We start from the raw sequence: 63,995 nt of genomic DNA on the forward strand, positions 1-63,995 counted from the left end.
TTGGGGAAAATGCTTATTTGTGTTTGTTTGTTTAGCAAATAAGTCAAACTTATATCAAGTTTAGACTCGACTATTAAATATGTCAAACTCAAACATAATAATATATATTCATAAAAAAATTGATGAACTTGAGGCTTGATTTAATTATATATAATTTTATATTTCTATATGTATATGTGCCTAAAAATATACTTATTTAGACTTAATAATATGATATCAAGTTTTTATTTAAAGTTTGTTAATAATATAAACAATAATAAAAATATTAATGGATTTGTGGAGATGTAAAAAATTTTAGTCATGGTATTACTTAAAATAGGGGGAAAAAGCTAATCAAGTAGTTCATGAACTAACTCGAGCTTGTTCAATGAAAAACTAAACCAAGTTTGAGCATGTAATTTCATTTCATGAAGAAATTAAACTTGGCTTATGTTCAAAATATTATTAAAAGAACAATTTTTAATTTTTAATACTTAGTTTGGTTCAACTCATTTACGCCTTAAATCAAATGTTGAATGAAAAGTTGACAATGAAATAAAGAGAAATCAATTGAAAAGTAGAGTGTTTTCGCATTTTTTGTGGCTAATCTTATATAAAGACCAGTGGCCATATAAGAAGAAGAAATCTTTACTTACAGTTTTAGATTTTTTTTTTTTTTTTAATTTTTTTTTTTCAGTTTCAGCGGATTTGATTCAAGGTATTCTGTCAATTTGATGATTCTACCCAATTGGAATAGTAATATTTTTGAAAATTTTGTGAGTTTCAACCTTTTTAAGGGTAAAAGAATTATATTGTTTTATGATGACTACTCTTTATTATTGGGTCAAAATACCAATTACTTTTCTTTTCTTTTTTTGGTTTTTTGTAGTTGGGATTTGAACACACAACCCTTATTCAATGACAAAAACTTTACCATTTGATCTAATTGAAATTCACTCACAAGAAATGCGTAATTCATAAACCATCCAAATATATCATTTTTTTCCTGCCAAGTTGCTGGAGAAAATGAGAAATCGTAGGCACTAGAGTTCACTGAGAACAATTCTAATCAATTTTTGTAGACGTTATTTATTACATAAGAAAGCACTAGCGGATAATATATGGCAACACCTATTGCGAGCGAGAACTAAGAAAAAAACAAATACAAGACCAGTTGACCTACCACATTATTTGAAAACCACACTAACGTGAGCCATTCATATGATGAAATGACCACTTTTTTTCATGGAAATGGTCACATTGATAAATTGAGTCTTCTCATTAGAGATATGATCAGCAATAATTTTTCTGTACCTACGGAAAACCTCATCAATGATTGTATCTCCAAATTGATTAACAAGCAAGGGTTCAGCCACAGCTCTCATGCAATTTGCAACACTGTATCCATCATCACTAAATGCAATAGATGGGTTGAATTCACTATCATAATCATTCCATTTGACTGTAGAAACCTCCAAGCGATCAATGGAGAAGTATCCTCCTTTTAAAACTTCAGATTTCACTTCTGATGGGGATGGTGTGTATTGAGGAATGTTGAAGGAATCCATTTTATCTTCCTCTATGAGTCCCTGGAATGTACATCCTATGGTTAGCATAATAGATTTTATGCAAATTTGAGATCAGTTATTCATTCCTAGTGCAAACATGCTACATTACCACTTGTTATATTAGGTCATCAATATCATATCAACATATTTGGACTATGGAGTCCTTTGATTTTTTAAAATTTCAATAACTAATTCAAAAATAAATAGATAGTAGGATCTAATTCCATTATTAACTTTCCATCAATTTAACAAGTTCAGATTGAATACTCAAATTGTCAAGATTATTTAATTAATTATGACTATACTAATCATAATTAAGTGAAACTAATAGGAAACTTTTAATCATTTAGTAACCAGAGTTGTAGTAGCCTATGATACCTCAGAGACCATGTCATTGAGGGCCATAGCTAAAAGCTCCCAAATGTAACAACACTCTTTGCTAGATGGATCTTCACTTCTTCTCCCTAAAAATGTTAACACCATTCCCCCTCCTACCATAAGCTCCTCTGCACGGCATTTCAGAAACAATGAAAAATCTCTTTGAAATTGCTCGTAGTATGCCCTAAGTACACTTGGTGGGCTTGTAGATGCCATGTATACGTTCCCTTTGTTATTATCCAGCCCTTTTGGTACCTATTGCACAAAAAAATTCATATCATTACTGTGTTTTTTATTCTCGTGCTAATAAAGTGTGAACTATATTTGGCAATTTATCATTGCTTAGATCTTGAATAATTTTTTTTTTAATATCACTTCTTATAATTCGAAAATTACAGTGGTGGAGTGAAAATTTGAGTTGTGAACATCTCTGTTATAAACACAAATAGATGTTAGTTGAGCTGGCACGTAGATCTTGAATAGTTACATTAAGAAAAATGCTAAAGTTATTCTTGAGTGATTGACATATAAATTACTCATTTTAGAAGTGCTTAATTAGAGGTGGTTATTTGTGTATTGTTGCATACAATATTTCATTCATATGAATGGGTATGAGAGGGATATTGTATGCAATCATTATACGATATAATTAATCATCACTTCACATTAACAATGAGGTTTCAATTTCTTGCTTAAAATTCAAGATAAGAAATGCAAATTTCTTTTGAAATGTAGTATCAATTAGAGCAAATCGTCTTGAGATCAAACCTTGTTTTCATTCTACCTCTCATTTAAAAAGTTAAAACTCACACGTGTTGGCCTTTTGGATAAAGTGGTAGTTTATTAATCACATGATTAAGGATATAATTAATTAAATTAACCTGTTTTTTCTGTTTAAAGAATAAGTTACCTGAGATAACCATTGGAGACTGTAAGAAGAGTGCACAAAATTCAAACTGTTGCTTGGAAAAAGCCTACCATAAAAAGAACCAGGAGTTCCTGAGAACAAACATGGACCAGCACCAGGCCCCATTTGACAACTCATTTGTTTTTGGAAGCTTGGCAATGACTTGAAAATGGTATTAAAGTCATTTCCAGGAAGGTCGTTCAAAAACACTTGATATTCAAGTGATTCATGGCCTAGTTTTTTGCGAAGCTTTTCCACTACCTTGATAAGTTCAGAAACCACAAACAAAGTGTTTGGTCCTGAAGAACAACCCAAGTCAGCGATGGCTAGGCTCCTTGGCAAGGTCCTGCAGTAGAGATTGGTAATAGCTTCCTCTGTGATTGGTCTGGTCAAAGATATTACTTTTTGCTGTCAAAGTCCAAACAAAATGAGTTTGAATGAGTAGTAATTTATATGCTCATAAATTAAGAAAATAATTGTCCTTAATGAAATGGGTTGTGTATGGTAAAATGCAGTGATGATAATCGCGTATATCTTATATTCAACTATTCAAAGTATTATAATTTTTCTTCCTCTTTGTGTTAAGTCAATCAAACTAGGGCAGTAAACAAACTTTTATGTTATAACAAAGAGAAATAATTGTCACAAACTCATTATTATATATTTACTATACAAACACTACCTCAAGTTGAATTCGTGTTCTCGAGAGCTTGTTTGGATGCCACTTATTTGCTGAAAACTAAAAATTTATTATTGAAAATATTGTAGTAAAATAATTTTTAAAAGTATGAATAGTACTGTAAGACCCAAAAATATATGGATATGTGCATTTTGCTGAGTTTGGTAGTTCCATAAACAGTATAGTGGGACCCTAAAGAAAGTCAAACGTAGTTGAAACGTGCATTCAGTGCTATCCAAACTCACACTAAACACTATTTTAGTTAAAAATATGAAATTATAAAATCATATTTTTAAAACACGATTTTACAATTTTAACTAAAATCGTGTTTTTAAAGCGTGTAATAATGAGTATTTAATAAGATTTTCTACGTATCAACATATGGCACATAGAAAATGTCCTTTTTAACATGGCATTGGCCTGACTTGAACAGTCAATTAAGTGGGAATATCATGTACCACTTGTATATATGTACCTATATGATTTGAAAATATTCGTGATAGGGGTTTGTAATTTATTTTACCTGAACCAGAGAGTTGTTTGCATAACTTGTTTCACCTTTTCCACCATTCATGTGGAGCACTTGAACAACTTCCATCTCTTTCTTCTCTCGTGTATGGATGAGTGATTCTGTGAGATTATGCTGTGACTGTGTCATAGGAGAGGAACCCAATTTATAAGCATAGCCACTTGCCTTTTCTGAATAAAGTATAAACTAGTGGTCGTAATTGTCAGGCCAAAAAAGAAAAAGAAAAAATTGTGGACATGAATTTTCTGGTTTTCTTGGGGTTAATAATGGACGTAACCATGATGAGATTGGGCAGCTATGTGTGTACATAAAAAAACTGAAGGACCCTACCTAGTATAGTTATAACTTGAAAGAAAGAAATTGGAAGTAAAAAATTAGAAGCCAATTTCGTTACTGCTTTGCTTTGATATAATAACTTGATTCACAAAAAACCCAAAAGAGTGTTTGTTAAGAGTGTTCACCAACCACAGTTTTGTCAGTTTCCATTGTAACTGTGCATGCAAAGTTAATGTATATGGGTAATGGTGTAACTGACGTGTGACCTAATCCGGTTTTAACGTATTCACCGGTGTCTTAAAAACACACGAAACACAGACTTAATCCTCAAAAAGTTTGTCCAATTTATTTATTTATTTTATTTTATCCTTAACGTTTAAAAAGTTGCAATTTGGCCTTTAAATAATGTAAAACGATTCATTTTGGTCAGTACACTTATCTGAAAATTGATGTTGTCTAATTGGCCATATTTACAATAGAAAAGGGTATAGACTATAGATGATGACTTAGAAAATACATGCGAGCAGCCACAGTAAATTAAAATGACAGTTCATGTGGTAAATGGTAATAGGGAACTATCAAGCATCCTCGGTAAAATAAAATGACTTTGTCATGTGATCAGAGGGAACTATCACCGTGGTATTAATTTTAAGAAAAACATGTTATTTCGACATCTACTCGATCAATTGAAAATTTATCTCAACACATCTTCAACATTTAGTGATCAATCAAGAATCGTACATTCAGATTTTGACCTATTTGGTTTTTCATTAGTGTTGGGTTCTAAGACTTTAGGTTTAAATGTATTAAAATTTCAATTTGTAATGTTGGCAAACCATGATCAAAATGTTTATCCTTGTTTTAGACTTGCTCAAAGTATGTTTAAGTGTAAAGTTGGAATCAAGTGTACTGCAAGATTTACTGTGTAAATCTGCCTGACTCGATCGATTGAAAATTAGACTCGATCGATCAAAGTTGGTGTAGATTGTTTTTCTGCAGAATTTTCCAACTCAGCCTAAGCCCATTTTATGTGTAGAGTTTTATGTTTTGTCTTAAGTATAAAAGGAAAAACCCTAGCCACGTTTTGTGGTTGCTCTTTATGCTATGTGTGTGAATCTCTTGTAAGATCTAAAGGTGTTTGCCTTCACATACACTTAGGATTATCAAGGTCTAGATTGATGTCAAGAGCTTGATGATCAATTCAGTTGCAGATTCAAGAGATTAAAGATATACAAGCGGGAGTGCTTGTGCTTGCTAGGAATCCAAGAAAGAAGTAGTCCGTGGACTCGGAGCTGTCACGTGGTCGTGGTAGTAAGTTTCTTACTCGTGGTAGTAAGTTTCCTACTCGAGGTTGCAATAGGATGTTAGTGGTCTAAGTCTCTATTGTGTAAACTCTGATTCTTTCATAGTGGATTCGTTTTACCTTAAGGATAGTTAGGTTAAATCCTCTCCAAGTTTTTTACCGGTTCTGTTTTCCTGGGTTATCATATCGTTGTATTATTTATTTTCTGCACTGTTTCAATAATATGATTTATATGTGATAACTTAGATCTGCATAATTTACCTAAGTTAATCACTTGACTAAATAACTAGGTTAATCTGGTTATGTTTAAGGGGTCTAAAAATGTACAAGTGGTATTAGAGTGGGTTAGCTCTTGTGTTTAGATCATTTGATCTAAGAGTTGATCCTTGACCCCTGTTGTCATGGATTCTTGGAAGATCTTTTTGCTAATATGCCATCTTGTCTACTTCTTGTTTTTGTCTCTTGTTGCTTTTGTTAAATCTTTCCTTGAGCATCTTGGTATAATCACATGCGATGATAATTATTTGTGTTATACTGCTTTAACCGTCTTAAAGGCACGTGATTCTTGTCTTTGGTATTTGGATAGTGGTTGTTCCAAGCATATGACAGAAGATTAAACTTTATTCAAGACACTCTTTGAAGGAAAGATTGGGATAATCACGTTTGGAGATGGAAGCAAATCTGTGATTAGAGGCATTGGTACTATGGACATTCCTGGTTTGCCAGTTTTTGAAGATGTTTGGAATGTTGATGGGTTGAAAGCTAACTTACTCAGCATTAGTCAGATTTGTGACAATGGACTGAATGTTCTCTTCACCAAGTATGAATGCGAGATACTTGGTGAAGGAGGTGATTGTATGTGTATTGGTGTAAGGACAGATGACAACTGCTATGGTCTAACACCAAGTATAAACAACAAGTGTTTCAGTGCAAAGTTCAATCAAGTAGACTTATGGCATTAACGGCTGGGACATGCAAGTCACAAGCAAATAGAAAAGATTTCCAAATGTGATGTCGTTATTGGTTTGCCCAAGTTTGAGAAGATAGAAAAGTGCATCTGTGGACCATGTCAGATGAGTAAACAAGTGAAGTCCAAGCATCCGTTTATAACTGAAGTTCAAACTTCCAGACCTCTTGAGTTGTTGCACATTGATCTCATGAGTCCCGCCAAAGTTCAGAGTTTAGGTGGAAAGAAGTATATTCTAGTTGTTGTGGATGATTTTACTAGATATACTTGGGTTGTGCTTTTGAAAAATAAAGCTGAGGCTCCTAAAAAGATAATACATTTGTGCAAGAAATTGCAAGTTGAGAAAGGTACTGTGATAGCCAGAATCAGAAGTGATCATGGAAGAGAATTTGAGAACACAAAGCTGGCTACCTTCTGCAATGATCAAGGCACACATCAAGAGTTCTCTTCACCCCAGACACCACAACAAAATGGAATAATGGAACGAAAGAATATGGTTGTTCAAGAGATGGCACGTGTCATGCTACACAATAAGAAGATGCCCAAATCCTTCTAGAGAGAAGTAATTAACACTGCTTGCCATACACTTAACCAGACGTATTTCAGACCTAATTCCAAGCAAACTCCCTATGAACTCTAGAGAGGAAAAAAGCCTGTTGTCAAATACTTCCGGATATTTAGTAGTGACTGTTACATTCTACGTGATAGAGAGAACCTAGAAAAGTTTGATGCAAAGAATGACAAATGATATTTTCTGGGATACTCTGCTACTTGTAGAGCATACAGAGTATACAACCTAAGAACTAAAATAGTCATGGAGTCTTTAAATGTGATGATCAATGATGAATTGTGTTCTGAAACTCAGTTAGAAAACATTTCTCCAGTTCAAGAAAAGACCATGGAAGTTGATGAACCTATTCCTGATGATTATACTGGGAAGCATAGTGATGAAGAGCTACTGGTGTTGAACGATGTTGTTTCAGTACCGTCAAATTCAGAACCATCTACACCGGTTCATGAAACCCAACAACAACAAAATGAGCTTAGTCCTTCATCAGAACAGAAAGATACCTCCACATCTTTGGTTAAAGGTCCATCTTATAGAGTTAAGTTAAATCACCTTGCTACAAATATATTGGGTATTTTGAATGATAACATGAGATTGAGATCCAAAGCCTTGAATGTGATTACTCACTCATGCTATCTGTCCCAAATTGAACCAAAAAAAGGTGGATAAAGCACTTCAAGATGCTGATTGGGTTAATTCTATGCATGACGAACTTCATCAATTTGTTCGAAATGATGTGTGGGAATTGGTTCCTAGACCAAAGGGAGTCAATGTGATTGGAACTAAGTGGAAATTTAAGAACAAGTCAGATGAACATGATATTATTATCAGAAACAAATCAAGACTTGTTGCTCAAAGTTACACACAAATGGAAGGGATTGATTTTGATGAGACCTTTGCACCAGTAGCAAGACTGGAATCCATTAGGATACTTTTGGCCATAGCAAGTCATCTAAATTTCAAGTTGTATCAAATGGATGTTAAAAGTGCTTTCTTGAATGGCATGTTACAAGAAGATGTATATGTTGAATAACCAAAGTGTTTCGTTGATCCTCACAAACCGGATGATGTATACAAGTTGAAGAGAACCATCTATAGTTTGAAACAAGCTCCTAGGGCTTGGTATGATAGGTTAACTGCATATCTCACTGAGAATGGATTCAAAAGAGGATTTACAGATACTACTCTCTTCATATGAAAGGATAAGAATTATTTTGTAGCAACTCAAATTTATGTTGATGATATTGTTTTTGGTGCTACTAATGATTCTCTTGCTCAATCTTTTGCAGATGAAATGAAGAAGATGTTTGAAATGAGTATGGTTAGTGAACTAACTTATTTTTTAGGATAAACGGATTTTGGTATTTACATCAACCAAGCAAAATATGCCAAAAATCTAGTCAAGAGATTTGGACTTGATAAGGCTGCACATTCTAGAACACCAATGGCTGCTAATGCAAAGCTAACCAATGATCCTTCAGGTGAGTCTATAGGTGTTACATTATATAGAAGCATGATTGGTTGCTTTTTGTATTTAACTGCAAGTTGTCCAGACATTGCTTTCAGTGTTGGTGTATGCTCTAGATTTCAATCTAATCCTAAAGTTTCACATTTAAATGTTGTTAAAAGAATCATAAAATATATTAGTGGAACTTGTGATTATGGTTTTTTCTATAGCAAAGAGTCAAATTTGTCTCTTGCTGGATTTTCTGATTCGGATTGGGTTGGCAATGTCGATGATAGAAAAAACACCACTAGTGGGTGTTTTTATGTAGGAGTTAATCTTGTTGCTTGGATGAGTAAAAAAAAAATTCTGTCTCTTTGTCTACTGCAGAAGCAGAATATATTGCTACTGGAAGTTGTTGTTCACAGCTTCTTTGGATTAAAAAGCTTTTGAGTGATTATGGGATAACACAAGACACCATAGTTGTTTATTGTGATAATTCTAGTGCTATTGATATCTCTAAGACCCTGTTCAACACTCTAAGACTAAACACATAGAGATTAGATATCAATTATTTGTGTAATTTGTTTTTCATATGGTTTATGTTGCTAGCTATATGGTAATTAACTTGTAAATTAATTTGAGTAGTAATTAAGTTATAAATTAATCTGAGTGATGAAATGACCATTATTATATTCTTGATCACCCATGTACAAATATCTTAATCATCCTATCTTTGTAATAGAAATGGTCACATTGATAAATTGACAATTCTCTTTTGAGATGCGATCAGTAATAATTTTCCCGTACCTAAGGAAAACCTCATCAATTATTGTATCTCCAAAGTGACTAACAAGCATGGATTCAGCCACAACTCTCATGTACTTTGCAACTTTGTATCCATCGTCACTAAATGCATTAGATGCATTGAATTCATTATCAAAATCATTCCATTTGATTGCAAAAACCTCCAAGCGATCAATTGAGAAATATCCTTCTTTTAAAACTTTGATTTTCACTTTTGATAGGGATGGTGTGTAGTAAGGGACATTGAAGGAATCCATTTTGTCTTCATCTATGAGTCCCTAGAATGTACGTCACATGGTTTTGCACAAAAGATTTTATGCAAATTTGGGAATAATTATTCTTTCCTAGTATGAATTGCTATATAATTTTTAAAAAAGTATAATATATCAAAATCTAAAAATAAGAAATTAGTACATGATCAAGAAATTCCTGCAGGTCAACATCAACATATTTGGAGCCCCTTGATTTTTCAAAATTGCATTAACTAATTCAAAAGTAAATAAACAAAATGTTGGTACCGCAACAACACACCATACTGGACACACAACACGCACACACACACACACACACATATTGCATTAAGAACTACTTTGACCAAACTTCTCTACTCTCTACCTATGAAATTTTGAAACACCTTAGACATCTTATGGACTGATAGTGTGGGGGATGAAATGAAGAAACTCTTGATTTTTGTCACACATCCTTCAAGTCCATTAAATCCACCACCTAAGTGTCCTCAAGGGACCCTAGGCAAGTATCTTAAGTGCACAATATCATATACATGATTAAAAAACAAAAGAAAGAAAGAAATACCTAACAATCAACTAATGTTAGCATTTAAGAAGATTAATTATAAGTTAAGTAATTTATGAGCATATTTTTTGAAAATGAGTAGAAGAATCTCATTGTTATTAACGTTCCATCAATTAAACAAATTTGGATTAAGCAGTCAACCTTTTGGAATTAATTAATTAATTATGAGTATACTAATCATAATTAAGTGAAACTAATAGAAACTTTCCATCATTTAGTACCCAAAGTTTAATTTGTAGTAGCCAATGTTACCTCAAAGACCATGTCATTGAGTGCCATTGCCAAAAGCTCCCAAAAATAACAACACTCTCTGTGAGATGGATTTTCACTTCTTCTCCCCAAAAAGTTTAATACCATTCCCCCTCCTGCCACCAACTCCTCTGCACAACACTTCACAAACATTGAAAAATCTCTTTGATATTGCTCATAGTATGCCCTAAGAACATTTGGCGGGCTTGTACATGCCATGTATATGTTCCCTTTATTATTACCCAACCCTTCTAGAACCTATTACACAATAAAATTCATAGTAATAATGTATTTTTCATTGTCATGCCAATAAAGTGCGAACTATATTTGGCAATTTACTAGATCGTGAATGGTTCTTTATTATTATTTATAATTTGATAGTAACAAGGGGGGAGTGGTGATTTAAGTCCTAAATGTCTCTGTTGTAAATATTAGGAGGTACCAATTGAGCTAGACTCTAAGCACATAAATTTCGAATAGTTATATTAAAAGAAAATGTTAAAGCATGTATTACCAGAAGCACATCTTAATTGACTTTGTTAACTCAGCAATACCGATTGACCTTAAGAATCCCCTAAAAAAAAGACCTTAAGAATATGGATAACTATGTCTTTTTCTTCTGTATTAAAGTTTTCTACTCGAGGTAGCAATAAGATGTTAGTGATGTAAGTTCTATTGTAAAAACTTCAATTCTTTCATAGTGGATCTGTTTTACCTTGAGGATAGGTAGGTTAAATCCTCCTCAAATTTTTTTCCGGTTTGGTTTTCCTGGGTTATCATATGGTTGTGTTATTTATATTTTCGCATTATTTACATGATATGATTTAAATGTGTTAACTTAGAATTGAAAATTTTATCTAAGTAATCACTTGGCTAAATAACTAGGTTAAACAACTTGTATTTAAGGAGTCTAAAAACATACAAAATAGTATTTCTGTTAAAAAAAAAAAAAAAAATGACCACAGCACAAAGAAAACATTTTGTTGTGAGTGAATAAGATATCGATGAATTGTCACTACGTTAAATCATCACTATTAATAGGAGCCTTTTTCTCAATTATGTTCAAGTTGTAAAAGCTTGGTGAGTCTCATGGGCATATGAAGTTAATTTTGACTCCAAAACAAGTCGGGAGTTCAAGTTTAAGAAGAATCAAGTTTCTGGAATCTTGATTCTTGCTCAATATCTAGTGATTAGATCTGTTTCTATCAGCCATTGTGAAGGCCGGGTTTTGTGGTTTTGAAGCCAAGGTATAAAAGAAATCCTATGGCACATTTTCAATTTTTTTGTACACCCCTGTGGTGTACAAAAGTATAGAAAATTTCCAATCTCTCTATGTGTAGGGGGTTTTGTGAGTTTGAGCTGATTGTATTGATCAAATGAAACCCAGTCGGGCCAATTCCTTTCCTCAAGAACTAGTTATCATGATTGTGAAACAAAAAACGAAAAAAAAAAATTAAAAATATTGTCATATGATTTCTTTTTGGTTTCTTGAGGGGATTGTACTATAAAGGACTAATGCTTGCGGTCATAACTTAAAAGAAAGGAGCTAGAAGTAAAATATTTGAAGCCAATTTCGTTACATACTCTCCAATATACAAGAGCAACCTATTGGTGTGCCCTCACAAATGAAGCTTCAAACTCACAATTAGATTGGATTATAAATGAATGAAGCTGTTTATGAACAGTTTGAACTTAAACTCAATATATATATATATATATATATATATATATATATATATATATATATATATATATTATATGGGTTGAGTTCTATGCAATGTTACACCAATCAATATTTTTTAATTGGATGTGAATTTTGACAAATCAATTGTTAGATTATATTGTCCTTATATATTCTCCATACTTGCAAAATTTTAAGATGATTAAAGATCAATAGCCATGTCATCTATCAATTGTACAAATTCAGGTTTTTGTATTTTAAAATAATGCATAAAAGATGAGTTTATGGATTGAATAGTAAATGACATCCGATTGGTATAAAAATTGACATGCATGTTTAGAACATATAGATCATATAATCCAACGGTAGAATTTTCAAAATATAAATTCATTAATAAGTTATTGGGTGGCGTAACATTACTTAAAGTTACACTATGTGTAACTTGAACTCAACCTCATATATATATATATATGTATATATATTATATTAGTTTGTTTAGTAAGAGCATTCTCATTAAGAATTGTGAAAAATTTAGCATTTAGCATCTCAAAAAGTTATTTTATTTATTTTAACATCTCACTTTACAATACACCCAACATCAAAGGTTCTATTATTTTACCATTTCATTAATTTTTTTTTTTTATTCTTACTTTATGTTTTCTTTACAGCAACTACCATTAAACAAATCATTTTTCGTACCCAGCCATTCATACCATGTTTTTTGTACCAACAACTACCATTAAACAAATTATTTTTTTTACAATCTTGCTACAGTAGGTTGCTAGAGATAGTAGCCATTTGTAGCTAGATTGCAAAATTAATAGGATTTACAATTCTTGATAGAATATGCTTTTTACAAACTTTGATGTTAAAATGTAGCATTTATAACATTGACAATTCTTAATGAGAATGCTCTAAACAAATCATATTTAAGTCCAAATTTAGGCTCAATTATTAAACAAGCTAAGTTCAAACATAATAATGTATTTATAAATAAGCTCATGAATCATGGTATTATTATATATAGAAGAAAAAAAAGTTAATCAAGTAGCTCATAAACAAATTCAAACCTATTTATTCCTAATCTTATTTGAATTAAGATTGTTTGCTTATCACATTAAGGTAATGTTTGGATTGCGTTCCGTACATCCACGTTTTGCTGAACTGGCGTTTTAGCCTTTTTTTTTCTTTTTCTTTTTTTTCCCTGGATAGCGCCTCTTGCACTGTTCATTGTCCATGAACAGTGCATTAGGCTCATGAACAGTGCTAAGCTGGAGTTTCACACCTTTTTTTTTTTTTTTTTTTTGAGCAGTGATTTTTTACTTTTCTGCACACTAGTGGGTCTCGTGCACTGTTTACAGGACACACAAACCTCACTTTTCAGCAACTTTTACATTAAAAATGGATTCCATGATACTATTTACACATTTAAAAATTATTTTGCTACAATATTTCAGCTATTAGCTATATCCAAAAGAACCCTAAGTCTCCTGTTTGAAATAGGATTCTTATGCATCCCGTGACTTCTAAACCACACCACCACAAACTCATTAAATGGGCACTAATTGTAATTGGCATGTGGGCTGGACTCTGGTACCCACGTGCACATAACAAATATATGTCAACACCTTGTATGAGAACTAGGAAAGAAACAAATACAAGTACTTGTCAACCCTACCACATTAACATTATTAGAGAACACTACATCAAAAAAAAATTTCTATAGTCGCGTTTTAAAAACACGGCTATAGCTTAGAAAAACGTGGCTATAGCCCGATTTGGCCTATAGCTGCGGTTTTTTAGGCCGCGTTTTCAATCGTGGCCTCAAATCTGTAACTATAGGTCTATGGGGTCTATGGCCACATTTTTCAAACGCGGCTATAGGACATACTCTAGCCACATTTTTTAAACGCAGCTATAAATCCTCAACCTACAACCGCATTTAAAAAACGTGGCTATAGACCCTTATATATATATATATATATATATTTTTTTTTTTTTTTTAAATTTGATTACCAAAAATTAATTTTCGGTAATCAATTTTTTTAAAAAAAATTTAATTTTAATTTTTAAAATTAATGCTTTCAAACTTTAAAATTTAAATTTTAATTAAATTAAGAAATTCAAAACAACAATACAAACCCAGCAAATTCAAATTCAGACAAAAACCCAGAAAATTTCGAAATTAATCAAACACAACATGCCCACAATACAAACACAACAGGCTCTAAAATACAAGAAAACAGTGCAAGAACACAAACAGAACATCTCCTTCAACAAAAGTACAAGCTCAAAAATACAAAAATCCCTATAACAAAAACACAACCAAAAAGAGTCCATATGCTCAAACCCAAAATTAATCAAAACACAATCAAACAAAAGAAAATAATTTTTGGCCATGGGTTAGAGAAAAATAAAGCAAACAGAGATAATTTTTTGAGGCACTTTAGCTTCATTGATTTAAAATCTTCAAGTCTATAGCAAAGAGAGACTCAACCTTCAGATCTACTACAAAGAGAGACAAAGTTAAAGGGAACAAAAATGAACAAAACTCAAAGAACAATGAACAAAACCCCATATTTTCACAAACCCATTCATACAGCATCAGTGGGAAAAAAGGATTAACAATGTGGGTTAGCACTTTTTGGATCTCCAGCAACATAGATCGGTGATAGCATGCACATATGAGAGAGAGATTGAGAGAGTTGTAAGATTAATATGAGAGAGCTTTTTCTTTTTTCTTTTTTGAATGACTGAGAGAGCTTTCATTTTTTTTCTTTTGACGAGAGGGAGAGTCTGAGATTTCATAACTTGAAATCTTCAGATTTTTTTTTTTTTTTTTTTTGGGAATATTTTGGAATATGCCATAGAATATTCCTAGGAATATTCTATGGCATATTCCATTTTTTGTTTACGCTGAAGTCAACCCATTCAGCTAGTTTTTTTTTTTTTTTTTTTTTTTTATGGAGCATTTTGGAATATGCCATAGAATATTCTATGGCATATTCCATTTTTGTTTACGCTGAAGTGAACCCGTTTGGGGTTTTTTTTCCCTATAGCCACGTTTTTAAAAACGTGGCTATAGGTCCTCCTTTAAAATATATATATATATATATATATATATATATATATATATATATATATATATATATATATATATATATTTGGCTGGACCTATAGAAAGTAATCATACACATGGTAATTAGTTATTGGTGGAATATAGAGTAGTACATAAAAAGTAGTACAGAGGATTTGCATTTGATGATGATAAGACCATTATTCAATCAGCCATATATAATTATCTTTGTCAAAGAAATGGTCACTTTGTTAAATTGAGTTTTTTCTTTAGAAATGCAATCAGCAATAATTTTCCTGTACCTACAGAAAACCTCTTGAATCAATGCATCTCCAAAGTGAGTAGCAAGCAAGAGTCCAACCACAACTCTCATACATTTTGCAACATTGTATCCATCATCACTAAATACAATAGATGGGCTGAATTTACCATCATGATCATTACATTTGACTGCTAAAACCTCTAGGTGATCAATGGAGAAGTATCCTCCTATTAAAACCTTAGATTTCAATTCTAATGGGATGATGTGTATTGAGGGATATTGAAGGAATCCATAATATCTTCCTCCCAGTTCATAGAATGTATGTCCTATGGTTTAGCGCAATAGATTTTATGCAAATTTGAGATCAATTATTCCTTCCTAGTACGAATATGCTATATTAGTTCATGGTCAAGAAACTCCAACAGGGCATAATCAACATATTTAGAGTCCCTTGATTTTTTTAAATTGCATTAACTAATTCAAAAAAATAAAAAAAATAAAAAAATGTTGATATAGCAATAATTGCACTATACTGGGAGAGGAATCCAGTTTATAATCATGGAGAGGAACCCAGTTTATAATCATAGGCACTGGATTGAGATCAGGTGCATTACATCAAGTGAATTGCATCAAGTGCAAATCTCAATCCCATACACAACTCCCTTTTCTAAGTAAATAGTGGCCATGATTCTCCAAAAAAAAAAAGAAGAAGAAGTAGTGGTAATAAACTTTTATGGTTTCTTGGTATAGTAATGGACGTAACCATGTCTGAAATGGGGTAGCTATGTATGTACTTGTTTGACCTATACCTACTCCACCATTCATGTGATTACTACTTGAATAAGAGCGTGGCTTTTGTCTAGTGTCTCCAGTACATTGAACCCACTGCGATCATGACATGTGTCCAAAAACAGATACGTGTCATGCTTGCAGTGGGTCCAGTGTCACAGGACATTGGACAGAAGCCGCACCCCTTGAACAACTTCTCTCTCTCTCTCTCTCTCTCTCTCTCTCTCTCTCTCTCTCTCTCTCTCTCTCTCTCTCTCTCTCTCTCTCTCTCTCTCTCTCTCTCTCTCTCTCTGTGGTTATGTGAGTTTGAGTTGACTTATTGTTTATGATTGTGAAATAAAATAAAATAAAAAACAAAAAGAGAAAGAAGTGGTCATGATTTCTTTTTAGTTAAAGCATCTCATGAGACTTATATCACAATGGCATGTGGGTCTCACATATAGGACCTACATCTCATTGAGACATAGGTCTCATGAGATTAATGTGCCGAGAAGGACTACGCTTGTGGTCATAACTTAGAAAAGAAAAGAAACAAGAAGTAAATTATTTGAGGCCTTCAATACCAATCTCTCATACGCCATACCCATTAGGTCATCACATTAACGCTGGCTCTTTCCTTTTCATATATGATATACAGTAGTCAATGTTAAATTTTGTCTAATAACATTCATTATTATATATAGATATCAAACAAAGAATTTGATAGATAACCTCTTAACCTTTCGGAATCAGTGAACTATATTACGTATCATCAATGGCATTATCCTTTTGTTTTCCCTTCCACACAAGAATTATAAATACAAACCTCATACCATGAGGATGAGGTCATCACAACTCTAATATATACCTTCAAATAGTACTGCTTTTGGTATATAGAGCGTTCACCAACCACAGTTTTGTTTAGTTCCTAATTAACAACTTCTGCAAGAGCAATTGCAAACGTAGATAAACATCGAAAACATTTGCTTTAGTGCCGGTAATGTTACTGATTTGATGTTTGTCTACATCTGGATTCAATGTATTCATCAGTTACTTTAAAACATATGCAATGGTCTGAACGTCCTTACGGCATTTCAAGCCGTTTCTCTGACCAATCTTTGAGTTGGCTTATTTCATAAGCTCTCCTCACGTACACCGACTTGCTTCATATATGCTGATATATAGCTACAGTACGTAAATGAATCATGAGCTTGATTCAGGAAAATGCTTATTTGTGTTTGTTTGTTTGGCAAATAAGTCAAACTTATATCAAGTTTAAACTCGACTATTAAACATGTCAAACTCAAACATAATAATATATATTCTTGAACAAATTGATGAACTTGAGGCTTGATTTAATTATTTATAATTTTATATTTTTATATGTATATTTGCCTAAAAATATACTTATTTAGACTTAATAATATGATATCAAGTTTTTATTTAAATTTTGTTAATAATATAAACAATCCATTTGTAGTAAAAATATTAATGGATTTGTGGAGATGTAAAAAAATTTTAGTTATGGTATTACTTAAAATAGGGGGGAAAAGCTAATCAAGTAGTTCATGAACTAACTCGATCGAGCTTGTTCAACAAGAAAATAAACCAAGTTTGAACATATAATTGCCTTTCATGATGAAATTAAATTTGGCTTATGTTCAAAATATTATTAAAAGAACAATTTAAAATTTTTAATACTTAGTTTGGCTCAACTCATTTACGCCTTAAATCAAATGTTGAATGAACAGTTGACAATTAAATAAAGAGAAATCAATTGAAAAGTAGAGTGTTTTCGCATTTTTTGTGGCTAATCTTATATAAAGACTTGTGGCCATATAAGAAGAAAAAATCTTTACTTACAGTTTTAGATTTTTTTTTTTTTTTCTTCTTTTGTTTTTTGTAGGTGGGATTTGAACACACATCCCTTGTGACAAAAACTTTACTATTTGATCTAATTGAAATTCACTCACAATAAACGCGTATTTCATAAACCATCCAAATATATCATTTTCTTCATGCCACGTTGCTAGAGAAAATGAGAAATTGTAGGCACTAGAGTTCACTGAGAACAATTAGATAAGAAAGCACTAGCGGATAATATATGGCAACACCAATTGCGAGCGAGAACTAGGGAAAAAAACAAATACAAGACTAGTTGACCTGCCACATTATTTGAAAACCACTCTAACTTGAGCCATTCATATGATGAAATGACCACTTTTTTTCATGGAAATGGTCACATTGATAAATTGAGTCTTCTCTTTAGAGATGTGATCAGAAATTATTTTCCTGTACCTACGGAAAACCTCATCAATGATTGCATCTCCAAATTGATTAACAAGCAAGGGTTTAGCCACAGCTCTCATGCAATTTGCAACACTGCATCCATCATCACTAAATGCAATAGATGGGTAGAATTCACTATCATAATCATTCCATTTGACTGTAGAAACCTCCAAGCGATCAATGGAGAAGTATCCTCCTTTTAAAACTTCAAATTTCACTTTTGATGGGGATGGTGTGTATTGAGGGATGTTGAAGGAATCCATTTTATCTTCCTCTATGAGTCCTTGGAATGTACATCATATGGTTAGCATAATAGATTTTATGCAAATTTGAGATCAATTATTCCTTCCGAGTGCAAACATGCTACATTACCACCTGTTATATTAGTTCATGGTTAAGAAACTCCTATAGGTCATCATCATATCAACATATTTGGATTGTGGAGTCCTTTGATTTTTTAAAATTTCATCAACTAATTCAAAAATAAATAGATAGTAGGATCTAATACCATTATTAACTTTCCATCAATTTAACAAATTCAGATTGAATACTCAAATTGTCAAGATTATTTAATTAATTATGACTATACTAATCATAATTAAGTGAAACTAATAGGAAACTTTTAATCATTTAGTAACCAGAGTTGTAGTAGCCTATGTTACCTCAAAGACCATGTCATTGAGGGTCATAGCTAAAAGCTCCCAGATGTAACAACACTCTTTGCTGGATGGATCTTCACTTCTTCTCCCTAAAAATGTTAACACCATTCCCCCTCCAACCATCAGCTCATCTGCACGGCACTTTAAAAACACTAAAAAATCTCTTTGAAATTGCTTATAGTATGCCCTATGTACACTTGGTGGGCTTGTAGATGCCATGTATATGTTCCCTTTGTTATTATCCAGCCCTTCTAGAACCTATTGCACAATAAAATTCATATCATTACTGTGTTTTTTATTCTCATGCTAATAAAGTGTGAACTATATTTGGCAATTTATCATTGCATAGATATTGAATAATTTTGTTTTAATATCACTTCTTATAATTCGAAAATTACAATGGTGGAGCGACGATTTGAGTTGTGAACATCTCTGTTATAAACACAAATAGATGTTAGTTGAGCTGGCACGCAGACCTTGAATAGTTATATTAAGAAAAATGGTAAAGTTATTCTTGAGTGATTGACATATAAATTACTCATTTCAGAAGTGCTTAATTAGAGGTGGTTATTAATTTGTGTATTGTTGCATACAATATTTCATTCGTATGAATGGGTTTGAGAGGGATATTGTATGCAATCATTATACGATATAATAAATCATCACTTCACATTAACAATGAAGTTTCAATTTCTTGCTTAAAATTCAAGATAAGAAATGCAAATTTCTTTTGTAATGAAGTATCAATTTATTAGAGCAAATCGTCTTGAGCTCAAATATTGTTTTCATTCTACCTCTCATTTAAAAAGTTAAAAATCACACGTGTTGGCCTTTTGGCTAAAGTGGTAGTTTATTAATCACATGATTAAGGATATAATTAATTTAATTAACCTGTTTTTTCTGTTTAAAGAATAAGTTACCTGAGATAACCATTGGAGACTGTAAGAAGAGTGCACAAAATGCAAACTGTTGCTTGGAAGAAGCCTACCATAAAAAGAACCAGGAGTTCCTGAGAACAAACATGGACCAGCACCAGGCCCCATTTGACAACTCATTTGTTTTTGGAAGCTTGGCAATAACTTGAAAATGGTATTAAAGTCATTTCCAGGAAGGTCGTTCAAAAACACTTGATATTCAAGTGATTCATGGCCTAGTTTTTTGCGAAGCTTGTCCACTACCTTGATAAGTTCAGAAACCACAAACAAAGGGTTTGGTCCTGAATAACAATCCAAGTCAGCGATGGCTAGGCTCCTTGGCAAGGTCCCGCAGTAGAGATTGGTAATAGCTTCCTCTGTGATTGGTCTGGTCAAAGATATTACTTTTTGCTGTCAAAGTCCAAACAAAATGAGTTTGAATGAGTATATGCTCATAAACTAAGAAAATAATTGTCCTTAATGAAATGGGTTGTGTATGGTAAAATGTAGTGATGATAATCGCGTATATCTTATATTCAACTATTCAAAGTATTATAATTTTTTTTCCTCTTTGTGTTAAGTCAATCAAACTAGGGCAGTAAAAAAACTTTTATGTTATAACAAAGACAAATAATTGTCACACACTCATTATTATATATTTACATCAAGTATGATCCGTACAAAAAACCATTTTCTCTCTAGAGAAGAGGAAAAAGAGCTCGAACGTAGCGACAAGAAGGTGAAAAATGTTCGTCATGCTAGTTTCTCTGCAGGGCAGGATGAAGGAACTAGCCTCTCCGGGGTGGTGGAAAGTCCTAAGGTGGCGGAAGTCTCTTTCAAAGATAAGCTTTTGGGGGAGATAGCAGGGGCCTATAATCAAGCCTTCGCCTTTGATGAGAGCATGGATGCAGATATAGACTTCGATGAAGAGATTGAAGAACTCAGAGAAGGTTTCGCTGCAGTAAAGCCCTCCAAGAATGTTAAGCATCGTATCAGAGCAAGTTGGGCAAACTCCTTTATTGTCAAAGTGTATGGTCGAGCCGTGGGCTTTAACTTCATCCAAACTAAGCTTAATGCGCTCTGGAAACCAACGGGCAGGCTGGATATCATTGACCTTGGTAAGGAGTTATTTCTCATGCGATTTAGCTGCAAGGAGGACTATGATATGGTCCTTAGGAGAGGCCCATGGTTCATCGGGGATCATTTCCTCTCGATAAGGCCTTGGGAGCCTAATTTTAAGCCTTCGACGGCAAATGTATCTTCCATTGCCGTGTGGATCAGACTTTATGAGCTCCCAATCGAATATTATGAAGTTGAAGTCCTCCAACAACTGGGAAACTCCATTGGGAAGGTACTGCGAATAGACACTCACACAGCAGCTGAAACAAGGGGTCGCTTTGCGAGACTCTGCGTCCAGGTGGATATCGAAAAGCCTTTAGTTACCACGATTCTAATTGGAAATATTCATCAACCGGTGAACTATGAAGGGATTCAAAAATTATGCTTCGAGAGGTGGGAATAAGCTTACTTGGATAGATTCAGATCATGGCACGTTCAATATGGGGTCAGCTTATTAGTTAGCTACGAAAGTGGATCATAATATTCATTTTGAGGGCAATTGGATTTGGAAGGCTAAGATCCTGCCCAGGATTCAAACTTTTGTCTGGCTGTGCTTACATAATAGCATAGGAGTAAGGGAGTGTCTCTTTTCTAGGGGTATTGCATCTGATAGCTCCTGCCCCATGTGTCATTCATCCAACGAGTCCATAATGCATGCTTTAAGGGATTGTGACGTAGTGAAGCCTATCTGGGTCCAATTGGGAGTGCGTGATATTGATAGTCGTTTCTTTGAAAGAGGCATCCAGGAGTGGCTTAAAGTAAATGGTACAAACAAGCACACCACGGGTCAGTTTCATATTCCTTGGAGTTGTTTATTTCTCTTTGCCATTTGGTTAATCTGGAAGTGTAGAAATCCTACGGTTTTTAGGCAGCGGCGGAGTCAGAATTTTATTTGGGCATAATTAAAAGAAAATATTAAAAGTAAAATTAATTTAAAAAATATTAATCAACAATAATAACAAAATAAATAAACAATTGTAAGCAAATATGAATATATTTCATATTATTAAAATAAACAAACAAAAATAATCAATTCATAGCTACTAAAAACTTTACAAATTGATGAAGTAAAAATGTGAGTAGTGTTACTTAAAAAATATAATAAATAAATGTTTGAAATTATTTTTTGTAATCGGTAACATGCCAATTTGTAAGACATAAGTACTAAAATTTGTAATATTTCTAATATCATTCAAAAATAAAATGTTGTAAAAAATATCATAAATAAAGCAAATAGTATAAATAATGATATAAAATATAAAATAATGAAATAGGTGCAATTTCACGTAGGACAAGACAAATGCATAGTTTGGTGTTTGAGAACTTTTTTTCCTTTCTTTTCCCTGTGTCTGAGTCACTTTCAACCAAGTAGAAGTACTTTTTTTTCTCCTCCATGTCAGTTTGTAATTGCAAGACTACTAATGTTAGAAAATTTTAGGAGGAACCAGGGGGGGCAGGTGCCCCCCCTCGCCCTCCTCTGGCTCCGCCAGTGTTTTTAGGTATCATGGGCCGAACCCCCACTTGGTAAGGGAAATAACTCAAAGAGCTTTTGAGTATACCTTTTGTGATGCGCTAGCTAAGGGGCATGTCGCTAGAGTCCCTACACCAATCCGTTGGTCCAAACCAGAAGCAGGATGGATGAAATTGAATACGGATGGCTCCTCCCTTGGTAACCCAAGCTTAGCAGGGGGAGGGGGTTTGATTCGAAATGAAGAGGGCGGGTGGGTAGTTGGTTTTGCTCACAAAATAGGAATAACCTCGAGTTTTCTTGCTGAACTTTGGGCTCTTAAGGATGGACTTAATATATGTGTTAGTCGTGGCATAGCAGCAATAGGAAGTAGAATTAGATGCGAAGTCTATCGTGGATGTTGTGTCTAGTCCTAAGTATTTGAATGTCTTTGCTTCCGTGCTCATGGATGACTGCAGGCACTTGGTTAAGCAAATTCCCCAAACTCGGTTCAAGCACTGTTTATGTGAAGCTAACCAATGTGCGAATGCTTTAGCCAGAATGGGAGGTCTTCAAGATGCTGATTTTACTGTTTTTGAAAGTCCGCCTGTGGACATCTCTAGTCTTTTAGATTTTGATTTCAATGGCTTGTGCTTGAACAAGCTCTGTCCTGTAACTTTGTTTGAGCTTTAGTTGTTAATTTAATTCCTCTTAACCAATATATATATATATATATATATATATATATATATATATATATTTACTATACAAACACTACCTTATATTGAATTCGTGTTTTTAAGGATCTATTTAGATTCCGCTTATTTGTTAAAAACTGAAAACTAATTGCTGAAAACACTGTAGCGAAATAATTTTTAAAGGTGTGAATAGTGCTGTAAGACCAAAAAATGCATGGGTATGTGCATTTTGCTGAGTTTGGTGGTTCCATGAACAGTGCAGCTGAAACGCGCATTCAATGCTATCCAAACTCACACTAAAACTCTATTTTAGTTAAAAATGTGAAATTATAAAATCATATTTTTAAACACAAGATTTTACAATTTTAACTAAAATCGTGTTTACAAAGCGCACAATAATGAATATTTAATAAGATTTTCTGCATAACAACATATGGCACATAGAAAATGTCCTTTTTAACATTGCATTGGCCTGACTTGAACAGTCAATTAAGTGGGAATATCATGTACCACCTGTATATATGTACCTATATGATTAATTTGAAAATATTAGTGGTAGGGGTTTGGTAATTAATTTTACCTGAACCAGAGAGTTGTTTGCATAACTTGTTTCACCTATTCCACCATTCATGTGGAGCACTTGAACAACTTCCATCTCTTTCTTCTCTCTTGTGTTTAGATGAGTGATTATGTGAGTTTATGCTGTGACTGTGTCGTAGGAGAGGAACCCAATTTATAAGCATAGCCACTTGTCTTTTCTGGATGAAGTATAAACTAGTGGTCGTAATTGTCAGACCGAAAAAAAGAAAAAATTGTGGGCAGGAATTTTCTGGTTTCTTGGGGTTAATAATGGACGTAATCATGACTGAGATTGGGCAGCTATGTGCTGGTTTGGATCCAGCTTATTGCTGTGTCCACGTTTTAATTTTTTTTTTTTCTCTCTCTGCCACGGGGGACAAGCGCTCAGTGCGTGCACTGTACGTGTACTGTGCTCACACGGTGCGTGCACTGTTCATGTACTTTTTTAACAATTTTTTATTAAAAATGAGTCCCGCAGTACTATTCACACATTTAAAAATTATTTTGCTACAGTGTTTTCAGTTTTCAACAATAAATTCTATCCAAACGAACTCAGATGTGTGCTTAAAAAATTTGAATTGAAGGACCGTAAAAAATTAGAAGTCAATTTCGTTACTGCTTTGCTTTGATATAATAATTGATTCACCAAAAAAAAAATCCAAAAGAGTGTTCGTTATGAGTGTTCACCAACCAGAGTTTTGTCAGTTTCCATTGTTACTGTGCATGCAAAGTTAGTGTATATGGGTAATGATGTAAGTGATGTATGTAACTGATCTGTGACCTCATCCGATTTTAACGTATTCACTGGTGTCTTTTTTTTTTTTTTTCCTTTTTTTTTTTTTTAATTTTCAATTTATAGCATCTGCTTTTGATGATAGTTATTTATCATCAGATTAAGACATCAATTAGTTTCTGGTGTAAGCGGGGATTAAACTCCTAATTTCTTATTCAACCATTTGAGATTTTACTAGTTCAACAAACTAAAATTCACCAGTTTCTTAAAAACACATGAAACACATATTTGGTGAGTCTAAATCTTCTGTCCCACTTTTTCTGCTCCACTCTATATTCCACCAATAAAAATTTGCCACGTGTTCATCTAATTAATTAAATACTACTATTAATTAATAACCATAGCATTAATAAGTCAATAATGATAGTATTTAATTAATTAGAGGAACACGTGACAAGTTTTTATTGGTAGAGTATAGAGTGGAGCAAGAAAAGTGGGACAGAAGATTTGGACTCATATTTGGTCCTCAAAAAGTTTGTCCAATTTTTTTTTTTTTTTTTTTTTATCCTTAACATTTAAAAAGTAGCAACTTGGCCTTTAAATAATGTAAAACGATTGAATTTGGCCACTACACTAATCTGAAATTGATGTTGTCTAATTTGCCATATTTACAATAGAAAAGGGTATAGATGATGACTTAGAAATTACATGCGAGCAACCACAGTAAATTAAAATGACAGTTCATGTGGTAAATGGTAAGAGGGAACTACCAAGCATCCTTGGTAAAATAAAATGGCATTGTCATGTGATCATAGGGAGCTATTACCGTGGTATTAATTTTAAGAAAAGCATGTTATTTCGACACCTGCTCGATCAATTGAAAATTTATCTCTACACATCTTCAAAAATTAGTTGATCAATCAAGAATCGTACATTCAGATTTTGACCTATTTGGTTTTTCATTAGTTTGGCTATACAAAGTGAGTTTTTGTAATCCTCATTAGGTTGTCTATTCAGATTTCTACTTTTATCAATATTAAAATGTCTTTTTTGTCCCAAAGCTATTGAAAACACCACACTTTCTCTCCTTAAACTTTTAAAATATTTTTTTTTATCTCTAAACTATTGAAAAAAAAAAACTATTTCGTCCCTATTTTTGCCACTAAACTATGGAAAAAAAATGTTTTAAAAAGAAAATGTAATGCTTTCAATAATTTAAAAATGATAATAAGAAATTGGGTGAATTGCAAATTACACCCCTAAAGTTTAGGGGCGATTAGATTTTTTATCCTGAAGTTTCAAAATTTGGATTTTACCCCTATATTTTAGAAGTGTTTGAATTTGGTGGTGTGAAATCCAAACAACCCTGAACTTTAGGGGCTAATATCCAAGTTTTGAATTATTAGGGTGTAAAATCCAAACAACTCAAATTTCAAAGGGTAAAATCTAAATTCTAAAACTTCAGAATGTAAAATCCAATCACCCCCAAACTTTAGGAGTGTAATTTGCAATTTATCCTAAAATTTTTTTAAAGTTTAGAAAAAGAAAAAGAAAATTAATGCAAAATTTAAGGTCCAAATTGGGCAAATCTTAAAGTTAAAATAGTGTGTTTGACCCAAAAATAAAAGGTAATGTTGTTGATGAACATGAGCATTCAGTGAATCACATCCAACTTTGAAAGCTTTAGCAAGTTTTTAAAGTAAAAAAAAAAAAAAAAAACCACTTTTATTGCTTTTTTAGCTACCAACTTTTCAAATACACCTTACATCTCACTCTTTATGTTTTTTATACATTCAATAATAATAGGGATTTTTTTTTTTTTTTGAGAAACACACACACATATATAAGGAAAAAGAGATGAGATAAGGGAATACACTCACACACTAATACCAAAACTGTATGCGATAATTAATGTCGCGAAGCAAGTGATAAACCTCTTCTCAATATCACACCTTACCGATGTGGGACGACTTACACCTATATTATTGCAGAGAAAGACTAAAATTTCTCATTAAAAAGGACCAAGACTTTTATTCGAATAACTTTTGCTTCCACTTTGAGCATGTAAGGTTGAATCCTTTGAAGCAATCCAAGAAGTGGAATGGTGGATGAGATTTGACATTGACAGATTAAGTCGAAAAATAAAATGCTGTGAAATCCTAATGAAAGAGAAGACTCGATCTTGATGGTGACTTTCCGTTTCAATGAAGGGATGATGGTGACTTAACGATACAATTGGTAGATGACACATTAACTTTTTTCCATCCAAAGGATAACGGCAATAACTAAATTGACACACATTGAAAAGGTTAGGAACTGAATTGAAATATGGTGTAAAGATAGGACCAACTTTGTAATTTACCCTATATTATATTTTAGGCACCTTCTTCTATTTATGGACCTTAAATTATTGCCTAGATGGCCTAATGGATGAGAGGCTCTAAGGCCATAAGAATTGGGAAACAAAAAGGGCATGTCCCTAGTTTTAATATGACAAACTCACGATGAAGCTTTTTTTGAGAGAGTCTTAACCTATGGTGTCCACTCTTGATGAATGAAGAGAAAGACAAAATAACCTACTATAGAGAAAATACAATGAATGATAAGACTTTGATCAATTGGGAAATGAAAGAGCCCCTTGGCTTGAGTTTTGTGGTAAGGATGGAAGCATGTAGGGGTAATTTTGTAATTTTATAATTTGGATAAAAAAAACAATGGGTTTGGTGGAAACTCTAACCAACCATTTTCTTGCCTTTTTTCTTTTCACCCCAACCAAACACAACATTAAAAAAAAATGTTACAATGCTAATTTAAAAAGGAAAAATACATAAGATACAATTCCTTAAGTGTTGTATAATAACTTCTCCAAATAAATTCAAAGTATTGAAATCTATTAAAATATGATTAAGTAATCTTTTTTTTTTAGAAAGAATTTAATAGAGTAATCTAGTACCTAAATTTTACCAATTTAAAAATAATTAGAGAGAATAAAAAAAGAGTTTGAATTTGGTAAGGATAGGGTGCAAAACCCATGTTTTGTATCATTTAATAAGAAATTGTCATATCAACATTTTATTTAAAATTCAATGCAACCTACCACACCTAATAACATCCGAATAAACTCTCAAATCCTACTTTGGTTGGATTTATATATGGGTATTATAATTGATTGGATGTTGTTGAATTTATTCTTAAATATGTGATAAGATGATATGGCATGTTGAAATTGGAAAGGTAAAACATGAGTTTTACTTCACATCCTTATAAAATTTAATCTCATAAAAAAAATAATGATAATAGTAAGGATTATTTCACATTTTTCTCACTTAATCACTCGACCTACATGATATCCAAGTGCATTGGAATTCAAATACAAATATGTATTAGATTGTTGTTTTTTGAGGTTAAATGCGTAGTTTTAAAAAAGGGACCAAACCTTACCTGTTCAATTGAGAATCCAACCATAATTTGGTTTACTAATAACAAACAAACCAATAACATCACATACATTTGACACGATAATCACTTTACAAATATAAAGACTTGCAAAATGTGAGAGATAAGAGTCAGAATTGAAGTAAAACTAATTCTGGTTCGACATGGCCATGTGGTTAAGTGGGTGATTTAATTATCCACACCTTTTTTCTCACCTAATCAGCCATCACCGGATTTACATGATATCAATGCGCCTTTTACACAGATGACATCTTACATAGAAAACTAGTATGTAAAATCTTCACATATGGTAACCCCAAATATGGATTCCGATCCTATCATTGGCCTACTGTGCTGGACAATGATATTACTACATGACATATTAAAGCTGCAAAATAGAACAACCCATCTCTTCTTGTTCGATCATAAAGCCAAATAGATTCACAGAGAGACTCACAGTTACTGTTCTCAAAGATTGGTCTTTTGTTGTGAAGTTGGGCTGCAATGGCTGTCTCCTCCTACAAATCTCAAATCCTGTTCCCTTCTTTGAATCCCATTCCCAAGCTTAATGCTTCTCGAAATTGCTTTTTCACACACCCAATTCCTCACACAAGGCAACTAAGTCAAAGAACCACTCTAGTCTCTGGACTTCCCAACACTGTATCTGATAGTTCAACCCAGAAAGTACAATCCTTCAATGAGGTACGGATTTGGGCTTGTTTCGTTTTGTGTTTATTTGTAATTTTGGTTTCTGGGTTGTTTTGGTTTCTGAATTTTGTTTGGTTTTTGGGGTCGCCGCAGTTGATTGAATCGTTGATAGATCGTGTTGATTTATCTGAGGCTGAGGCTGAGGCTTCCCTTGATTTGTTACTAAAAGATGCAAATGAGGTACTGATTAGTGCTTTTCTTGTTCTGCTAAGAGCTAAAGGGGAGACATATGAAGAGGTAAAAAGTTCTCTTGTTTTGGGTTCTATTAGAACGAGTTTTATCATTGACATTTCAAAAATATGGTATGATGTTTGCCCACTTGGAATTGATAGATATGCTATTAGAATTTATTGTCTGACTGAAATTTCGTGGAATAATGATATTGAAGACATGTTTTCTAGCTGTTTCTTAACACTTGAAAATCATGTTAATAGATTTTTACTTGATAAATCTGAGGCCACCCGCCCAATTCTTTTTCCTAAATGCTTTTATGGACTTAAGCCAATTCAATTTTTGTCTACAAAAGTATGCTTGATGTTATAACAAATGGAGGATAATAAAGGGTTCAAGCGATAGCCTTGTGGTGACGGCATCTTCCTGTGTGGTGTCCCATGTCTATGGTTCAAACTCCACCTCCCTTCCCCCACTATCTACCTATCTCAAAAAATGGAGGATAGTGAAAGTTAATATATTTATGGGCTTTAAATGATTAAACAGGTTGTGGGGTTGGCAAGGGCAATGCTCAAGCGTAGTGTGAAGGTAGAAGGGTTGAATGATGCAGTCGACATTGTTGGAACAGGTGGTGATGGAGCAAACACTGTGAACATTTCCACTGGGGCTTCAATACTTGCTGCAGCTTGTGGTGCAAAAGTTGCAAAGGTTGGCATCCCTCTACACTTACTTTTGAGGCTGTGATCTTTAGTGAGTTGTAATACAAACGTATGAAATAGTGATTGATTAATTGTTTTGTGTTCAGCAAGGAAACAGGTCAAGTTCCTCCGCCTGTGGAAGTGCTGATGTATTAGAAGCATTGGGAGTAGCTATTGACTTGGATCCTGAGGTTAGCGTAATTAATTTTATTTTTCATAATTTAATTGATGCTCCAATGATATTATGGGTAGTGAGTGACTATGCTTCAGAGCAGCTTCTTGTGTAGTGAGAAGCATATTCTGACCATTAGGAGATTATAAACTGGCTGCACTAGACTTTATAGTTTTAGACAATTTATGAAATACATATCAACCTAGAAGTTATCGTGATAATTTTGCAGTCAGCTGAGGATGCTATCTCTATCTGATGATAGACGTTTTGCACTCATAAGCACAATGGTAATTAGTATCTATGCCCATGGCATTATTTCCAAACCTATACCCACTGAAATCCCAAACTACATCTAGCAGAGAATTTTTTTTTTTTTTTTTTAAATGTGAATGTTTGTGCTCTACTTATATAATATGAGAAGAGTGCCAATATTCTGAACAAATGATTTTTTCCTATATTAATTCAATTTCTCATTGTTTTTTCTTTAACTCAGGGGGTTACAAGGTGTGTGAACGAAGTAGGAATTGGGTTTATGATGGCTCCAAGGTATCACCCTGCCATGAAGATTGTCAGCCCTGTTAGAAAAAAGCTAAAAGTGAAAACTGTGTTCAACATACTGGGCCCAATGTTGAATCCATCTAGGGTACCTTTTGCTGTTGTTGGAGTATACAAGGAAGACTTGGTAAGTATTTGTATCAAGAATATTAAAATTATCATTTACTCTCCTAAAACTATATTTCTTGATGATTTAATTTCATTTAACTTCCGCCCCACCAAAAATAAAAAGATTTGAAACTAATTACATAACAAAAGTGATTGAATATTTCATTGTTTCAAATGTAGTCACTATTTTGCCGGGATGGTTTCAATAGATATAAGGTTTTGACTAAATGGATAATTAATAGATTAATTGCTAGTAAGATTCAAAGGATTTTGATTTTGATTTTGGGTCTTGCCTGAATTGTTGATTAATGTATAATTGACTGAAAACTTTTGAGTGTTATGTACTTGCTTATTGGCTCAACATAGTGCTGGAGTATCTCAAATTGTAATCAAGTTAAAATGTTTTGTTTGCAGTAGAACTTAGACAACTTATAGTAGCAAAAATTAATCTCTAATGTTTCAGTTTGAGAGCATGTAACCAAACTAAAGCAACTATGTTAATGTTTTTTTTATTATTATTACAGTTATCACTTCATCATTGATTTCATTGTGTATTCTCTAATAATAGAAGGAAGCCGATACACAATTATATACTGTTAATGGACTTTGGTTCACTTTTCAAGTAATTAACTGTGTATATGTGATAATATATTTTTTCTTAGTATATGTTCTATTTGTTGTTTAGGTCTTAAAAATGGCTAAAGCGTTGCAGCTTTTTGGCATGAAAAGAGCATTAGTTGTTCATGCAGAGGGCTTAGATGAAATGAGCCCCCTAGGTAAGATACTTCTCTTTTTGAATGCTGAAGTATGCATACTACAACTGTAGAATTTGACATTTTTGTATCTCTCTCTCTCTCTCTCTCTCTCTCTATATATATATATATATATATATATATATATATATATTTTTTTTTTTTTTTTATTATTATTTAAATTATGAGATAAACTATGATGAAGAGGCCTTCCATCAAGATTGATCAGGCATAACCCATTTTTACATGCCTTGGTCAGTTTTCTTATTGATCCAAACCATTTACATAGATTTACAACCAAAAAAAAAAAAAAAATTGTATTTCTTACATTTTGCATTAGTAATTAGTGCCAAGTTATTACATTTTTTGCTTATATTTGAATGGCATATAACATTTGCTTATCAATGTCAAAAAAGAACATCTTTTTTAAGTGGAAAAAATCATAATTTATATTTTCAATTTATGTCCTCTCACATATTTTTCCTCAGTGTATCGCATAATTTAAAATTTTCTAGAAGCCTATCAATAAGTGTACAAATGGTAATGCTCTATCAATCTTGATGAGGTGTGCCCATTTAAAGATTATCTGTTTAAGTATATTAGTAGATCTCATCTTAGTCACGGATCAATGATTTGAATACAGGACCTGGGCTAATCCTTGATGTCACTCCAAAAAACATTGAGACATTCTCATTTGATCCATGTGAGAATCTTACCTCTAATTTTTAATTTGTTCATGTTTGATTAGTTTCTACGTAGTAATGGTTATGAACAATTTATTTATGCTTACTGATAAAGACATAATGTTTATTGGATAGTGGAGTTTGGCATTCCCCACTGCACCCTAGATAGCTTGAAAGGTGGAGATCCAAAGTATAATGCAGATGTTCTAAAGCGTGTTTTATCAGGACAGAAAGGGTCCATTGCCGATGCACTTGTAAGTTCTTTGGCAGTCTGGCTCTCATTAAGCTGTTAATGTCATGAGTTATTACTAATGATCTAGAAATCTAATAATTACCAAAATATTTGAACAGATAATGAATGCAGCAGCTGCTTTATTGGTTAGTGGTCATGTGAACACCTTGGGTGAAGGGATAATTTTGGCCCGTGAAACACAAGAATCAGGAAAAGCTCTTGAGAGGCTTAATTTGTGGATAAATATTTCCAATGTAAGTTAAATAAAAAATTTCTAAAATTAAAATAGCTTCAAATTGTGTTTGACTAATATAAACTTCTTTGATCTGGTTTGTTTGATAATTGAAGAAATCAAAAAACGAAGCAGCTGTTAAGTATACCTGAGACTCTAATATCAGTTAGGGAGTTCTGAAGATTGAAAGCCAAAAAATAGCATGGGAAATGTCAAAGTATTCTGACATGTGAAGGCTTCTAAGTATTCAGACATGTGAAGACTTTGAAGAGTATAAACTTTCAACTGCTTAAATTTTGAATAGCCCATTTAAATCCAAATCTTGTAATCAGTAGAGCTTTATGCTTCATGCTGATGTTTTTCAATTTTAGGGATGTTTATATCCCAGAGTTGTTTCTAAAGATGTAAGAGACCTAAAAGAATTGATAAATGCAGTATTTCACTTCGAAGTAGTATCCAAAGAGACAGAATAGCAGTAAAATAATTGGTTGAGGAACTATCAATGTGCATCTCTCTCTCTCTCTCTCTCTCATACAAATAAAGAAACAGAATTGCTGTTCAGTGCAAGAAGAAAGAGCAAAGAAGAGCTAGAAATGGTGTTGAACTAGGCCAAGGAGGTTATATCCTCCACATACTTCGTGATCTTCAGGTTGTCGTTGTTGCTGTCGTTTTTTTTTTTTTTCAATCTATCCATCATAGTATGCAAGCTTCTATTCAACTAGATCTGCACATGTTATCCCATAACAAATGCATATGTTGAAAATGACATCCTGTTACGTGATAGAGATTCTGAATCTCTGATAAGTTCTGTCATATTGATGTAGTCATTTTGAAAAGTTCCTTTGGAAAATATATTGAATATGATTCTGTGAAGCTCACTCTCCACCAGCAAAGTGAGAGTACAGATGCCAAATTTGATGTGGATAAAAAAATTCTAAAGTTTAATTCTTGTCCAATTACCATCATTTGCCTTATTTGATCTCACCTACATGATCATTTCTAGCATCCAAGTTGAACAACACTTCTCTATTTTAGTAGCATTGAGAAACTTGATGTCTGTTCACTATACCGCATTCTTGAGGAACTCTTTGTTTTAAATGTATATTGTTTTAAATATATATTTTATTTGAAGGAGATGGAACTGATATTCAATCAGCTCTTGCAGAGCGGACAGGACGTAGAACCCTAAAAGGACTGATTGAAGTATACAATTTTCTGTTTCTTGTTATCTGTTTGCAGTGGATGTAGAAAACTGGTAGGGAGGTCAGCTTGTTCCCCTTCTCACTGAAGCTGGTGTGATTGCCAATTACTCTACCCAGCTGTGTGAATAATGTAGATTCCGAATGTTTTGGTGAAAACAAGAAATACAAACATTACAAATGTTCCTAGATCAAGTTTCATAGACCACACTACAAGTTTTTTAATAACACTACATTGGTTGTTTGACCCTTAAATGTTTTGTGGTAATGGAATGAAATACTATTTTAGAGTTCAAACAACTGTACTGAGATTTTCTGCTAATTAAAATTTTTGGGGTCAAGTTCATGTCCCTGATTGATTATCATTAGTGTAGCTTATAGGAGTGCTGGTCGGGATGACCCTATTTTTTTTGTTTATATGTGCTTTCTGTTGAACTAAGCAAAATTCCCAAGACAACTTTTCATTTTATAATTTTTATTCTCTTTTTGTAGTTGGATTGCAACCGGAGTATCAGTCTTGTAACTCTTATTTTTCTTTAGATTGTACCTTATACACAAAGCCATGAAATTTCTGATTTGTTTGAAACGCTTGCACGGAGGGGCTGCAGTCTGATGAGATATTGCTTAGAGCATACAATGCATTGGTTAGATCTTGGTATATGTTTGTTGAGGCTATTGATGTTTTGTTCCAAACGAAGAGGCACTGGTCCATATCTTCACCTTTAATTTTCTCATGAATTGATTATTTAAGCATGCCAAATTGAACATGGCTGTGGCCATTTACAAGCAGCTTAAGAGGTTAAGTTTGAGCCCTAATGATTACACCTATGCCACTGTGATTGAAGCACTCTGCAGGAAGGGTGATATGGAAGAAGCTGTTCATGTTTTTCAGGAGATGGAGGAAGCTGGGGTTACCCCTAGAGCTTTTGCTTAGACAGATATATCAAAGGGCTTTGCACCCATCAGAGGTCATATTTGGGAGAACAAGTGCTACAAGCATGGAAAGGGGCATCTGCCTCTAATGATGCATATGCTTATGCTGCTGTCATTTGTGGGTTCTGTAACGAGAATGGTGCATTGATCCACAGGTATTGCAAGAGTTGAAATTTGCTATAAGCTTAATGATATTGATGTAAAAGGGTATATAAAGTTAGTAATTGTATGATTGTTGACTTGATTCTTCAATGATTGTGTGACATGGGCATGCCTTTGGAAGCATTGAGTCTATTTGAGGAATTAAAGGAGTCCAGAATTTTTCCTGATGAGCTTCTATATGATATTGTGGTGGATGTTTTGTGCAAACAGGGGAAAGTGGAAGAAGCCAAGACATGAAAGGTAAACATATGGGTTTAGATATTATGCACTATATGACCATGATTAAAGGAAACTATTTCCTTGAAAAAGTTTTTTGGTGCCTGGAATCTATTCGAGGAAATGAAGGAAAAGGGGTTGAAGCCTGACGTTGTTGTTTATAATGCACATACTGGCTGGGTTTTCTAGAAATGGCCTCACATCCGAGGAACACGACCCTTTGGATTATATGGACACACAGGGTTTAAAACCAAACTCTGTTACACACAACATTATTATTGAAGGTTTATGTAAATGTGAAAGTGGAGGAAGCTGAGGAACTTCAAAGAAGTTTGGAAAATAAAGAGTGTGGATAACTATTCTGCAAAGATTAATGGGTACTGTGCAGCCAACCACACAAGTGAGGCCTTTAAACTTTTTTGTTAGGCTGCCAAATCTTGGAGTTTTAATTAAAAATATGTTCATGTGCTGAACTACCAAGTAACCTCTACTTGGAAAGTGTCTACGATAGACCTTCATGGTGCATTGGTGCTTGAGACAATGTTGGCATTGAATGTAGAACCAATAAAAATAATTTTCAGTAAAGTCTTAGCTGCTCTGCGTGAGGATTAATTCCTGATGTTATTTCCTACATAATGATGATATATGGTTATTGCAGATGAATTTCTTATGAGAATCCCATCATCTCTTTCGTCATATGAAGGAGAGAGACATGAAACATGATCTCTCTCTTTTGTGGTTGTATGGTATATATATTTTGTTTTGATTTTCAACAGTGAATATTTCCCTTTGTGGAATTGGATACTAGTACTTTGATCTTGTTCTCCCTAAAATTGTTGCCACCAAAGATAAGAGCTACAATTGAAAGTGCTTTAGCCACTCTTGGGTATATATTTTATCTTACACTCTCTTAGCTTCTTGCATAACATTCTTCATTTTTTATTGGTTTATATGACCAGTGGTTTCGAACCCATAATCTCACCCTCCACAAATTCTTATGGGATGGGGAAGTGATATTTGAGCCAAAGCTCATTGGATTGACATCATTATCATCTTCTACAAAATGTGGCTTGTTGCCATTTCCATTAATCCTGGTTTTCCTTTTGAACAAGGTATTGCTAGTTAGAGTTGTTACAAAGAAAGAGTGATTGCTTGTCTCTAAATTTTGCTACCCTTTAATGGCTTTTATTTTCCTTGTCTGATTTGTTCCTTAATTTGGCCATTTTAGGTACAATGTAGCAATAAAGTGTGCAACTATTACTCCAGGTACTGTATGCATTGGAAAGTTACACAATTAACCAAAGAAATAATTGTCATGCTAACTGGCTTATTGTTAGCATATAGAAATGGTTTGGTTTTGACAGATGAAGCTCATGTCAAGGAGTTAACTTAAAACAAATGTGGTGTCGTTCAAATGGGTTTTTAACCTTTTGTTCAATGAACTTCCCTTATGCTCTATTGTTATTTTCTTCAGATTCTATTTGATAAAAGGAACACTGTGCTTTCCATTTACAACAGGTACTGTATTCAGAGAACCAATTATCCAGCTTGTTCCAGGTTTGTAATGTTTTCTTGAAAGCCAGTTTCTTTTTCGTGATAAAGCCAAGGGCCCAGAATCCAGATTGACTTGGTTTTCTTTTCAGTACAGGGCAACACATACAGATTCAACCAACTCGCTGCCCCTGCACTTCCAAGTTCAAAACTTGGAACGCAACACTATTTTGATATTCAGGAACATCCGATGTTGGTGAATTTGCTGATTTGATATTCTGTGAGCCAGGGCATTTCTTCAAGAAAGCACTAATAAATCAACAAAAATACACTCTGCTTGACCATTTCACATCAAATCATCGCCATGACTGATTTTGCTTCCTAAGCCTGCATATCATATACAGTGGCCAATTGGGTTGAGCTTAGCTGTTTGTGAGTGTGCTTGTAGGGCAATCGGACATGGATCAATTATGTTTGCAACTTAATCAAAGAATATATCTTCAAAAAACCTCTAAAAGTAATATAATTTACTCATGTTTGAGTGGATTCTAGTTAGCTTAGTTAATAAAATCTTTTATTGTTGAATAAAAGATTTGGATTTAATCTCAGTTTATACCAAAAACCAATTTGTGTGAAAGCAAGAGTAAAAGGCGATCACCAAGCATGTTACCCAAAATCAAACAAATGAATGTAAGACCAAATACTTTTTGAAGAAAACATCATATGCGTCACAAATCACAATGCTGAATCACAAGTATACGGATTTTGACTGATTTCAACTGGCTCTTGAGACTTTAATTTCACAAACTGAACACTAGGTTTAGATTGAGATGTCATTAATGTCAAGGTCCGGTGTAAGTGTTCAAGCTCAGTCCATTTGTACTAAAGCCCATATCTAATAGTGAGCAATGTCTAATATCTCATTGGAAATTTAGTTGTTGCTTATTTTGAATATCAATTACCAAAGTAAAGGGAAAGTTAAGAAAACAGCAAAAGAAGAGGAGATTTAAAAGATCTAGAAAAAAGTGTTGAAGCATTTACAAAAGCTCCAACGATTAAAGAGACAAAATACTTCTTCCTATCTTTCCATTACTCCCTAGGGTTCATTTCCCAAGCTTTTATAGAAAAAAATTATACCAGAGATCAAAAAAGCTTAGGGAGAGCGATGGGAGAAGAAGCACTTCCATTCTCTCCATTTCTTTCTCATTCTATTCATGCTGCGTGACTTGTGATATAGCGGCTAAAAATCTCTAATTTTTTACGGGAAGGCTCTATCTGTGATACCTCAAATTGTGTGGATTGAATTGTTTGAACGTATGTTGTGCAAGGGGTGTCTGGAGTCCCACATCACATGTTTTCTAGTAGATCCTGAGTTTATAAATGATTATGATGATTTCAAATTATTACATTACTATTCCTTTTAGGGTGTAAGCACTAATGTGGCTAAAGCTTTTATCCTCAAGTCATTACACCATCAAATGTTGAGTGTAGGGGTTTTTCTTTTCTTTTCTTTTTAGGTCTTAAGCTAGTTTAATTATCCAAAACCGAATGTATCAAGTGATTTTATTTACATAGGCCTTTATTTCTCTTTTAGTTTTATAATACTATTCAATTTTTATGAGTGTTCATCCATATTTATATAAAACCTTTGAATAGTTACTTCCATATGTAATTTAGTTGTGAGCAACCATGTCTCGAATGTAGTGATGTCGTATATCAATGTATTTGGTTTTATCATGATACTTGAGAGTCCTTAGCATAGGCAAATACTGTTATGCTATCATAATGTATCGCAACAGAATCTGAGACATCCTTGACAACCTCAAGATTCTGAAAGAGCCTTCTCAACCAAACTGCTTCCTGAACAGCAATTGAACATGCTACATACTCGGGTTCCATAGTTAATAATGCTATACAGGGTTGTTTCTTGCCACTCAAAGTGATGGCACCATTATTTAGAAAGAAAACATATCCAGATTTAAATTTGTGTTCATCTAGATCACTACCCCAATCAACATCACTATATTCAATCATACACAAATCTGAACCATGATAACAACGGATGTAGTTCACTGTCCTTTTAAGATACCTTAATGTCCTCTTGATAGCTTTCCAATGAGCAAGCCCTAGATTAGACTGAAATATGTTGACTAATCCAATAGCATAACATATATCAAGCCAATTACACATCATTGCATACATCAAGCTTTCAACTACTTAAATATTTGGAAGTAGACTAGGAACTATATTTGGCTCAATCGGAAGAAAAGTAACCGGGAACTGTATTCGCCCGATTTGGAAGTAGACTCGAACTATATTTGGCTCAATTTGAAATAAGGTAACCAAGAACTGTATTCGCCCGATTTGGAAGTAGACTGAGATTTATGTTTGGCTCAATCGAAAGAAAGGTAACCAGGAACTGTATTTGCTCGATTTATAAGTAGACTGAGAACTATATTTGGCTCAATTTGAAGTAAGGTAACCAGGAACTGCATTTGCCTAGCTTGAAAGTAGACTGAGAACTATATTTGGCTCAGAAGAAAATGAACCAAGAATTGTATTCGCTCGATCTGGAAGTAGACAAAGAACTATAAGTCAATCAGCATAAGTTCAATTGCTTCGTTCATATGTTCTACACCAATGCCAGTAGCTCTATCCCTCCCACACAAGATCTCAATGTCCTCCCAATTATCAATAACTTTGTTTTTATAAGCACCTGCTTTTGATTTTTTTCTAAAGAAGTAAAAAAAAAAAAAAAAAATACATGCAGTGAGTTAACATAATTTAAAAAATAAAAATAAAAAAATAAAAAAACAACTAAGAGATACTTTTTATTCCATTCATTAATAAACAAACAAATGGATTCTATTTGCAACTATAACAAGACCTATTACTTTTCACATTTCCTGAATAACTCAATTGGTAAGAGACCAACTAGGTCATAACTATATTTTTACTTTCAATCAACTACCCTATGAAGCACTTGCAAATTTTGCATAACTTGATAATCGTAGATAACCACTCAATATGTAGTAAGCCTAGAACAATGAATTTACACGTAAAACATACACAATGAATATCCAACTCTAGCAAAGTTGCAGGCCTTACACATGTTTGCCTCAGTTTTTTCTTCTTAGTGACTACAAATTACCAAACTTGGGAACCTTGACAAGAATCAGATACTATTTCCTCCAACTTCCAACACCAGCATCTTGTTTTCAAAATTAGAAACAAACAGAAAAATTGAACATGGAAGAGAAGAAATTATGCATTCAAGTAATGCACAATTACAGATAATAATCAAGACACAAACAAAGTGTCTTGCATACGATTAGCAAAAAAGTGCCTTGCATATGGAATTATGCATTTTTCTTGTTGGACAGGAAGGATCACAGCAATTGGCAGCATTGAAAAAGATAATGGAAAGATTGCAAAGTTCACTATCAGGCCACGAGAAGAGTCTATTTATGAAACTTGAAGCTTTATAGACTTTTATAAGTGACTTCTAAATGATGCACTTCTCAACAGGCCCATCGTCACAATTTGGAAAAAGCACATGAGTATGCATAACTTTTTTAGTAATTCTAGGACTATATATATATATATATATATATATATATATATATATATATATATATATATATATATATATATATCATCCACTACATCATTTTTTACAATTATCCTTGCTCATGATAAAACTGTAAAGTAGCAAATCTAATCAAGCCATTTAAGTTGTTGCTGACGTTGTACCACTCAAAAGGCCCATTGTCACAATTTCATATAGTAGCATAAATCAGCCCAAACTTTATCAAAAAGAAGAAATTGAAGAAAATGTTCATTTGTTATTATATATGATTGTGTGTGTGGTAGGTCTTATGATTGTGCAATGGCTCTTTTCCTATTCATTAATCTGTAAAAAGTTGACGTGCAAGGTGTGTAAACAACAGGTTTTACAAAAACTCCTTATTGAATCTAAAAACTCTTGTTCCAAACTCACTCTCTCTCGCATCCCATTTCATTGATCTCTCTCTCTCTCTCTCTCTCTCTCTCTCTCTCTCTCTTTGCAATTAATAAATGGCTAGTTCAACTTCTATTCTACCAAATACATCTACACCACTAGATGACCAGTGCTCCAACCACCAGCTAAACCAAAAAGATCAAGCCTCCTCCATAGTCCATAGTCGAATCATCTTTGGTACAACCAAACACACCATCATCACTACCCCCATAAAATTGGGGCTCAGCCCAGTTCATGATAGCTGAACCAGTACATCTGCCACAACAAAACCTTTCAACTCCACCACCAAACCATGAGTCATTCCACATCCCCATGGCTGAACCAAATGTGGCACAACCCCAAAACCATGTCCAAGCTCAAATACAGATGTTATGGTAAGTATTTCTTAATAACAATCATGCATTTTTCCCAAGTGTCTTCATTGTAGAAGAAAGTGTTGGCAGTGATACCACATTGTATGAAGTTAGAGGAATCATTACCTCTGTAAATTTTAGGCCCACATCGATACGTAGTAGACATTATTTAGTCTTAAACTTAACTAATAATTCCATCTTCCTCACTTTCATCATCACAACATCATTATTTCAAATGAATATTCTCTCACTTCTTACTTCATAACTCATAGACTATTCATAGAAGCATTTCATCAAACACATAATTTGTATTACAAAACCACAAATGAAAATACATATAGAAAATAAAGACAAACCTAAAACAGATCATTGAAAATACCATGAAACAAGATGCACAAACAAATCAAGCAAAACCCACAAACAAATCTAATGAAGCCCAAACAAACCCACAAAAAAAATCAAATAAAACCCATTGGAAAAACCCACAGCCTTTGAGGATTTAGATTTAGTTGAAAGAGAGAATTAGAGAGGTTAAAAAGGAAGATAGGAGTTGAGAGAAACAAACCTGAAGTTGCCGAGAGAGATATAGAAAAAGAGCCTGTGAGTTGAAGCTAGAAAGAGGGACACAGAGAGAAGCTTGCCGAGAGAGAAATAGAGCACAATGCGTGAGAGATTTTCAAATATCGCAGCGTGTGTGGGTATTTGAAATACATAGATTTGGGCCTATCAAATTCTAGTTGGATTTGGGACCAAATCTAAACCAATTTCTTTTAACTTATCCAAACAAAGGATTTGGATTTGGTCCCTCAAATCTAAATCCAAAGGATCCAAACAGACCATAAAAGAATAATAGAATGATTTGAACTCGATATTCTAATATGACTTGTTTGCAATTTTGTCCAATAAGTACTATTGTAACAAGTGGATCATCTCTCCTCAAATTCTCTTGTTCTTTTTTGTTGAATCCTCCAATACTCATTTGAAACAAATTGTATTCTTATGAGAATTGCTTGACATTTGTGAAGCATCAAATGTTTACATCAAGTTTATACATAAAAAAATAATATTGAAACCTCATGACCAAGTCAAAAGATAAAACCAGCAGATTATAAAACTTTTATATTATTTTTAGGTAAGCAATAAAAGATTTATTCTAACTCACTCTCACCTTTTTTCTTTTTCCATAAAATATTGAACATTGTTTCTTCTTCATGAATCTTGAGTCTTGACACTAGACAAAAAGTTGACATAGGTTTATTTACTTAACCCTAAAAGGGCATACAATACATTTAGATCTCTTGGAAATTTTACATTGTTAACACATAAACCCACAATATATTTAATGTACCTGATGGCCCGTGTAACTCAAGAGGCTGTATTATTTCTTGTGAATTTGTTTTCCTTCCATGTGAAATTTTTTTTTGAGGAAACAATAATACTTATTAGAACATAAACGAAAATAATAATAGTGTTTAAAAGTAGGTTTATAATATATTGCATAACTAGAGTACAACTACAAAAGGACCTAACTTTTGTAGTTGTAGACTGAGGTTATAAATATGGGACATTAGACACACACAACCAATGTGGGATAAACATCTCTATTTTTTATTTTTTTTAGTAAACAATAATACTTATTAGAACACATAAGAAAATAATAATAATGTTTTAAATTGGGTTTATAATACCTCCATGTGGAACTTTAGTGTTTGTCTTACTGATTATGTATTGACCATTTTCTTATAATATGATTTGTATTAACATTCAAGGAATTTTGCTAATTAACTCTTACTCAAATGGCATCTCCACATTTTATAAGTTCTAGAGGGTAGGTGCAGTTGTGGATTCAAGACCCATGATTAATAGTGGAAAAGCCCAAATTTGATAATGTCACGCGTAAATATACATAAATTTATACACACATTATAGATACACACAACATACGTGCATTAATAAAATGCCACTCATGAATATTTTGTGATAATTTGATTATTAAACAACCAATAAAACAATATATATCCACGATATTGTATTTATTTTCTATGTTTTTTAAAATCTGAATAAACTGTGTTGTAATATTCTCATAGGGAAAATATTACATATAATTATCCAATAATGATTTTTAGTCATTGGATAAATATCAAGTACAGTTCATATTTCTACTCCAAAAGAAAAGTACAGTTCATATCAACTTTTGTTAAATTCATAAAATGATTATAAGTATAATAATTTCAAACCATATAATTACCATTTGAGCGTTTAAACCTCTGGATTTTAACTTGAAAATAATATCAAAATTTGAAATTTCTTAGATAATTATCTCAAAATTTAATTACTTATGAAAAATAACAAGTTACTCCTACTACATAAAGAATTTAAACTCACAACAAGTTACAACCCTTTTGGAAAATAACAATATTTTTTCGTACCTATTTCTCCTAAATTAAAACCTTTTTTTATAATTTTTTTTCTACCCTTATTTTTTGTTATAACTTTTGAACCTTAAAAGAATATAGATATAATAGATATTATTTTCTTTATATATATATATATTGTAAGGACACAATTCAAGTTCCCAAACTACGACTGGGAGAAAAATGGGCTTGAAAGGCCTTTCTTTACAATGAATTTGTAGAGGATGGGCTTGTAATTTAGATTTCAAGGATGGTTTAGACAATTACAAAAAGAACGGGCTTTGGGCCCAATAGAACAGAACAAAGAATCGTTTGCAAAGAGTAAGACTGAGAAATCGTCCTCGGATTGTGTCCGAGGATGGTTTCTAATGATATTTCTCAAGTTTGGATACAAGTGTTGATTATCATTTACTATTGGCTCTATCTCTTTTACTCAGAAAAGTCCTCCCCTTCTTCGTATGCCTTTCCTCCTATTTATATCCTTTCCTTTCCCTTCATCACCTTCCACTTTTCTGGTTGCAATCCCCCTTTTTGGATACTTGTCCCATCCATTCTTCCCTAAAGCCCGCTGGGATTAGGGACCAAGTTCCAAGCTCGATGTTCAGGTCCCATCCTTCCATCTATACAGTCAGCGTATCAATTTACAGAGCTTTTAATGTATGGGCGGTGGTAGCAGCTTTATTTTTAGACATTCCACCGTTCTTTCTCTCGCCCTCCACGTATACCGTGCATCCCCATAATTGTAGGACTCATTATAATATAACCCAGGGATACCAAACTTCTCTTTCTATGTCCTCGGCCTTGAAATCCGAGGACAAATCTACTCCTCGGACGTGTTTGGATATGTAAATAGTCCACGACCATTTTGATGTCTTCGGATTTTGGGTTTCCAGCCCAAAATACTTCGTTGGGCCATCCTTCATATACTATTGGGCCCAATACCCCTACAATAGCCCCTCGAGTTTCTTTATTTTTTCACCTCGGGAGAAAAATAGAATCTCGACTTAAAAAGACCCTGTTACCCTGCAGACTTTTGGCAACATTGTTGACAGAAATAACTTCTGAATCACCCATCGCGTGTTCCCAATGCTTCGGTATGCGAAACGCCCCCGAATTGATTGTTGGCGCTTCTATGTCCCCCACGTTTCATTAATATGACACATATCCAACGGTCGAGAGCGATTCCTGGGTTGAGGCGGGAATTCGCCCGCTTTAAAACATCTTCTGACATATAAATACTAATTTTCTTCAAAATTCTTCACACTACAGAAACCTCATAACGTACCTGCCACACTTTTCATCTCCCCGTACTCTCTCTCGTCTATCAAGTACCCCGTCCGAGGTGACCGTGCTTTCTTCCTTTTTAAAAGTAAGTTCTTCAATACTCGCCCCTCCTTATCAGCTTTTTTGTTTCTTTTGTTTCTTTTCTTTCCCCTCGTCTCTGTTTCACGGTGTCTTTCATCCTCGGCATAGTTATTTTTTCTCCACACCCCCCTTTTTTCAAAAAGAATGGGTAGATTTGCGTACCTGGTGGATTCAAACGAAAAAATAGAACAGTTTAAGGTTAAGTACAAAATTCCCTCAGATGTATCCATTAGGTACTGTAACGAGGAAGAGTTTTATACAAAAAGAAAAACGGGGGAAGTTGTAATCCCGATGATTGCGTTCATCGAAGGGGGAATGAAAATCCCCATGGGAACTGTGACTAGGGATTATCTTAGGGCTTTTAGGTTGGCTCCCACCCAGTGTGCCCCAAATGTCTTTAGGATCTTAGGTTCCATAGACGCTTTAAATGAGAAGATGAACCTAGGGCTCACTCACCACGACGTGAACTGGGTTTATAACCTCCATCACCTAAGCAAAAAAGATGAATATTACCTAAAGTCTAGACACCCAGAAGTCAGGCTAATTCAATGTCTGCCTGAATCAAATAAGGGCCTAAAAATGACTTCCCGATCATATCAGGAAATTGGCACGACGGCCTCCCCTGTCCGACAAGGGGAGGGACTCCAGGTGAAGTTTCTTTTACATACTTTTATCTTTCGTCTTTTTACTTACTCTTACCCACTTTTACTTGGACAACTCTGCAGATCCACACGCAGCGGATCGTCATCCTAACCTTGTGGATTTCGGGCGATTGGATAGGATCCTACAAGCCGAGATCTTCGTGCACACCGACGGTCAACTCCGTGCGGCTCATCTGATCCTCGGCTACACTCCAATATCAAAAGCCTTTCTTGAGACGAAGTGCGTGATTAAAGCCCGCGATCCTCGTCTTCCTCGGATTAGCGTTGCTGTGGAGGGTTTTTTGCTACCGGGGGGGACTACCATTCCTCAAGGTACCTTGGTCACCCAACCAATCCAACCGCCACCATTTGTTCCAGTTGGGATTCCCACAGTTCCTTTCTCCACAATTTTAACCTCTCGGTGAAGCCGCATCTTCCTACCTTACCGTAAAGGAAGAAGAAGAAGAAGAAGAAGTTGACGTACCAGATTCCGAGGACGAGTTCGAGGTTTTTAATCAACTCTACTCTCCGAAGACTCAACTTCCATCCTCGGCACTTCTACCCAAATCTCAAAGGTTACTACCGAAGAACTTGACGTTATGGGCATTCAACGAAAGATTAAACCCAGCCCGAAAGATGTCCTTGAGGGCGCCGACAAGGACCCTAGAGTCCAAGAACCTCCAAAAGAGGTGCGCCCTCGGACTCAAGAAAAGGGTGCCGACAAACGCCCGAAGCTAGGCTTCCTCCTCCTCCTCCATCCTCCCAAACTCAACGTGCCAACATAGCTGATCTCAAAAGAAAAAGGGATCAGCCGAAAGGGAAGGAAGTTGTGGAGGTAGGAAAGGGTTCGTATCCAAGGAGCCCGAGGTTGAAAAGGGTGCAAAGCAAGCCCGCACCATACGTACTAGGTCGGAAAGAAGAACCGACCAACAGGCGGTCGTACGCGCCCCTGTATGGCTTCCTGACCTTTCTATGGACGATGAGGTCATTACCGTGGATGCGTCCATTAGAAATTCCGATGAAGGGACAGCGGCATGCGTCGCAGATGCTTTGGAGCAAGCACTGTTACTCCCCGAGGATATGATTGAGCTGAGAAAGAAAAGGGACCACACCGTCTTCATGACTTTGAAGAAGGAGCTTGCAATGGTGAGTTTTCTCTAAAACCTTGACTTTTGTTTTTATTTCCTATATATATCTATACGTCTAAGGTTTATATGTTTTGTTTGTAGGCCGTTCAATCTGCCCATAGGGCGGAAGAGATTGCCATTAATTCCTACAAGTCTCTGAGGGCCGAGGAGTCCAGGCGTGAAACTGCTCAAAAGATCTCGGACCTTCATAAGAAGAAACTGCAGGAGGTCACAGCAAAATTGGCTAAGGTTGAGAGTGCCAAGGCGGGCTTAGAGGCTGATCTGAAAACGACGACTAAACAGGCCGAGGATCAGTGCCTAATGCTTCGCCAAGCTGAGGATAACCTCTTAGTAGCACGAAGGCTCATAGAGGATCTTAAGAAAGATCTGCACGAGTCTGAGAAGGCCAAAGAAGAAGCCATCAAGGTCAAAGAAGAAGCCATTGAGGAGAAGAAAAAGGCTGAGAAAGCAAAGGAAGAGGCCGAGAACTCGAGGGACCAAGCCGAACAAGACGGTTATGATATAGGCGTGAAGGAGGTCACTGAAACCTTCAAGGCTCAGGTTCCCGAGGTATGTAGGCACTACTGCCTCCAAGTGTGGAATGAGGCACTTTCCCAAGCTGGGGTTGATGCCTCTTCCACTCTTTGGAAAGCAGAGAGTGTCTACTATCCTCCTGCAATTCGCGCTTCTTCCATTCCTGACACTGCACAAGAAGCTGCCGGGGATCATCCGAGGATAAGGGGGTGATTTGGCTGAAGACTCAACTCTTCCTGAAGATGCCCCTGAACAACTTGACCCTGCACAAGAAAAGGCAATTGAAGACGTACAGCCTTCAAGTGGTCTTCGGGAATCTTCAAAGGATGAGTTGGGTGATCAAGCTAACCCAATAACCTTGATAGATGATCCCAAAGGCAAAGGAATTGCCGTTGAGTCCTCGGCTCAGCTTCCATCTCCTCAAGACTCCAAAGGCCCTCTGAAGATTAAGCTGAAACAGTGACTTGCTTGTTGTCTTTCCTTTCTTTATTTTTATTTTGTCTCCAAGTGTAATACCTAAGTATAGGTGCAAAAGTACTTTTTTGGAATTTAATACAAGAATGAATGTTTGTTTTTAGATGATTCTTATACATATATTTTTTTTTTTGTTTTTATGCTGATCATATCATTCCATAAATATCATCTTCTTGTCTTTTACCAAAGTTACTAGCAACAACTTGAATTGAAATTTGATACTCTAGGAGGGTTTAATTATGCCGGGAACTGCATTAAGTGATGTTTTTTTTTGAGTATTTGATTCTTCATTTTGGATCTCTAGTTTGAACTATGTAAAGATAAGGCATATGGTTTATGCAAATATCTGATGTTTATGTCAAAAAAAAAAGAACAGAAGTATTAATTTTTCCCAAGTAATTGATCCGAGGATCGAGGCATACCAAGTTTCAGCTTGACACTTAGATGAATAAATTTAAAAATGTTAATTTTCCCAAAGTAGATGATCCGAGGACCAGACGTAACTTAGGTTCTGTTTAACACTTAGTAAAGAATATCAATTTAGACGAGGTATGTGGTCCGAGGATCCAGGCATACCAAGTTTCAGCTTGATACTTAGATGAATAAATTTAAAAATGTTAATTTTCCCAAAGTAGATGATCCGAGGACCAGACGTAACTTAGGTTCTGTTTAACACTTAGTAAAGAATATCAATTTAGACGAGGTTTGTGGTCGGAGTATCAAGGCATACAATGTTTCAGATTGATAATTAGATGAATAAATTTAAATTGTTAATTTTCCCAAAGTAGATGATCCGAGGACCATACGTAACTTAGGTTCTGTTTAACACTTAGTAAAGAATATCAATTTAGACGAGGTATGTGGTCCGAGGATCCGTGCATACCAAGTTTCAGCTTGACACTTAGATGAATAAATTTAAAATGTTAATTTTCCCAAAGTAGATGATCCGAGGACCGTACGTAACTTAGGTTCTGTTTAACACTTAGTAAAGAATATCAATTTAGACGAGGTATGTGGTCCGAGGATCCGTGCATACCAAGTTTCAGCTTGACACTTAGATGAATAATTTTAAAATGTTAATTTTCCCAAAGTAGATGATCCGAGGACCATACGTAACTTAGGTTCTGTTTAACACTTAGTAAAGAATATCAATTTAGACGAGGTATGTGGTCCGAGGATCCAGGCATACCAAGTTTCAGCTTGACACTTAGATGAATAAATTTAAAATGTTAATTTTCCCAAAGTAGATGATCCGAGGACCAGACGTTACTTAGGTTCTGTTTAACACTTAGTAAAGAATATCAATTTAGACGAGGTATGTGGTCCGAGGATCCGTGCATATCAAGTTTCAGCTTGATACTTAGATGAATAAATTTAAAGTGTTAATTTTCCCAAAGTAGATGATCCGAGGACCGTACGTAACTTAGGTTCCGTTTAACACTTAGTAAAGAATATCAATTTAGACGAGGTATGTGGTCCGAGGATCCAGCATACCAAGTTTCAGCTTGATACTTAGACGAATGAAGATAACGAATATAATGTAGTTTACAACAAAGAACGGCCGAAGTGCCCTTTATTTAGTAATAGTACCTTCGTAGATTATTTACATTCCAGGGACGTTGTACAACATTCTCGTCCAAATCTTCCAGATTGTAGGCCCCTATTCCTGCGACCGAAGTAATACGATAAGGTCCTTCCCAGTTGGGCCCCAATTTTCCCCACGCAGGATTCTTCATCGTGCCCAAAACTTTCCTTAATACTAAGTCACCTGGTCCAAGAGGTCGAAGTTTCACATGAGAATCATATCCCTGCTTGAGCTTATGTTGATAATAAGCTAGTTGAACCATGGCGCTTTCTCGCCGTTCCTCAACTAAGTCTAAGTTTCTCATTAATAGATCATCATTGCTATCTGAAATAAAGGAGCCTTTCTTCAGGGTTGGGAACCCAGTTTCTAAGGGGATTACTGCCTCGGCTCCATAAGTCATGGCGAAGGGTGTTTCACCTGTGGATCTTCGTGGTGTAGTTCTATACGTCCACAAGACATGTGGCAGTTCTTCCACCCACCTCCCCTTGGCGTCACCCAACCTCTTTTTGAGTCCGCTCACTATTACTTTGTTGACAGCTTCGGCTTGCCCATTTCCTTGGGGATAAGCCGGAGTGGAATATCTATTCGTAATGCCCAGATCACAGCAGTATTTCCGAAAGGCTTTGCTATCAAATTGTAAACCGTTATCTGAAATGAGAGTATGAGGGATGCCGAACCTGGTAACGATATTCTTCCATACAAACTTTTTTGCTTCCGTGTCTCTGATGTTTGATAATGGCTCAGCTTCAACCCATTTGGTAAAGTAATCCGTTCCCACGAGAAGCCACCGTCGGTTTCCCGTTGCTTTGGGGAAGGGTCCAACAATGTCCAAGCCCCATTGGGCAAAAGGCCATGGGCTAGATAGAGGATTTAGGACTCCACCTGGTTGATGTATATTTGGAGCGAACCTTTGACATTGGTCACATTTCTTTGCATAATCTTGCGCTTCTCTCTCGCATATTTGGCCACCAATAGCCCCGAGTAAGGGCCCCGTGAGCTAAAGACCTTCCTCCCGTGTGACTTCCGCAAAGCCCTTCGTGTAGCTCTTCCAAAATTAGATCTGTGTCCTCGGGGTTTATGCATTGCAAAGATTGTCCCGAAAAGTAACGTTTGTACAATTTTTGGTCCTCGGATAACCGAGAAACGAGTGGCTTTTCTGCGAACCTTATCCGCTTCAGCTTTTTCTCCAGGTAGGATGTCATTTCGAGAAATGTTACTATTTGATCCATCCAACTAGGTCCTGTCCTAATTTGAAGAATTTGAGTGGAGTTACCATCCGTCCGGTGGGCTTCAACAGATCTTCAACGAGGATAACTCGTGGTAGACTTTGTGCCGAGGACGTCGCGAGCGTGGCTAATGAGTCGGCATGGGTATTGCCACATCCGGATACATGCAATAGTAGAAAAGACTCAAATTTAGATTGCATAAACCTGACCTGGGTTAGGTATTCTCGCATTCTGGAATCCCTTGCTTCTAGCTTCCCTTCTACTTGGCCTACCACCAATAGTGAGTCCGAGAACAGTTGCACCGCCGTTCCTCCCATTTTATGAACCATGTTCATCCCCGCGAGGACCGCTTCATACTCGCTTCGTTGTTGGTGGCCGAGAATCCTAATCTCGTGGATTTCTCAAAAGTAATACCCTCTCGGGGATATCAAAACTAATCCGATACCTGATCCCCTCTCGATTTGCTGTTCCATCAACATGGACTTTTCATAACTGAGGCCCTTCACACGAAATCATGCCTACTGATTTTTTACCCTTGCCTTCTTGATAGTCTTCTAACGAAGGCTCGGCAAACTCGCCACAAGGTCCGCGATGACCTGCCCCTTTATAGAGGTGCGAGGCATATACTTGATATCGAAAGCTCCTAGGACAGCTCCCCATTTGGCAATTCTTCCCATATAATCTGCACTTCGCAAAATTGATTTGAGAGGGAGTTGTGTAAGAACAACAACCGTATGAGACCGGAAGTAATGGGGAAGTCTTCGTGTAGCATGTACCACGCCCAAGATAGCTTTTTCCAGTGGCAAATAACTCGGCTCGGCCTCATGCAGATTTGCTTACATAGTACACCGGTCTCTCGGATGTTATTGTCATCTCGGATAAGAACCGTACTAACCGCATGTTTAGCCACCGCAATATATGCAAACAGAATCTCATCAACCTCGGTCGAGACATAACCGGTGGTCGCGAGAGATATTCTTTTAGCCGTTGGAAAGCCGTTGCACACTCCTCGGTCCATTCAAAACCCTTCCATTTATTTAATAACCGAAAGAAAGGCCTGCATCCGTCCGCGGACCGAGATATAAATCGGTTGAGAGCAGATCATACTCGTTAGCCTTTGCACCTCTTTAGGATTCCGAGGTGGGTGTAAGCCGCTTATTGCCTTAACCCGAGCAGATTCACTTCAATTCCTCGGTGAGTCACCATATATCCTAGAAACTTGCCCGACCCCACACCGAAAGAGCATTTAGAGGCATTGAGCCGCAATTTATACTCTCTTAGCTTCGAAAAGTGTTGCTCGGATCTTCCGTATGTGCAAACTTCTTTACTCTTTACTACCATATCGTCCACGTATACCTCAATATTTTTTCCTAGCTGTGCCTCAAACATCCTCGTCATCATCCTTTGGTAGGTAGCCCCTGCGTTTTTCAAGCCAAAAGGCATTACCTTATAATGATAATTTCCCGTAGGAGTGACGAATGCCGTCTTCTCCCGGTCCTCAACGGCTAAAGGTATCTCGGTGATAACCTTGGAAAGCATCAAGAAAACTCATCCGAGGATGTCCAACAAGAGCGTCAACCGGTTGATCAATCCGAGGCATCGGGAATGAGTCCTTTGGGCAAGCCTTGTTTAAATCTGTGAAATCTACACATTCTCTCCACTTCCCATTCTTCTTTTTCACCACCACGTATGGGCTAACCATTCAGATAAAACACTTCTTTGATAGCCCCTGCCGCTTTGAGTTTGAGCACTTCCTCTTTGACGGCTTCCGAATGTTCCTTTGAGGACCTCCGAGGTGGTTGCCTCCTCGGCACTACAGTTGGATTGACCCTTAAATGATGACATATGAAGTTCGGATCAACCCCAGGGGCCTCATACGCGTTCCAAGCAAATACATCCATATTTTTCTTTAAAAATAAAATCAGCTCGTCTTCTCTTCCCGCGGCAATTGAACTCCAACCCGGAAGAACTTTTCAGATCATTGTCTATGATAATTTTCTCCAATTCTTCACACGTTGCTTCATCTACCTCGGCTATGGGAAGAGACTTTGATTGCTATGCTTCACCGTTAGCCGAGGACGGGGAGTCTGGTTCTGGTCGACGCAGAATTGCAGCCGTGACACACTGTCGAGCCACGCACCGACTCCCAAGTAACTCCACCACCGATCTCCGTAATGAAATTTGATTTTGACATGCAAGGTTGAGGAAACAGCCCCTAACGCATGCAGCCAAGGTCTCGCCACAATAGCCGTATAGGGAGAGTAGGCATCGACCACGATGAAATCTACGTCTACTACCTCCGGACTCGATTGCACAGCGGCCTAATCTGTCCCTTTGGAACGACAGCTCTCCCTTCGAAGCTTATCAAGGGTGAGTCATATGGCATAAGATCTTCAACTCTTAACTTCAAGCCTCTAAATAGGTCGTGTACATGATATCTGCACCACTACCTTGATCAACCATTACCCTCTTTACATCATAGTTCCCAATTCGAGGGTTACCACTAAGGCATCATCATGAGGCTGGATGGTCCCCATCTTGTCCTCTTCAGAGAAACTTAGGACCGGCAGGATACTTGCCTTGATCCTCTTCGGCCGATCCCGTGACTCCTCGGCCAATGTTCGAGCAACCGACATTACCCCGAAAGGAGCCGAGCCGATCCTACCAGTGCCGCAAAAATGACGTTGATAGTACCTAGAGGAGGTCCGGATGAAGGACCGTCGTGGTTTGCCACTCCCGATTGGTTTCCTCGCCCGTTGGGTTGGTACAGAACCGGCTTCAGCTTTCCCTCTTTAACCAATTGTTCCGCATGATTCCACAAAGTGCGACAGTCCTCGGTGGTATGACCTCTCTCCGGTGATAATGGCAGTGGAGATTTTGGTTGCGTCTCAAAGGGTCCCCTGCCATTTTATTTGGCCATTTGAAAAAAGGCTCATGCCTTATTTTCTCCAACACGCCGCACCGGCTCCCCGAAGACGGTGTTGACCACTTGTGGGGGTATGTGGCCGCCCGCCCGGAAAAATCCCGCGTAGGCCTATTGTTGTTGTATCGGTCCGACCGAAATCCCTCCTTTCTTGTGGGATAACCTTCGCCTTGCCCTTTCCCCGCTGCCGATCTTCCTCAACCCTTTTGTACTCGTCGATGCGATCCATCGGCCGACGTACGCTTCGACAGGTTTCTTCGTTAAGGATTTCCTCAAGTCATGCTCGTTGGTAGGCCGACCTTGAAGGTCCTTATTGCTACATCGTCAAAGTCTCCGTCAATTTCGTTGAACATTTCCCGCACCGGTCCGAATATGTTTTCGTGGTTTCCCCTTCCCTCATGGCCATGGATAGTAAAGAATCCAATGGACGAGGAACTCTACCGCACGTGATAAAGCGAGAACCAAATGCCCTAGTAAGCTCTTTGAAAGAATCAATGGAGCCTCGCCCTTAAGCCGTCAAACCATCTCATGGCTACGGGCCCTAGGCTAGAAGGAAAAATCTTGCATAACAAAGTTTCATTCCCTGGAATGCACCGCCATTCTCTCGGCCGAAGTGGCTTACGTGCTCTACAGATCCGTCCGACCATTGTAAAGAGTGAAGGCCGGTTGTGTGAAGCGCCGAGGCAACCTTCCTTCTTCCAATCCTGCGCGCGAAGGGTGACCTGGAGATTTGGTGCAATGCTCTTCCCATTGCGTCATTTCCTAAGCCCCTGTGGGGTAGTCTCTCGCCACGTCTCCCATGCAGATTGTCTTCTTCGGAAGAGGCATATTCACCTGGGGGAGTTCTGGATCTTTGCCCGTAATTGTCATCCTCGGATCCTTCCGAAGAGGGGTCAGAGGTCGGAGGAGTTCTCCTTCGCCTCTCGTGGCGCAATCTCCTCTTTAGGCCGTCAATCTCCTTCTGCATGGCCCTGGCATTTCTTTCATAAGGAGCTCTGCTTCCTCCTTGCGAATGACTTGCACTTCTGATGGTATGTGTAGTATGTACACTTCCCTCTCGGTTCTCTCCGTGATCAGGATGCAAGGAGAGATCCTCACGCTGAGAGCCCACGGACTCCGCACTGCGTTGTGGTCCTGATCCTACCATGATGTCCTAAACTTCCTTAAAGACTAAATTCCCACAGACGGCGCCAATTGTAAGGACACAATTCAAGTTCCCAAACTACGACTGGGAGAAAAATGGGCTTGAAAGGCCTTTCTTTACAATGAATTTGTAGAGGATGGGCTTGTAATTTAGATTTCAAGGATGGTTTAGACAATTACAAAAAGAACGGGCTTTGGGCCCAATAGAACAGAACAAAGAATCGTTTGCAAAGAGTAAGACTGAGAAATCGTCCTCGGATTGTGTCCTCGGATGGTTTCTAATGATATTTCTCAAGTTTGGATACAAGTGTTGATTATCATTTACTATTGGCTCTATCTCTTTTACTCAGAAAAGTCCTCCCCTTCTTCGTATGCCTTTCCTCCTATTTATATCCTTTCCTTTCCCTTCATCACCTTCCACTTTTCTGGTTGCAATCCCCCTTTTTGGATACTTGTCCCATCCATTCTTCCCTAAAGCCCGCTGGGATTAGGGACCAAGTTCCAAGCTCGATGTTCGTGTCCCATCCTTCCATCTATACGGTCGGCGTATCAATTTACGTAGCTTTTAATGTATGGGCGGTGGTAGCAGCTTTATTTTTAGACATTCCACCGTTCTTTCTCTCGCCCTCCACGTATACCGTGCATCCCCATAATTGTAGGACTCATTATAATATAACCCAGGGATACCAAACTTCTCTTTCTATGTCCTCGGCCTTGAAACCCGAGGACAAATCTACTCCTCGGACGTGTTTGGATATGTAAATAGTCCACGACCATTTTGATGTCTTCGGATTTTGGGTTTCCAGCCCAAAATACTTCGTTGGGCCATCCTTCATATACTATTGGGCCCAATACCCCTACATATATATATATATATATATATATATATATATATATATATATATATATATATTTAATGCAACTTTACAAATAAAAGAGATATAGAAAAAGAAAATCTGAAAATAAAAGAAAAAAATATTATTGATAAGGGATTAAGGGATTTTGGTGGGGCAGGGGCAATTCCTGCCGAGTTAATGCAGAGTGATTGTTTAGCCCACTGTTTGAATCCATGTTAGAAGAGCATGAATAGGCTCTTGCTCTGGGAGTGTCCTAGCCAATTGTGACAATTATTTGTTTAGTTTATGTTAAACAACTGTTGTCATTGCCATTGGTATAGGATTTGGATCTCTTGGTCCTGATTACATATCAGTGTTGGTATATCTCGTTGTTCTGATTTTTGTTTTCCCTGAATTTTTTGTAATGCTTTTCTTTTTGGTCCAAAATTTTCACTTCTAATACATGAGAAGAACCAGCAAAAATAGCATCAATCTTTGCTTGGTCACAAGGTCTTGCACATAGGTATCAGATTGATTTCTTCTTTTATCTATTAGATGAATTCTTCTGTACAATTTTTGTTCTTGAAATTTAAAGCTTTTGGGAATGGGTTAAAAAATCTACTTCAATTCAATTTTATTACCATAAACGTTTCTAAAAAATTAAAAGAGATTTAATTATTTTAATGGTCTATCATAATTTATTTTGTTTTAATAACTGGATCTTACACATTTTGTTTGTGTTATGAGGTTCAACTAAGTGTTATACATCATGATCATACGATTTTTTTATTTTTTTTAATTCATGTGGAGCACTAAAAGCACACTTAAATTATTAATCTAGTTTGCATTCAGTGAAACTTTAATTCCCAAGTTTTAAAAAGTATATATATACTCAGCACTCTATTTGAAACTCAATTGCCCAAAGTTTCAAAGCAATTGTTAATTTTAAATTATTTTAATAATCTATTCTAATATTTTATTTTAACAAATACTCAATTTTAATTATCATCGCATAACTTAAAGTAATTCTTGCTCTTTTATTTTAACTATCAATTTATTGTAATTTTAGTTATATAATTAAAACAATTTTGTATATATGATTTTTTTGTTAGCCTGTTTGCTGCATAATACATACATACATACACGCGCGCGCGCACGCGCGCGCGCACACACACACACACACACACACACACATATATATATATATATATATATATATATATAATTTTATTATTCAAAAGAAAAGAGAAAGGAAACTGGGAAAAATTATAAGGTCCTCATGAGAGCACCCAAAACACAAGATCTAAAATGGGAAAAATTATAAGGTCTTCATGGTGGACAAGTGATGTGGTCCACCATGAAGACTGTATAATTTCTTCTAAAATGGGGATAAGTCCACACAGCACACCTGATACAATCAAAAGCCAATTGTACAAAACTATGCACTGCAAAATTTGAGTCTCTACTTCCAATAGAAACATTCCAGCAAGAAAAGGCATCAAGGAACAGCAAAATATCAATTATCAACCCAAACCAAAGCCTGAAAGTGGTTTTTGTGACACCAATTTTTTATTCACCAGAGACCCAAAGGAGAAAAAAAAAAAAGTAGGGGAGGGAAACAATGTGACCATCAAATCTCAGTCACATTTTTTAAAGCAAAATTTCTTTAAGGATGATCCATGACCCCATCCCCCAAATCGGCAAATCCCACCCTCCACCCTTTCCCAAAAATAAAGAACAATTTTTTTTTTTTTTTTTTTAAAAGAGAGAGATAGATAGTGGCTTGAAATGAAACATTGAACTTATTAATCTCATGAAAATACTAGTGATAATAATTGGTCTTTTGCTAGTCTACTTTTCCACCTAAAAAAAACTTCATGTCAGGGACAACTTGATGAAAACCACCAATAAGAAATGACAAAATGTGTTTGAGATAAATGAGTGAGTTAGATGCTTTTCCTCTTCCTTTGAAGCGCATGATAAAAGGAAGAGAAGACAGTGGATTATCAAGTAAGCATATCCCATGTCCCCATTTCTCCTATTACAAATGGAGCACTCAAACTACTCATTGTCTTTGTCTTTGCCTTCAATATGTTTGTTCCTCTGTGTTTGTATTGTGTGCGCTCTCCATCTGTTCCATCCCTAGCTCTTTAAATTCCCACACATCTCATCACTCTCTTCATATGGCTCAAACTTATCCTCCTACACCTAGTCCAACCACGAGCACAACTTGTCACGATGAACCTTATGAACCAGCCGTCGATTTCAACATTATGGTGATTGTTGCAGCAATTTTATGTGCCTTTGTTTGTGCTCTTGGCCTTAACTCTACGTTACAATGTGTGTTTCAATGTGCTAATCGTGCCCTCACCGAGCCAGTCCATTGGGTTGCCTCTCGTAGACTAAATTCAGGGTTAAAGAAGAAAGAAATGGTGGCTTTGCCTACTTCAATTTATGCCAATTCAGGTTCTCCATCATCATCACCATCATCAGCTTCAGGTTGTGCAATTTGCCTAATGGACTTCAAGGATGGTGACAATATAAGGGTCCTGCCCAAGTGCAACCACAGATTTCATGTCGTATGCATTGATAAGTGGCTGCTATCTCACTCTTCTTGCCCTACTTGCCGGCATCGGCTTAAGTCCAGTGACTGCATGCCCTCTTTAGAGATTGCCACAGCCTAGTGAACTTTTTTTTTTTTTCCTGCTAGGATTTGAAGCCGCAAAGCCCTGATATTAGGTGCTGCAAAGGGTACCAATTCCACTGAGTTTTCACTTGAAACTCATAGCCTAGTAAACTTATATATATTAAGTTAGTATATATTTTGTGCTATTTGTCTCTTCAATTAGGGTTTTTGTAACATTTTTGTATTTTGTCATAGGCTTCATAGAGATTGTCTGTACCGGCCTTGTTAGTAGCTAGAAACATCGCCTGAGTCCTCTTGTGATGTTTCTTTTATGTTATATATTCCATAAAATTATATATTAGACTCAACCTTCTAATTATCATTATCAATTGTACTTTCTCTCCTACTCTTCTAAATAGGATCCTTTCCATTTTACTTGGAAGGTACAAAGTCTATTTTACTATTAAAATTTTTTGTTTTTAATAACAGTGATATTGGATAGACTTTTAAATTTGTAGTATTTAATTTCAACCATGAATATTTGAATTCCAAATGAAAATGATATGCCCATATGAATAATGCTTTGGATTCTCTTTTGATGTTGACTTGATGGGGAACTATATACCCAAGATTATACTTCATTATGGTTTCATAGAATTTGAAGGAGACGTGTGGTCTCTTTATTTTCTTTTATCTCGTTTTTTATTGGACATATTTTTGCTTAATCAATTAAAATAATCTTTCTGATCTATTTAATTACTTATAATAAACCAAAAAATAATAATAATAATAATAATCCAAGGCCATAATTATTTTCCCTATGGTGTTATGACTTTATGTTGACTAAAAGCTTATGGATAACAATCTAAAAATTGTTTCATAGTTGCAAAGTTGGATCGTACAATTTCAATTTGTCGCAAAATGTGCTATTATGGAAGACACAACTACCATCATTCTCAAGGACAATCAGTCGCACGGATGCCCATTCGGGTTAAAGGACCAAAGTGTAGCAAATGAAAATTTGATCTAGTCTATTTTCTTTTCTTTTTCTCGATGGAAAAAGTCACTATATAATCCACATTGTACATGACAAGAGTGTGGTGAACGAACCCTAATTTTCAAAACCCGTAAAAACAAAAATAGAGAAGAAGGGGCAAAGATCTCTATTTCTAGTATTGGACTAGCATCATCCTCAACCTCATCCTCATGCTTGAGAGCTTGAAATCAAATCCAAAAACATGGAAAATTTTGGAACAGACTAGATTAGATTAGGGTGCCTTTGAATTCTCTTATTGCTTGACAATAAATAATTGACACCATTGAATATGCAGCATCCACTTGATGATGTGAGTGCAAATAATAGACGTTGGTGGAATATATAGGTACCCTACATGTTTCCTCGTAGGCATTATGAATTCATTTGTTTCCTAGTTAAGTGTTATAATATAATTAAAAAAAAAAAAAAAACCCTTTTTTTGATTCACATATATAATTGGAACAGAAAAATAGTCTTGATCTAATTTCTACGTCCAATTCTAATATTAAGAAAGCTAAAATATTTTTACGTGTAGTTACTTGTCACATAGTAAGATATCATAATCTTGATCAAGGACAATTCAACGTTAACCACCACACCCTTCCCCCAAAATTAGTCTATATTATAATTATATAATAAATATTTAAAGTCTTGAAAAACCTTTTGATATAAAACTTTCTTTAAAATATTATTTTTGATGTTTCATGCAATTAAAACTCTTTCTAAACAAATTATTTTTCCTAATAATAGTGTTTGTACGTGTTTATTATTCAAGTTTCTACTGCAATTACGAAACATTTTTTTTATATATAGAATATTGTCAAAATTGGGATTTGGGAAAAAAAAAATATTTTTCTAAGAGGCTCTTTGATTTTATACATTTAAAATAAAGCTGTTATTAATTTAATATAAAACTAATTATAGATGATTTTTAGGATTTTAGAAAACGTTGAAGTTCCATTTGATAGAGGATTGGTTTGAAATGTATTAAGAAAATTTTATTTTATTTTATTTTTGTATATTCTCTTCTTCATATTTTATTAACATAGAGTATATACTCTATGCTTGCAAAATGTTCAAAAGATAAAAAATTAATAGTTATATGATCTGTAAGTGCACAATTGCACCTGGACCCAAAGACAATCACGGGCTCAAGTCCAATGAGCCTTAAACAATAAGATTTGTAGAGTGTGGGCTTGAAACCTAGGTTAGAAACGCTGGGATCTTGATAACAGGCTTTTATAAGCAAACACAAGTAAATAAAGAACGATAATGACAAATGGGTCTCCTCGGACTCAAACCGATGACTATTTCTTTATTATTTCTCTTTCTTCCTTCAAAATTACAAGTTCTTAATTTCTTTCTTAGTTTTCCGATTCCCCTTTTTTCTTTGGCCTTTACCCCCCTTTTATACTGCCTTCCCTAATACTTTTTGAACAGTGACTAGAAGTTTCCACCTCACTGTTTAGGGGTCACCTCCCCATTAATGCGGCCAGGGAGGTAGGTGCAGAGCCTTTAATGCGGAGGTGGCAGCCTTTATTTTTGATATTTTCTTTAATACTGGTGCATCTAGAAGATTCAGGATGTCTCCTTTTAATCACTGGTCTCTCCAGAGTTGTGCTTTGACCTTCATAATGAAACTTTGAACTCTCTAGGGCTTTTCCGAGGAGAATCTCGTCCTCGGCTGTATCCTCAGACCCTCGGCGTATGGGCCGACTCATAGAGTTTAACCCTGGAGCAGGTCGGCCCTCCATGTTATAGCCCAAAGGCCCACATGCCCATTTGGACCCTTTCACTCCCCACAATAGCCCCTCAAAACTCTATTTTTCATCATCCGAGGAGAAAAATAGGGTTTTGATCCAACGAACACCTCCTCCACACTTTTTGCAAATAACCACACGCGTGAAAACCGTTTCGCGTTCCGAAGGGTGACACTTGGCGGTTTTATTTTAAAAAACGCGCACATTTATTACTGTAAGTTACACCTTATCCCCCACGTTCAACGGTGAGATGAACATCCAACGGTCCTTATCATTCCATGAAAATTTGGGCGGGACGAATATAATTTCGAGGCCGCTTCTCGCACGTCGTGACGCTTCGGGAACCTGCGCCTTCATTTAATTCATCAGGGACTAATCCCATCAAAACATCAGTAAACATACTTTACCCGCAGAAAACCGTGGAACTCTGCACAACTTGAGATTCGTAAGTTTTTGGTTCTCCTTTTCTTAACCTTTTCTCCTCGGATCTTATCATCGGCTATACTTGTAGATTTTTTCCCTTTTAGAGTTTAGTCTTTCGCCCCTCTCTGATGGGAAGATTTAAATGTCTAGTTGATACCACCACTGGAATGGAAGGCTTCAGAACCAAGTATCACATTCCCGGCGATGTAGGTTTAAAATATTGCCCGGCGGAAGCCATGGCCGGCTCTAGAAAGGAGGGAGAGGTTATCATCCCAATAATAGCCTTTGTAGAGGGTGGGATGACCCTCCCAATGAAGCCTGTAACTAGGGAGTACCTTCGCAACCACCGGTTGTGCCCCGATCAGTGCCTCCCAAACGTTTTTAGAGTTTTGGGTAGCGTCGATGCTCTAAACGAGCAAATGGGTCTAAACCTCACCTGGCACGATGTCGTCTTTCTGTACGAGTCCCATAAACTCTCCAACGTAGGTTACTACATTAAATCCCGCTCCAGCGTCGTTAGGCTAATCTCCTGTTTGCCCAAATCCAACAAAGGCATGAAGGATGACTACCTGATCGTCTCTAGGAACTGGCACGACGGCCTCCACTGCCCAGTTGAGTGGGGAGATCCAGGTGCAACACCTTAGGATTAGCCTCCCCCCCCCCCCCCGCACAAACTCCTCTAATACTCACAAAAATACGCATTCACATGTATTCACGTTTATTTAGGTTTATTATATGTTGTGTGAATCTGACCATGTTCGTTTGATTTGGTGTCTTCCTTCGCAGATAAGCGACACGTGCGCCCACGCTTAAGCCACTGCAACGTTGCAGATCTTAACCGAGTATTGCGCTCCGAGGTGTTTGTCAGCGAAGACCTACAACTCAGAGCTGCTCATCTGATTCTAGGGTACACTCCCATCTCTTTGGACTTCCAGGAGATAGAAAACGCCATAGTCGCCGGTGACCGAAGGCGAAGGAAGATAAACGTAGCCCGGCCCCACTTTTTGGACGACCACGATCTTCCTGACGCCCCTAACACCGTTTTATACGGACAGCCCATAGCGGCAATCCCCCTCGTCGTGCACTCTCAGGCAACCGTTGTTCCAGAAGAGCAGGTGTCTTCTTCACACACGCTAGACGAGGAGATAGAACAGTTTCAACTTGAAGACACCGAGAGACCTCGAGGGAACCAGTTCGTCGTACTCTCTGACGAGGAAGAAGAAGCCACTGAGGCTTCTGGAATTGCAGGGTTAGTCGTTGCCCAACCAGAGGACGAATCCAAGGAAGACATGGACAGGATGAAGGGTTTCCTAACCACGAGAGCTACGAAGGTTGCTGAGAGAAAGACCGGGGGGGGGGGGTCCCAAGCTCTTCCATCTTTGCCACCTCCCCCTCCTCTAGCTGAGCCAAAACTTCCAGCCGAGGATCCCAAAAAGAAAAGAAAGGGGGAGGCCGAGGGGACGAGCAGCAAGGACCCCAAGAAACCACAACAACAACCCCCACCGGTTCAGCAGCAGAAGCTGGATAAAGGCAAGGGTAGGGCCCGCTCAGTTGAAAGCGGGGAGATTAGGGACGAGGCCGAAGTGCGCCGAGCACCGGTCACCTGGTCCCCTGACTTAAGATTGGATGGTGCACCCATCTTCTGCCAATCCAGTATAAGGGCGGTTCAACAAGGCCATGCCCACCACTTGGCCGAAGTGTTGGAGCGCCCTCTTCTACTGCCCAAGGACATGGAAACCTTGGAAAAAATGAGTCAGCCACAACTATTCCTCTCTTTAAAAAGGGATTTAGCGCTGGTAAGTTTAACCCTTTTAGGAAGATTCCATTTTTAACAATATCAGATTATTCATAAGTGTCTTGCTATATCTGACTTCCTCGCACTTTATTGCAGGCCATTCAGGAAGTCTTCGTAGCCGAGAAATTTATAGAAGACACTCGGAAGAAGGCCAGAACTGAGCTTGAAATCAGGCTGGAGACTGAGAAGTCCTTGGGCACAGCCCTTGCTGAAAATGAGAAGCTTTCCTCGGAGGTGATTGAGCTAAAGAGAGAGAAAAATGGGGCCGAGGCGAACCTGAAGACCATGAAGACCCAGATAGAAGGGCAGTGCAAGCTTCTTCGTGAAAAAGATGACGAGCTCTCCCAAGTCCAAAGGGAGCGCTCGGATTTGGAGAAGGAACTTGCGCGAATGAAGGAGGAAGCCGGCGCATTCCATCGTTCTCTAGAAGCCGCCAAGCAGGCGAGTTATGAGGAAGGGGTAGCGGTCACCGAGGAGCAACTGACAGAAGCCTTTGCTGCCTTGTGCCGGGATTACTGTCAAAAGGTCTGGGGGGAAGCTCTGAATGTAGCAGGAGTTCCTCTATCCTCGGATCTGAGGAAGGCCGAGAATATTCGGCTTCCCCTGGAGATACAGGAGATTGAAGAGGCTCCTGTTGCTACTTCTACCCCTGAAACAACTCTTCCTGCTCTTCCTCCCATGGTCCCAAAGCTAATTCCAGATCCTACAGAACCTTCGGGTTCCAATAAAGAAAAGGAAGGAGACGGGGATGCCGAGAAGGACCTGAGCCAGAATGTGGAGTCCAACGTCCCTCCAACAAAGGCAGCAGACAAAGGAAAGCAAGTGCTGTCTCCCTTTGAGCTGGAGTTAAGAAAGACCGAGGCCACCAGCACTTCTCAGCAAGACCCCCCTCCAAAAGCTTAGGACCTAGCTTAGGACTTCTCTTTTTCCATATTTGAATTAAATATTTAATATATATTTGAATGATTAATGAAGAACAATTTCATTTAATTTTTCTTCGTGTTGTATCTGTTTTTACTTTATTCTTTTTGTACTTGTCGCAAAAGTTTCACATTTGTACATAGATAAAAAAAAAAAAGAAAAAAAAAAGAAGAAGAGTCAGAGTAAACAAATCTAACTCCAAGGATTGCACAATCATAACCTCCACGCAGTCATGCGCATGTTTTAGTATTAAAAACTTAACAGCAGATGACATGGTTAAGATATTTTAAACCATGCCTTGGTTAAAAAAGAGAAGACCTCATATAACGATTAAACCCTTATAATGTGTGGTA

General features: G+C 36.1%; 6 protein-coding genes and 1 pseudogene across 6 annotated transcripts; 3 read left to right on the forward strand and 4 right to left on the reverse strand.

Moving 5' to 3' along the window:
* Nucleotides 1–953: 953 nt before the first annotated feature.
* Nucleotides 954–4,165, reverse strand: LOC142642004 (S-adenosyl-L-methionine:benzoic acid/salicylic acid carboxyl methyltransferase 2-like). The gene is made up of 4 exons (XM_075816351.1): nucleotides 4,035–4,165; nucleotides 2,836–3,240; nucleotides 1,926–2,180; nucleotides 954–1,568 (listed from the first exon to the last, which is right to left on the reverse strand). The coding sequence occupies exons 1-4, from the start codon at nucleotides 4,107–4,109 to the stop codon at nucleotides 1,197–1,199; spliced, it is 1,107 nt and encodes a 368-aa protein (XP_075672466.1). The 5' UTR covers nucleotides 4,110–4,165; the 3' UTR covers nucleotides 954–1,196.
* Nucleotides 4,166–9,323: 5,158 nt separating this feature from the next.
* Nucleotides 9,324–12,888, reverse strand: LOC142643947 (S-adenosyl-L-methionine:benzoic acid/salicylic acid carboxyl methyltransferase 3-like). Its single transcript, XM_075818650.1, has 3 exons — nucleotides 12,862–12,888; nucleotides 10,471–10,725; nucleotides 9,324–9,683 (listed from the first exon to the last, which is right to left on the reverse strand). The coding sequence occupies exons 1-3, from the start codon at nucleotides 12,886–12,888 to the stop codon at nucleotides 9,324–9,326; spliced, it is 642 nt and encodes a 213-aa protein (XP_075674765.1).
* Nucleotides 12,889–18,455: 5,567 nt separating this feature from the next.
* LOC142605361 (S-adenosyl-L-methionine:benzoic acid/salicylic acid carboxyl methyltransferase 2-like) lies at nucleotides 18,456–24,069 on the reverse strand. Its single transcript, XM_075776826.1, has 4 exons — nucleotides 23,961–24,069; nucleotides 20,123–20,527; nucleotides 19,208–19,460; nucleotides 18,456–18,829 (listed from the first exon to the last, which is right to left on the reverse strand). The coding sequence occupies exons 1-4, from the start codon at nucleotides 24,033–24,035 to the stop codon at nucleotides 18,456–18,458; spliced, it is 1,107 nt and encodes a 368-aa protein (XP_075632941.1). The 5' UTR covers nucleotides 24,036–24,069.
* A 4,287-nt stretch (nucleotides 24,070–28,356) lies between these two features.
* On the forward strand, nucleotides 28,357–32,893 carry LOC142643539 (anthranilate phosphoribosyltransferase, chloroplastic-like). Its single transcript, XM_075818205.1, has 10 exons — nucleotides 28,357–28,829; nucleotides 28,929–29,072; nucleotides 29,553–29,714; nucleotides 29,812–29,895; nucleotides 30,370–30,558; nucleotides 31,225–31,315; nucleotides 31,935–31,994; nucleotides 32,110–32,228; nucleotides 32,326–32,460; nucleotides 32,555–32,893. The coding sequence occupies exons 1-10, from the start codon at nucleotides 28,632–28,634 to the stop codon at nucleotides 32,588–32,590; spliced, it is 1,218 nt and encodes a 405-aa protein (XP_075674320.1). The 5' UTR covers nucleotides 28,357–28,631; the 3' UTR covers nucleotides 32,591–32,893.
* On the forward strand, nucleotides 32,641–36,978 carry LOC142643949 (uncharacterized; annotated as a pseudogene).
* A 1,195-nt stretch (nucleotides 36,979–38,173) lies between these two features.
* Nucleotides 38,174–40,774, reverse strand: LOC142643950 (secreted RxLR effector protein 161-like). The gene is made up of 2 exons (XM_075818651.1): nucleotides 40,654–40,774; nucleotides 38,174–38,589 (listed from the first exon to the last, which is right to left on the reverse strand). The coding sequence occupies exons 1-2, from the start codon at nucleotides 40,772–40,774 to the stop codon at nucleotides 38,174–38,176; spliced, it is 537 nt and encodes a 178-aa protein (XP_075674766.1).
* Nucleotides 40,775–57,105: 16,331 nt separating this feature from the next.
* Nucleotides 57,106–58,094, forward strand: LOC142643828 (RING-H2 finger protein ATL78-like). The gene has a single exon (XM_075818541.1). It carries the CDS (start codon nucleotides 57,265–57,267, stop codon nucleotides 57,763–57,765), a length of 501 nt encoding a protein of 166 aa, XP_075674656.1. The 5' UTR covers nucleotides 57,106–57,264; the 3' UTR covers nucleotides 57,766–58,094.
* The last annotated feature ends 5,901 nt before the right edge of the window (nucleotides 58,095–63,995 follow it).

Source organism: Castanea sativa, chromosome 7 (assembly GCF_040712315.1).
Source record: "Castanea sativa cultivar Marrone di Chiusa Pesio chromosome 7, ASM4071231v1".
Lineage (NCBI taxonomy): Eukaryota > Viridiplantae > Streptophyta > Magnoliopsida > Fagales > Fagaceae > Castanea > Castanea sativa.

What these genes read in the sequence shown, in the direction of transcription:
- LOC142642004 (XM_075816351.1), bottom strand. Translation starts at nt 4,109, where the DNA reads ATGGAAGTTGTTCAAGTGCTCCACATGAATGGTGGAAAAGGTGAAACA. An exon ending in CAAACAACTCTCTGGTTCAG is followed by an intron (nt 3,241 to 4,034) that starts GTAAAATAAATT and finishes GGACTTTGACAG; the next exon opens with CAAAAAGTAATATCTTTGAC. An exon ending in TCAATGACATGGTCTCTGAG is followed by an intron (nt 1,569 to 1,925) that starts GTATCATAGGCT and finishes TGTACATTCCAG; the next exon opens with GGACTCATAGAGGAAGATAA.
- LOC142643947 (XM_075818650.1), bottom strand. Translation starts at nt 12,888, where the DNA reads ATGGTAGTTGTTGGTACAAAAAACATG. An exon ending in TTGTTGGTACAAAAAACATG is followed by an intron (nt 10,726 to 12,861) that starts GTATGAATGGCT and finishes ATTGTGTAATAG; the next exon opens with GTTCTAGAAGGGTTGGGTAA. An exon ending in TCAATGACATGGTCTTTGAG is followed by an intron (nt 9,684 to 10,470) that starts GTAACATTGGCT and finishes CGTACATTCTAG; the next exon opens with GGACTCATAGATGAAGACAA.
- LOC142605361 (XM_075776826.1), bottom strand. Translation starts at nt 24,035, where the DNA reads ATGGAAGTTGTTCAAGTGCTCCACATGAATGGTGGAATAGGTGAAACA. An exon ending in CAAACAACTCTCTGGTTCAG is followed by an intron (nt 20,528 to 23,960) that starts GTAAAATTAATT and finishes GGACTTTGACAG; the next exon opens with CAAAAAGTAATATCTTTGAC. An exon ending in CCTCAATGACATGGTCTTTG is followed by an intron (nt 18,830 to 19,207) that starts AGGTAACATAGG and finishes GATGTACATTCC; the next exon opens with AAGGACTCATAGAGGAAGAT.
- LOC142643539 (XM_075818205.1), top strand. Translation starts at nt 28,632, where the DNA reads ATGGCTGTCTCCTCCTACAAATCTCAAATCCTGTTCCCTTCTTTGAAT. An exon ending in CTATTGACTTGGATCCTGAG is followed by an intron (nt 29,896 to 30,369) that starts GTTAGCGTAATT and finishes TCTTTAACTCAG; the next exon opens with GGGGTTACAAGGTGTGTGAA. An exon ending in GAGTATACAAGGAAGACTTG is followed by an intron (nt 30,559 to 31,224) that starts GTAAGTATTTGT and finishes TTTGTTGTTTAG; the next exon opens with GTCTTAAAAATGGCTAAAGC.
- LOC142643950 (XM_075818651.1), bottom strand. Translation starts at nt 40,774, where the DNA reads ATGGGGATGTGGAATGACTCATGGTTTGGTGGTGGAGTTGAAAGGTTT. An exon ending in TTATGGGGGTAGTGATGATG is followed by an intron (nt 38,590 to 40,653) that starts GTGTGTTTGGTT and finishes CTATTGGATTAG; the next exon opens with TCAACATATTTCAGTCTAAT.
- LOC142643828 (XM_075818541.1), top strand. Translation starts at nt 57,265, where the DNA reads ATGGCTCAAACTTATCCTCCTACACCTAGTCCAACCACGAGCACAACT.